Source organism: Triticum urartu, chromosome 2A (genome assembly GCF_056163025.1).
Source record: "Triticum urartu cultivar PI428250 chromosome 2A, HENAU_Tu73, whole genome shotgun sequence".
In the NCBI taxonomy this organism is placed as follows: Eukaryota; Viridiplantae; Streptophyta; class Magnoliopsida; order Poales; family Poaceae; genus Triticum; species Triticum urartu.
In genome coordinates this window covers 213,760,318-213,832,406 of record NC_141874.1, presented here as the reverse complement: position 1 = coordinate 213,832,406, position 72,089 = coordinate 213,760,318, and the positions used below count along the sequence as shown (strand labels likewise).

Here is a 72,089-nt window from a genome sequence, read left to right as displayed (position 1 = left end):
GAAAGTCGTCCAGGCCTGGTGATAGGCCCTCTTTGCCATCCCGGCATTAGTTTAAGCACTGTGTTAATGATCGGTTGCCAGTCAGATCTCTTGAGATGCTTGATACTCAGCTGCAGCCCTAGGTATTTGATCGGAAATTTCTCCATTGTCCAAGGAAGCGCCTCCTTCACCAGTTCCTCCTCTTCCTCGGAGGCTCTGATCATGACAGCCGAGGACTTGGCAAAGTTTATGACCAGCCCCGATGCCTCTCCGAAGATTCCAAGAGCTTCCTTCACAAAAAACAGATCCGATCTTATCGGCCTAATGAAGAGGACAACATCATCCGCGTAGAGAGACAGCCGCTGCAGAGGCGTACAGCTAGGAATCTTGCTAAGCACCTGCAGCTCTTGAGCCTTGATCATCATCGCTGTAAGCACATCCATAGAAATAACAAAGAGGAGAGGGGAGAGGGACTCTCCTTGGCGCAACCCTTGCGCATGCATAAACTTCTCTCCCGCACATCCATTGACCACAATTCTGGAGCTTGCCGAAGTGAGCAGAGTTGCAATCCAAGAGATCCAGCGGGTAGAGAATCCCTTAGCTTGAAGCACCTCGAAAAGAAACGGCCAGGATAGGGTGTCAAAAGCTCTCGATATGTCAAGTTTCAGCAGCACACCTTTGGTTTTCCTCTAATGAAGTTTGCGAGCCATTTGTCTAACGAGCAAGAAATTGTCATGGATGCTTCTGCCCTTGATAAACGCGGACTGATTGACACTCACTATTTCTCCCATCCGCCTACTCAGTCTGGATGCAAGTAGCTTGGAAGCGAGCTTGGGCGCACTGTGAACAAGACTGATCGGCCGGAAATCCTTGACCTGGCAGGCATCCGGCTTCTTTGGTAACAGTGTAATCAGGGCCTGATTTAGTCTGCCAAATCCCCTGCCATTATTGAGAAATAGCTTGTGGATTGCAGCAATAACATCTCCTTTAATAATAGCCCAAGCTTTTTGGAAAAAAATTCCAATGAATCCATCCGGCCCGGGTGCCTTGTCCGCGGGCATGTCTTTGATCACCTTCCAAATTTCCTCCTCATGAAAGATAAGATCTTGATCCGACAGATCAATAGGTGAAATGCCCACAAAGTCTAGGTCAATAGTATGCGCGCAAGCCATGGATCGGCCAAGCAGATCTCTGTAAGCCTCAAAGAAGGCACACTACTTCCCCTTCTGATCAGCAATGACATGCCCCTCCGAGTTGATAGCAGGGATGAAATTTTTGGATTTCCTGCCATTGGCCACCAACTGAAATAGCTTGGTGTTAGCGTCTCTGTCTTGCAACCAGTTCATCCTCGACCTCTGTCTTGCAATTGTCCTCTCCAGCGAAGCAAGACCAAGCACAAGTCGTTTGAGAATGTTTCTAAGCCCTCTCTCCTCATTAGAAAACACACAAGATTCTTGAGCACAATCGAACCTGAGAATCACCAGGTTGGCCACCGCTATCTGAAGCTTGATGTTCCCGACTCGCCGCTGTCCCCATGCCGTGAGGTGTTTGGCACAGTTTCTGAGTAGTATATCCAACCGCAAGAAGGGGTCAGTGATGGATTGGTCGCAGACCCATCCTTCGGCCACGGCATCCAAAACCCCTCCAGTTTCACCCAAAAAAGCTGAACCGCCCGCGCGGCTGCAAGTGATCTTCCATAGAGAGGTAGAGGGGACAGTGATCCGAGATTCCAGTGGATAGAGCCTGCAGCAAGCACTCCGGGTACTCTAATTCCCAATCTATCGAAACAAAACCTCGATCAATTTTCGTCATCGTAGGAGCGCTCCTTTCATTGCTCCACGTGAACCGCCTGCCATGGAGGAATAGCTCTTTGAGAGCATTGTCATCCACAAACCGTTTGAATCTCCCCATCATCCTTCTATCTAGAAGATTGTTGTTCTTGTCAGCCGCATGGAGAATGAGGTTGAAGTCGCCTATCGCCATCCAAGGTCCCGGGCAAAGAGCCCTCCTGTCCGAGAGTTCTTGTAAGAACACGACCTTTTGCGGGTCCTCTTGAGGCCCATACACTACCGAAAGCCACCATGTAGCTCCTTCCCTCGGTGCGACATATCCCGTGATAAAGTTAGTGTCGCGAACCGTGTTAGAAACCATCGCATTGGAAGAGTTCCAAGCAATGATGATGCCACCTCGAGTGGCCAAAGCCGGCAAGTACGCAAAAACGTCATAAGATGGCCCTAAACATTGCATAATCACATATTGGTCTACATGCTCTAGTTTAGTCTCTAGGATGCACCAGATCGAAACATGCATAGAATCCGCTAACTCCCTCAACGCATCCCTCCTAGCTGGACTATTAAGGCCACGTACATTCCAGCATACTAACTCCACAGGTGAGTACGACATAGGGAGGCAAGACTCCAATGTCGGTACCACACCTTCTACGCGGACGAGGCCACGAGCTTCTCCATATCTCCCTCAAAGTTCAACGGGATTGCTTTGCCGAAGATTGCAGCGATCGCCCTTAGTTGTGGCTCTTGGAGTGGCGAGTCAAACATGTCACGAAGTTGACCAAGGGCTCCCTCCGATATGGCCAGATCATCATGGCCAATGCCCAATGTTTTGAGCAGGATCGTTTCAGCCGCAGACGCTTTGGATTTAGATCTTGCCGAAGAGCACACTAATCTGGTGTTACGCCGGGTGTGAAGGGGTCCTGACCAGCGCGAACACCACGCATAGCTTCGATCTCCTTAAGCAGCGGGGGCAAGTTTCTTGAGTAATCTAGTGCAGGAAGTTTTGATGTTGCCCAAGGCAACCTGTTCCTTCTCTGTGAGTTTATCTCCTTCCGCCAGAACTCCCACCCCTTGGGCGCCTATTCCATGTGATGGGGCCACAATTTGCATGCCATGCGACGTAGTCATGTCACATGCACATGCAGCATCAACCAGATCCCTAGGTGGCCCCACCACCACATCAGCCTGGGGCGACCCGTCCTGGTGATCATTCGCGCTGGCACATCCATCCAACGCACCGAAATCTGAGCCCCGGCGCAACTGGGTGGGATGAGCTCCGCCATTGGCTGCCAGCCGTTCGTCTCGGGTTGCAGGGCATGCAACAGTTCTGACCGGATCAAATGTGCCTCCGAACCCAGGTTTGTAGCGACAGCTGTGGATGCCACACCACCATCCTGGAGCATCAGATCTGTCGTGTCCATGAGTGCGGCAGACGGTCCCACCGGCTCCACCACCTTGGCAATCATAGACTCAGTCTTGTCTGACCTCAGTTTTGGGATCCGTGGCTCCCCCACCGAAGCTGGCTCTGCCAGCCCAGCTACCAATGGGACGGCCAGTGGGACCGGCATGGGATCTGCAACTGCCAGACCATGGTCTCTCGAAGGTTCCACCGCAGTCTCCACCAATGGATTGGCTTGCGCGCCTACCACAAGTGCCGGCTCCACCATCTGGGCACCTGGGCCAGCGGGCATGACCGAGTCAAAAGCACCTCCAACTCCTGTGTTGCTCTGATCCGCCGGTGAGGGGATGCCAAGTGTTGGCATCGGATTCGCTATCGGCACCCCCGGGCAGGGCCTCTGATTCGAATTTCCTGGTCTTCCCGAGCCTGGCACTTGAGGGGCCCCAGCAGGAGCTTTAACGGACAGCTCAGACGTCATTGGCGGAATCCTCCAGTCCGAGGGCCCCACATGACCAGCCAGAGCTTGCCGGTAGGAGCGGCCACCGCCGCCTCCGCCACCTGTCGCCGGACCAAACAAACGCCGACCAGCACCGCGATCATCCAAAACACCTCGCGTCCAGGGAAGAACTTGCACGTCACCACCTGGGCCCAGATCATCGGAGTCATCCGGCAGCCCGCTCTGCCCGCTGTCATCCGAGCTCCCTTCCCTTCTCCAAAGATCCGGAGCGGAGAAATCCCTCATCCGCCCGATGTGAATGATGGTGGGATACTCCAGCAATTGCAGGAAGGACGGACGGCGCGCCGCGGGGTCCGGGAACTGCTCCGGCGGCTCAGGCACCCACAGCCGCTTAGCAACCGGCACCTCGTCCGGATCCACACACCACGCAGAAGCTTGAACAGAGATAGGTCTTCTCGGCTATCAGTTTCCGGTGCCAGGCTATCGATCCAGCAAGAATCCCCAAGGAGTTTGGCCACCGTGCCGCGCGACCAGGCATGCGAAGGAACACCCTCAATCATGATATCCACCTGCGTCCGCATGATCCTGGATTTCGCTTGAGCTTGACGAAGCTAGGGCTTGACGAAGAGCTTGAACCTATCGTGCTCGATCGCGGGGACACCCAGCACTCTGTTCCGGAGCTCATGCGACGCAAACACAACCAGAAAATCCTCGGGATGGTACTTGTGCACGGAGAAGCGGTGCCGCGGCATGTCAAGCTAGCGCGAGATGGCTACCGCCACGTCCTCACAAGACACCGGCGGCCTAGCTCCGCCAACGTACATCACAACCGCGAGCTGCAACCTGCGCTCAAGCTCGTCCATCCCCGGCGAGCATTGCAGAACACAGATGCCTGCCTGCGCAGCTGGGGAGGCCACGCCGGCCATCACGGGAGGGAGATTGGGCGCAACTGACAGAGCTAACGCACGCGGTGCACTCTGTCCAGGCTCCTGCAATGTCCTCCCCATGGGTGCAGCCACTGGCAGTGCCGGCACCGTCTCGGACACCTTAGCAATCACAGCGCGCCGGAGCTCATCCTCCGGGGTCGGGCTCCTGGGTCTCTTGCACTGCGATGAGACATGCCCCCGACAGGCCGCAACGAATGCACACAGGGTCGTTGGTGCAGTCTTGCCGCTGATGCCCCTCCTTGAAACAGCGAAAGCAGAGTCCATACATGTCCTGAGGAATCTCACGGCACAGAGAGGAAGACGAGGGCGAGGTGCTCCGGCGGCCGCCATCAGCCTCCTGCTGACGACGGAACGCCTTCCGGCGATGCCACATGGCCTTCCGGGAAGGCCCCTTCTGGCGCCAAGCCTGGTCCGGAGCCGAGGCCTCAACACCCGCCGGAGCGACACCCGCAGACGAGGAGTGCGCTGAGCCAGGCGACCCCGACAGTCCTAGCCCAGAGACGATCGGTCGCTCCCGAGGAAAGGTCGAGGACACCGAAGGGGGGCTCCGCGGGCCCGAGGCCATCGGAGGCAGAGGGTGGACGCCGGGGCCGGAGTGGCCGCCGGCGGGGAGGGAGGTGGGCGCTGGGGCCGGAGCGGCCATCAGCGAGAGGAGGGGGAGCGAGAGGAGGGGACCTCAGCGGTTTTCTCCCAACGGAAGAATAACTACAATCAAAATAAAACTAACCCTCAACAAGATTTTGAACCTGGTACTTCTTGACACTACTGCTGCAGCGAATACAAATGAGCTACCAATGGCATTACGAGTGGCAGGCGCATTTCCCCACCCCCCCACTAGCACACTGCGCATCTCCCCACCGCCGTTGTCATGCTATATACAAGTGGCAGGTGGAGAAGCACACCCACAAGGCCACAACTACTAACATGCATACAAGTGGTGAAGGAAATATGCCCTAGAAGCAATAATAAAGTTGTAATTTATATTTCCTTATATCATGATAAATGTTTATTATTCATGCTAGAATTGTATTAACCGGAAACTTAGTACATGTGTGAATACATAAACAAACAGAGTGTCACTAGTATGCCTCTATTTGACTAGCTCGTTAATCAGAGATGGTTAAGTTTCCTAGCCATGGACAAAGAGTTGTCATTTGATAAGCGGGATCACATCATTATAGAATGATGTGATTGACTTGACCCATCCGTTAGCTTAGCACGATGATCGTTACAGTTTCATTGCTACCGCTTTCTTCATGACTTATACATGTTCCTCAGACTATGAGATTATGCAACTCCCGAATACTGGAGGAACACCTTGTGTGCTATCAAACGTCACAACGTAACTGGGTGATTATAAAGATGCTCTATAGGTGTCTCCGGTGGTGTTTGTTGAGTTGGCATAGATCAAGATTAGGATTTGTCACTCCGAGTATCGGAGAGGTATCTCTGGGCCCTCTCGGTAATGCACATCACAATAAGCTTTGCAAGCAATGTGACTAATGAGTTAGTTACGGGATGATGCATTACAGAACGAGTAAAGAGACTTGCCGGTAACGAGATTGAACTAGGTATTGAGATACCGATGATCAAATCTCGGGCAAGTAACATACCGATGACAAAGGGAACAACGTATATCGTTATGCGGTTTGACCAATAAAGATCTTCATAGAATATGTAGGAATCAATATAAGAATCCATGTTCCGCTATTGGTTATTGACTGGAGATGAGTCTCGGTCATGTCTACATAGTTCTTGAACCCGTAGGGTCCGCACGCTTAACGTTCTGTGACGATTTGTATTATGAGTTATGTGATTTGATGACCGAAGTTTGTTCGGAGTCCCGGATGAGATCAGGGACATGGCGAGGAGTCTTGAAATGGTCGAGACGTAAAGATCGATATATTGGAAGGCTATATTCAGATATCGGAAAGGTTTCGAATGATTCGAGTATTTTTCGGAGTACCAGAGAGTTACGGTAATTCGTATTGGGCCTTAATGGGCCATACGGGAAAGGAGAGAAAGGCCTCAAGGGTGGCCGCGCCCCTTCCCCATGGACTGGTCCAAATTGGACTACGGAAAGGGGCGCCCCTTCATTCCTTCTCCTTCTCCCTTCCCTTTTTCCTATTCCATGTGGGAGGTGGAATCCTACTAGGACTAGGGAGTCCTAGTAGGACTCCACACTTCGGGTGCGTCCTATGAGGGCCGGCCTCCTCCTCCCTCCATCCTTTATATACGTGGCCAGGGGGCACCCCATAGACACACAAGTTGATCATTGATCTCTGAGCCGTGTGCGGTGCCCCCTCCACTATAATCCACCTCAGTCATATCGTAGCGGTGCTTAGGCGAAACCCTGTTTCGGTAGCTTCATCACCACCGTCATCACGCCATCGTGCTGACGAAGCTCTCCCTTGACACTCTACTGGATCGCGAGTTTGTGGGACGTCACCGAGCCGAACGTGTGCATATCGCGGAGGTGCCTGTGATGGCCTGGCTTATTAGGGATGATAGACTACTCATATCAATAAGGAATTCCTTCTTTTTCGGGAGCCCATTCGGACAGAACTCCAAAGTTAAGCGTGCTCAGCTTGGAGTAGTGCCAGGATGGGTCACCGACCGGGAAGTTGCTCCCGGGTGCGCATGAGTGAGGACAAAGTGCGCAGAAAAGACTAGTATTGATCTGTGGGGCCAGTCTAGATCCTGCCAGGAGTAACGACCACCAGCGGGTGTGTCCGAAGCGTTACAAGTTGGTATCAGAGCCGACCCTCGCGGTTACACGGATGGTTGCGGACAGGTGCGTGGTCATGTTGTTCATGACGTTTGTGACCCGTCGTGGCACATGGCATGACACATGTACTGGACTGGAAGCACAGACGTATGTGCCAAGAGGGAACGTTCCTGTGGCCCGACGAGGACATCGGTTCCTCTGAGTGGGGGTGTATGTGATGGCCTGGCTTATTAGGGATGATAGACTACTCATATCAATAAGGAATTCCTTCTTTTTCGGGAGCCCATTCAGACAGAACTCCAAAGTTAAGCGTGCTCAGCTTGGAGTAGTGCCAGGATGGGTGACCGACCGGGAAGTTGCTCCCGGGTGCGCATGAGTGAGGACAAAGTGCGCAGAAAAGACTAGTATTGATCTGTGGGGCCACTCTAGATCCCACCAGGAGTAACGACCACCGGCGGGTGTGTCCGGAGCGTTACAAGTTGGTATCAGAGCCTTCCCCGACCTTAGGAGCCCCCACTGCTTGATCGAATTAGCTGACGAGTTGAGTCTAGAAAAATGTTTTGAGTCATTTAGGAATTATATATCGGAGAGTTTAGGAATTCTTTTTACTCCTCAATCCCTTCATCGCTTTGGTAAGGCATCCTGACGTAGAGTTTTGTCTCTTCTCTTCTCAAATTTCACTAAAAAAAATTTAGGATCACGCGGGTATCTTGGAATCGTTCCGATCGATTTGTGACGAGAACATTGTTCTTGGTGCCTCCTGTCATTTAGGGGTTGTGGCAGTGTCCCGGGGAGTTGAGCTCCGAGGTGTTGTCGTCACAATTTTATCGTTGCAGTTCTGGAATACCTGAGATAGTTTCGCCGACATCAAAAATCTCTTTTATGCAGTTGTTGGTGAGATAACCTCGACGCCACCCAGTACTGGGGCGGGAGTTTGGGAGTATTGCCATAACTCGTATAACGAATGCTTTTCGAAGGTTGAGGTAGACGATTTCCGAAGGTTTCTTGGTTATGTGTTGAAGGATGGATACAGCTGGATGTAGGATTTGCTAGTTTTGGGTGAGATATTATGCTTCCCCTGTATCCCCAACAACTGATTGCATAACCGGAAAGTTTCGGGAGTTTATAAGTGGGAATTCAAGTAGCTCTTAGGATATCTTTCCGACATATGTATGATATGAAATTGGGGTTCGATGTCTAGTGGTCCGCCTATTCACGGTTGGTTTTACAGTGGTCTCGTTGTGTCTTAAAGAGTCCTTGGCTATGCTGACTCGGGGACGCTTCGTATGTCATGTGCACTGCCTTGTACATGATGGTGCTGTACGATCGAGCCCGTGTAGGCCCCACCATGAAAACTTCGGACGAAATCTCTATCATATGTTTGTTCCGGCTTATTTTGCAAGCCAATCCTTTGTTTTTTGTTTTGATTGTGGTATTCGAGTTGCTTCGAAGTCAAATGTTGATTCCATACCTTCTCTAAACGGTGTTCTCATATTTCTATGGGAATACTAATCCTTCTTGATCATTGAGATTGTCATGACAATCCTTTTCAACCGGCGTATTTCTCTTCAAGTGGATCCGATCAACATCCGCAAGATCAACTCAAGTTTTCTCAATGTTGTTTTTTTCATCCGTCTCCAAGTTGCCTTTGTTTTTCCCACCCACCCACCCTTTTTCTTCAAGGACTAAGATTTCTTTATCAAGTATCCTTTTATTCATGTGAAGTCTCTCCATTCTTTTCCTTCATGTTCTTACCCGGTGATTCTCATGAAGATTCTAACGGAGCTTCAAGTTCGTCACTCTTCACTTGTTTTCTTCTCCGGTGGATCCAATTCAAGCTTTCGGTGTTGTTCATATTCTTTTCCGTATTTCAAATGTTTTCTCATGCCGGTGCACCTTATATTTAGTCATTCCACGCTCGTTATTCTATTGTTCTGGAGTGCTCAAGACATCTCGAAGATTCGTGTTTCCACTCTGCTTTTGTAATCCTTTTAAGCTCTTTCGAAGTTGTTATCTCATTCAAGCTATTTAATTCAACCGGGGCAATCTTCCTTTTAAATCGTTCAATGGTGTATCTTTTGAGTGGGCCCTAACCCACAGGTCTTTTCCCAGGATCTTACCTAACTCTTCTTATTTTCCCGAAGTTATCCTCAAATTTTTCTCAAAGTTTGACGTAAGAATGAGTTAACATCAGTCAAATGCCTTTCTCCAAGATCGGTTAAATTATTTTCATCGTTGGCTCAACCTCTTCGCTTTTGATTTTTCCTGAGTGTCTCAACGATTCTTGGTGGTGTTTCTCGTCGTCATTCTCAGATTTTGAAGACCGAAGAAGAGTTCCTCTTAAATCCTTATCCGTTCTCTTGAAGATTTGTGGTTCTAACTTGATGCCTTCCTCTCATAATTGTTTTTGATTGTGAGAATTTTTTTCCACCTATCCGGAGAAATTCAGGAGTCTTTTCTGCTGATTCTCCGAAGCGACCTATTCATTCTTAGCTTTCAGCTCTATTTCTCTCAATCTTACTGGTGCATCATTCAATATTCTCTAATCAGTTCATGATCTCTTCGTTCTTTTGTATCTAAACTCTCTCATGTGTCTTCGTTCAGTTGCTAATTCTTACCGGGGATTCATCCCTTTTCATCATTCATTTCCAATTCTTACGGTGGTTCATTCAAGATTCTCTTCTTTTGTTTATCATATCAATTTATTTGTTATTTCTATCCTACCAGTGGTTCGTTCAATATTTTCCCAGGTTGGCGCTATATCTATCTTAATGCTCTCGACGAGAATAAGTAATATGCAAAATCCGCTGCTTGTCATCAATTTAAATTGGTGAAATATACGCATAACATAATTCTTATTCTTGTTTCATCCAAGTGATTAATTCCTTATTCCGGAGGTTCATCAAAATTCTTGATCTCAATTGCTCATCTTATCTTTTTTTCCGGAGTTCCAAGCCCTTTCAATTATATCACCACGAGGACCCGTCTAAATCATTACAAGGTTTCACCTTGTGTTTCCAACTTGTCTTTATTTTCGTTATTCTTTTTGTTTACCGGAGTTCTTCATGAAGGTTCTACATGATGGTTCATAAAGGATTTAATTCCTTCTCGAAGTGTTCATCAAGTTTCTTTTCGGAGGAGATCAAGTATTCTTCATCTTGCAATCCAGAGTGCAATTCTTCCTTCCGTATCAATAGAGGTGGTATTATATCATTCTTGATAATTTGAGTTCATGTTTCATGATTCACATGTGGTCAAGAATGGGATATTAAAATCCATCAATCTCTTCCTTGGAGTTATCTTGGGTTATATTTCACCTTAAGCCTTCCCTAAGGTTTGTTGCTGTCTATGGTGCTTATAAAGGACCCAAGTTCTTCTTTATCCTCCTGGTGAAATATTTTCTCGTCTCCTTGTTCATACCAATCCAATTCTTTTTCCCGTGAGTGGCAGGTTGTCACCTCATAATTTGAGATGTATTCCATAAGACCATATCAAGCGTATTCTTTTCGTTGTTGGTGTTCCAACAACTCCGCTCGACCCGTCTCCTAAGGATGCCTTCTCAAGCTCTTTTGTGGCATAAGATGGCATTTTCGTCTCCATTCTTTTATTTCAATTATCTATCTTCTATTCTTTCGTTCCGGAGGCATTGTGTTGTTGCTCTCTTCAACCCTTCTTCTTGTTCTTGTCAGGACCTTGTTCTTTTCATGCTTATCCTTTTAACCAGAGTGTCGCGTCCTCTTTTCAAGTATCCTCTCATCTTGTCAAGATCATGTTCAATTCCTTCCATTTCCAACTGGAGTATTGTCGTAATTGATCTTTATCATTCCTTGTGCTTCTCGTTTCAACCGGAGTGCTTGCATGTAATTCTTGTTCATTGCAATCTTTTTCTTATGTCGTCAACCTACAAGGTTCTAGTAATGTTCTTTGTTCCTCTTGTCTAATGGAGTGTTTTCAACTTCGTTTATCTCCGATGTATTCTTTTATCGAAATGGTTTAACTTTTCAAGGTTCTTTGGTTTCACTCGTTTGTCGATGAAGCAACTTAGTTTTTACCTCTTCTCTTTCTTTTCCGTTGTTCCTCCGGTGCCATTCTAGATCCCGGGACGAGATCCTCTCGTAGTGGTGGAGTGTTGTGACGCCCCGAGACCGATGTGCCAGGTGTCCTCCAGTTATTCGCTGTTGTTGCCTTGTCATTGGCTTGCGTGTTGCATTTCATCATGTCATCATGTGCATTGCATCATCATGTTTTAAAACTTGCATTCGTCCGGGTTCCCCGAGTTCTCTCCGTTGTCCGTTCTGAGCCCAACCACACTTGCACGCGCCCGCGGCATGTCCGAAATATTATTTTATAAGTGGCCGGAGAATGTTCTCGGAATGGGATGAAAGTTGGCGTGCGATGTTGTTTTGTTGTCAGTAGAACGCCCGCCAAGTTTCATCGCCTTCGGAGTCCGTTTGATGCCCCAACGAATAACTATAGCGGCAATATAGCCGGTCTAACGTCGGACTTTTCGGTCTCCGGAAACAGTCGCCGGGCCTCCCTCTCTTCTCTTCTCTCAGCTCGAGACCGTCTGCACAGGCTACCTACCGCCAGGTCCAACTTAACCTCTCTCGTCAGCTCGCGGCCCACCCCTCGCGCGTCCGAAAATTGTCCCGGACCCGACCCGAGCAGTCGTCACCGTCGTGTCCGGATCATCCCCAAACATCTACAAAACATCTCCTTTTTCCTATTTGTTCTTCCTATCTTTTATTTCTCGACTGTCCGATTAAAATCGGAGGAACCAAATACCCCTAACCAAAAATTCTCGTTGCTATATAAATAGATGGAACCCTAGTCCTGTCCCATCGATCCATTTAATCCTTCCGCCACCGCCACCCATGTTCCTCGGGAGCTTGTCCCATCGCCAACCAAATCCCCCTCGGGATCCATTCCCCACCAACCATCGCTCGCCACCAACTCCTCCTTGCCTCGATCCAGCCCACAAGAGAGGAGCTCCTCCTCTGTTTTCTTCTCGAGGCCGCAGCAACAGCGCAGCTCCCGAGCGCACCTCACCTCTCTTCTCCTCGCTGATGGCTCCGCCCATGCCGGAGCACGCGAACTGCAGCAGCTCCTCGCGTGCCCCTGCTCCTCCCCAAGCATGCTCCAGCAGGCCGTCCTCACTACCCCGCGCCCGAGGCCCTGCCTTCTCCTCGTCCGTGCCGACCGAAGCCAGCAGGTCGCCGTATCCTTGCGTCCCTTCTCCCTTTTTCTCTGGTTCTCCTCTAACCTTCGCTCTCTGCTGCTCATGAACCAGCGCCGGCCGCCGCCGTCCCGTTCGTCTTCCAGCGAGGCGAGGCACCGAGCTCCGCCGCAAGTCCCTCTGCTGCTCTGCGTCGCGCCGCTGCTCTGCTTCCCGGAGGACCTCGACGGGAGCCTCGCTCGTGCCCCCTCTGTCCCGTCGCCCGGTTCCCGCCGCCGGCGCCCCCAAGTCCCGTCCAGCCGGCCTGGAACTTCTTCGCTGTCCGCCCAAGTCCGAGCAAGCCATCGTCCCCGGAACCTGGCCGTCTTCCTCTGCATCGAGCCAGTATGCTCGTCCGCGTCGACCACGGCCCCGCGTGACCCGCCGCCCCGCCAAGTCCCTGAGTCGTCGCGCGCCCCACATCGCCTGAAGCCGCCGCGCCAAGTCCCCTGCCTCACCTCTGCTTCGTTCGACGGAGGTGGACGACGCGCCCGGTCACTCGCGTTGACCGCGCCCCGCCTGCTTCCCCTTCGGCCTCCAAGACCCAGTGTCGCCAGCAGCCTCCCAGATCCAGCCGGCCTGCTTGCCCTGCCGGCCTGCCAAGCCTCTCTACAAACGGGCCAAAGCCCATGGTGAGCCGCCCCCAGCGCCTGCCCTGTTCGGCCCCTGTTCCAGATTCGGCCCGCATATGTTTTTTTACAGATCTGCGATTTTGCCTATTATCCAGAGACTGCAGTTTTTACAGAAAAACCCTCGTTGTCATGCATATAATAACTTATTAATCATGCATCATGTGTAAATAATTTATATATTAAAAGTGCTTAGAAATTCATCTAATTTCATAATATCCAACTTTCATCTATGTTTAAAATGTTTAAAATGATGTTTGGTTAAATCTGCTCCTATGCCATGCTAAAATGCTTTTATTCATAACTAATTAACCGTAATTCGGATTTTAATAAACTTTATATGTAAATGGGGTAGAAAATGCCTAGATTTACTTGGTGCACTCATCTTGCATGTTTAACAACTCTAAAATAATGTTTAGGGCAGAACAGGACCTAACCTAATATATGCACATGAGGAGTTCCCGGACTTGTTGTTTTGTTGTTCCGGCCTCATTTAAACTTGCCTAGATAGGTAGTTTTCTTTTGCTTAACCCCTTGTCATGTTAAGAACAATTAATATTGTTGAGTACATAACAAGATCGAACTAAATAATGGAATGTGGTGTTTTGTCAATATGCATCCCGATGCATATTGTGCTCCACTTAATTTGTAGGATTGTTTGTGCACTTTGCCATGGCATGCCTCATTAAACCGGACATGCATCATACTTGGTTGTGCATCATGCCATGATTATGTGGGGGTTGTTTACTATGTTGTTTGCTCCTTTCCGGTGTTTGCTTCTTCGGGTTGGTTCCGGTAACGTTGCGTTTGTGAGGACCCGTTCGACTACGTCCGTTTGTCTTCTTCATGGACTCTTTCTTCTTCCTTGCGGGATTTCAGGCAAGATGACCATACCCTCGAAATCACTTCTATCTTTGCTTGCTAGTTGCTCGCTCTTTTGCTATGCCTATGATGCGATACCTACCACTTGCTTGTCATGCCTCCCATATTGTTGAACCAAGCCTCTAACCCACCTTGTCCTAGCAAACCGTTGTTTGGCTATGTTACCGTTTTGCTCAGCCCCTCTTATAGCATTGTTAGTTGCAGGTGAAGATTGAAGTTTGTTCCTTGTTGGAACATGGAGATGTTGTTCCTTGTTGGAACATGTTTACTTGTTGGGATATCACAATATCTCTTATCTAATTAATGCATCTATATACTTGGTAAAGGGTGGAAGGCTCGGCCTTATGCCTGGTGTTTTGTTCCACTCTTGCCGCCCTAGTTTCCGTCATATCGGTGTTATGTTCCCGGATTTTGCGTTCCTTACGCGGTTGGGTATAATGGGAACCCCTTGACAGTTCGCCTTGAATAAAACTCCTCCAGCAAGGCCCAACATTGGTTTTACCATTCGCCACCTAGCCTTTTGTTTCCCTTGAGTCGGCCGGCTCAAGGGTCATCTTTATTTAAACCCCCGGGCCAGTGCTCCTCTGAGTGTTGGTCCACCTTGTCAGCCGCCGGTGGCCACCAGGGGCAACTCTGGGCTGGCCTACCGGAAGTTTGGACAATCCGGTGTGCCCTGAGAACGAGATATGTGCAGCTCCTATCGGGATTTGTCGGCACATTCGGGTGGCTTTGCTGGTCTTGTTTTACCATTGTCAAAATGTCTTGTAACCGGGATTCCGAGTCTGATCGGGTCTTCCCGCTAGAAGGAATATCCTTCGTTGACCGTGAGAGCTTGTGATGGGCTAAGTCGGGACACCCCTGCAGGGATTTGAACTTTCGAAAGCCGTGCCCGCGGTTATGGGCAGATGGGAATTTGTTAATGTCCGGTTGTAGAAAACCTGAAGTTGACCTTAATTAAAATACATCAACCGCGTGTTTACCGTGATGATCTCTTCTCGGCGGGGTCCGGGAAGTGAACACGGTGTTGGAGTTATGCTTGACGTAGGTTGTTTTAGGATCACTTCTTGATCATAGTTCATCGACCGTGCTTTTGCCTTCTCTTCTCGCTCTCTTTTGCGAATATGTTAGTCACCATATATTCTAGTCGCTTACTGCAGCTCCACCTCATACCTTTACCTTACCTATAAGCTTAAATAGTCTTGATCGCGAGGGTTTGAGATTGCTGAGTCTTTGTGACTCACAGATACTTCCAAAACCAGCTTGCAGGTGCCGTTGAACCGTGCCGGTGACGCAACTGAGCTCAGGAGGAGCTCGATGAAGACTTTGTCCGTTGTGTTGTTTCATTCCAGTTGATTAGTAGTGGAGCCCAGTTGGGGTCGATCGGGGATCTGTGTAGCATTTGGGGTAGTCTTCTTTTATTTTGGTTCCGTAGTCGGACCTTGATTGTATCTGGATGATGTAATGCTTTATTCATGTATTTGTGTGAAGTGGCGATTGTAAGCCAACTATGTATCTCTTTCCCTTATGTATTACATGGGTTGTTTGCGAAGATTACCTCACTTGCGACATTGCTTTCAATGCGGTTATGCCTCTAAGTCGTGCTTCGACACGTGGGAGATATAGCCGCATCGAGGGCGTTACAGTGCCATACTTTCGGTACTAGGATCGGTCGATCGTGAAGACGTACGACTACATCAACCGCGTTGTCATAACGCTTCCGCTTACGGTCTACGAGGGTACGTAGACAACACTCACCCCTCTCGTTGCTATGCATCACCATGATCTTGCGTGTGCGTAGGAATTTTTTTGAAATTACTTTGTTCCCCAACAGTGGCATCAGAGCTAGGTCTATGCGTAGATGTTATATGCACGAGTAGAACACAAAGGAGTTGTGGGCGTGGGTATATACATATTGCTTGCTGTCACTAGTTGATTCTTGATTCAACGGTATTGTTGGATGAAGTGACTCAGACCGACATTACACGTACGCTTACGCGAGACTGGTTCTACCGACGTGCTTCGCACACAGGTGGCTAGTGCGTGTCTGTTTCTCCAACTTTAGTTGAATCAGATTCAATGAACAGAGTTCTTTTTGAAGATCAAAAAGCAATCACTATACTGCGTTGTGGTTTTTGATGCGTAGGTAAGAACGGTTCTTACTCAGCCTGTAGCAGGCACGTAAAACTTGCAACAACAAAATAGAGGACGTCTAAATTATTTTTGCAGGGTTTGTTGTGATGTGATATGGTCAAGACGTGATGAGATATAAGTTGTTGTATGAGATGATCATGTTTTTGTTGAAGTTATCAGGCAACTGGCAGAAGCCTTATGGTTGTCTCTTTATTGCATAAGATGCAAGCGCCAAATAATTGATTTACTTTATCGCTATGCGATAGCAATAGTTGCAAGAGCAATAGTTGGCGAGACGACCATGTGATGACACGTTGATAGAGATCAAGATGATGGAGATCATGGTGTCATGCCAGTGACGATAAAGATCATGACGGTACTTTGGAGATGGAGATCAAAGGCTCAAGATGATCATGGCCATATCATGTCACATATTTTGATTGCATATGATGTTTATCCTTTATGCATCTTATTTTGCTTAGTTCGGCGGTAGCATTATAAGATGATCTCTCACTAAATTTCAAGGTATAAGTGTTCTCCCTGAATATGCACCGTTGCGATAGTTCGTCGCGCCGAGACACCACGTGATGATCGGGTGTGATAAGCTCTACATTCACATACAACGGGTGCAAGCCAGTTTTGCACACGCGGAATACTCAGGTTAAACTTGACGGGCCTAGCATATGCAGATATGGCCTCGGAATGCTGGAGACTGAAAGGTCGAGCGTGAATTATATAGTAGATATGATCAACATAGTGATGTTCACCATTGAAAACTACTCCATCTCACATGATGATCGGACATGGTTTAGTTGATTTGGATCACGTGATCATTTAGATGACTAGAGGGATGTCTATCTAAGTGAGAGTTCTTAAGAATATGATTAATTGAACTTTCATTTATCATGAACTTAGTCCTGATAGTATTTGCATAACTATGTTGTAGATCAATAGCTCGCGATGTAGCTCCCCGTTTATTTTTGATATGTTCCTAGAGAAAAACTATGTTGAAAGATGATAGTAGTAATGATGCAGACTAGGTCCGTGATCTGAGAATTATCCTCATTGCTGCACAGAAAAATTATGTCCTTGATGCACCGCTAGGTGACAGACCTATTGCAGGAGCAGATGCAGATGTTATGAACGTTTGACAAGCTCGGTATGATGACTACTTGATAGTTTAGTGCACCATGCTATACGGCTTAGAACCGGGACTTCAAAAATGTTTTGAATGCCACGGAGCATATAAGATGTTCCAAGAGTTGAAATTGGTATCTCATATTCATGCCCGTGTCAAGAGGTATGAGACCTCTGACAGTACTTTGCCTACAAGATGAAGGAGAATAGCTCAACGAGTGAGCATGTGCTCAGAGTGTCTGAGTGCTACAATCACTTGATTCAAGTGGGAGTTAATCTTCCCGATAAGATAGTGATTGACAGAGTTCTCTAGTCACTATCACCAAGTTACTAGACAACATATATCGTGTGGCAAAAGGAATGGAAGTATGATGTACAGGTTCGCCTAACCAGCTTCATAGTCTGTTTGGTGTTCGACATGCCTTGCTAGAGGCCGCTACCAACGGTGTAGTTCGGAGGTGTTCCGAACTGCGACCAAGCCGGCTTGAACCTAAGGGGTCGCGCGCTTAAGGGAAGGAACCTACGAGGTCGGATCCGAGGACACTGGTCGGATGTGATCCGAGCTATATTCGGATTGTGGCCGAGTAAACTTATGGGCTTTAGGGTCCGTGCGAGGCCCAAGTGTTGAGCCTGCGCCGGACGCCTATATAAAGTGGAGGTGCCGCACACTCACGCGGTTGATCGCTTCGGTACTGTCCCTAGGGTTTGCATGTGTTGTGAATAGACACCTCCACTCGCTGTCGGTTGTGTGATCGGACCTAGCAGTCCGCCGCACGACGTTCCTCCTACACGCACGGATACCGTTAGAGGTGGTGCACTTGCGCCGCTTCGGTGAACCTGTACGTGGGAACCGACTACCGGCTGTACGAGGGAGATCGGACGAGGAGGAGACGATCCACACGGATGCGCTGCCTCAACTCTTCTTCCGCTGCACGGCACTACGCGTCTAGTGGGAACGAACTGTGATCCATCTCCCGTAGCATGTTCTTGGTTATTCTGCGCATAGGAAAATTTTAATTTGCAGTTGACGCACCCTACCGTAGAACCCAACACTGAGGACCCTCCTCAGTACACCGGAGAGAGTAGCTTCGAGCAGTGGCCATAGACTAACTTAGGCCAAAGGCCTAAGCTTGGGGAAATACGTATTTCTCACCGACATTACATTCATGTTCACACACTCATTCTAGTTGTCGGTGCTCATAATTTTTCACTGTACTATCCATGCTAGTTTATTTTCTTTTCTAAGCCTTCTTCTTGTGTGTTTGAAAAACCTTAAGAAAAACAAAAAAATTAGTTGTAGCTTTTAGCTAGTTTACTTTCCATGCCTGTAGTAGTAGTAACTAAAAGAAAACCCAAAAAGATTTCTCGTTCTTCTTCTGCTTGTTGGGAGCTTTCCCGTGTAAATAGTTTTATTTCTTTTCTTATTCTTTGTGGGTCGAGAGGAGAAGACCATATTAAATGCTTAGCAGATTCCAGCTTAGTCCAATGAACGTGCACTATTATTATTATCCACACCGTTCGGTCGTGCGAGTGAAAGGCAATAATGATGATATATGATGTACTGATTGAGATGAGAGAAGCTGGTATGAACTCGACCTATCTTGTTTTTGTAAATATAATTAGTTCATCGTTCCTGATTCAGCCTATTATAAATGAAATATGTTTGTAATGACAATTAGAGATTATAGTTGCCCATGCCATGCTTAATTAGCTAGGAGTTTATAATAGTTTACCTTGTGTGCCAACATGCTATTAAAATGGTTGTGATGTGGTATGATAGGGTGGTATCCTTTTTTGAACGATTCGAGTGGCTTGACTTGGCACATGTTCACACATGTGGTTGTAACAAAATCAACATAGCGTCCACGATATTTATGTTCATGGTGATTTATATCCTATTCATGCTTGCACTCATTGTTGATTAATCTTAATGCATGTTCATGACCGTTGTCGCTCTCTAGTTGGTCGCTTCTCAGTATCTTTCTAGCCTTCACTTATACTAAGCGGGAATACTGCTTGTGCATCCACTTCCATAAACCCCAAAATTATTCCACATGAGTCCACCATACCTTCCTATAAGCGGTATCTACCTGCCGTTCCAAGTAAATTTGTATGTGCCAAACTCTAAACCTTCAAATGAAAATCTGTTTTGTATGCTCGAATAGCTCATGTATCAACTAGGGCTGTCTATATCTTCCATGCTAGGTGGGTTATTCTAACGATGAGTGGACTCCGCTCATCACTCACGAGAAAATAGCTGGTAACCGGGATGCCCAGTCCCATGCTCAAATCAAAATAATTGCAAACAAAACTCCCCCGGGATTGTTGTTAATTGGAGGCACCCGTTGTTTCAGACAAGCCATGGATTGATGTTTGTTGGTGGTGGGGGAGTATAAACTTGACCATTCTGTTTGAGAACCGCCTATAATGTGTGTAGCATGGAAGATATCGAGATCTCTTGGTTGTTATATTGACAATGAAAGTATACCACTCAAAATATTATTTATCTCTGTTTCAACTCGAGCTCTGGCACCTCTGTAAATCCCTACTTCCCTCTATGAAGGGCCTATCTATTTACTTTTATGTTGAGTCATCATCCTCTTATTAAAAAGCACCAGTTGGAGAGCACCGTTGTCATTCACATGCATTGCTATTAATTTACATTGAGTATGACTGTGACTGGATCTCTTTTACCATGAATTACAATGTCTAGTCAGTCCTTGATTTTCAGGCGTGCTCTGGATTTATGTTTTGCGGTCTTAGAAAGGGCTAGTGAGATACCATCTTGTTATATCATGTTATGATTGTTTTAAGAAAATGTTGTTATCCGAGATTTATTATTATTGCTCGCTAGTTGATTATGCCATTGGTATGAGTAAACATGAGACCTAAATGTTATTGTGAATATGGTTAATTCATAATCTTTGCTGGAAACTTTAATGCTGGCTTTACATATTTGCAACAACAAGATCAAACAGAGTTTGTAAAAGTTTTGTTTGTTTATCACTTTCAGTTTGTCAACTGAATTGCTTGAGGACAAGCAAAAGTTTAAGCTTGGGGGAGTTGATACGTCTCCGACGTATGTACTTTTCCAAACACTTTTTGACCTTGTGTTTGGACTCTAACTTGCATGATTTGAATGGAACTAACCCGGACTGACGCTGTTTTCAGCAGAATTGCCATGGTGTTATTTTTGTGCAGAAAGAAAAGTTCTCGGAATGATCTGAAAATTCACGGAGACACGTTTTGGAATTAATAAAAAATACTGGCGAAAAAATCAGCATCAGGGGACCCACACCCTGTCCACGAGGGTGCAGGGCGCGCCCCCTGCCTCGTGGGCCCCCTAAGACTCCACCGACGTCAACTCCAACTCTACATATTCACGTTCGGGGAGAAAAAAAATCAGAGAGAAGGATTCATCGTGTTTTACGATACGAAGCCGCCGCCAAGCCCTAATCTTCATCGGGAGGGCTGATCTGGAGTCCGTTTAGGGCTCCGGAGAGGGGAATCCGTCGCCATCGTCATCATCAACCTTCCTCCACCATCAATTTCATGATGCTCTCTACCATGCGTGAGTAATCTCATCGTAGGCTTGCTGGACGGTGATGGGTTGGATGATATTTACCATGTAATCAAGTTAGTTTTGTTAGGGTTTGATCCCTAGTATCCATTATGTTCTAATATTGATGTGGCTATGACTTTGCTATGCTTAATGCTTGTCACTAGGTCCCGAGTGTCATGATTTCAGATCTGAACTTATTATGTTTTCATGAATATATGTGAGTTCTTGATCCTATCTTGCAAGTCAATAGTCACCTACTATGTGTTATGATCCGGTAACCCCGAAGTGACTATAATCGGGACCACTCCCGGTGATGCCCGTAGTTTGAGGAGTTCATGTATTCACTAAGTGTTAATGCTTTGGTCCGGTACTCTATTAAAAGAAGGCCTTAATATCCCTTAGTTTCCAATAGGACCTCACTGCCACGGGAGGGTAGGACAAAATATGTCATGCAAGTTCTTTTCCATAAGCACGTATGACTATATTCGGAATACATGCCTACATTACATTGATGAACTGGAGCTAGTTCTGTGTCACCCTATGTTATAACTGTTGCATGAGGAATCGCATCCGACATAATTATCCATCATTGATCCATTGCCTACGAGCTTTTCACATGTTGATCTTTTCTTAGTTACTTTTCCGTTGCCATTGTTACAATTGCTACAAAAACTACTACTTTTACTTTTGCCACCATTACCGTTGTTTCCATATTACTTTGCTACTAAATACTTTGCTGCAGATATTAAGTCTTTCAGGTGTGGTTGAATTGAAAACTCAAATGCTAATACTTGAGAATATTCTTTGGCTCCCCTTGTGTCGAATCAATAAATTTGGGTTGAATACTCTACCCTTGAAAACTGTTGCGAACCCCTATACTTGTGGGTTATCAGAGCACCGGTTGTTTCCCTTGTCGTTGCGAAGATGAAGTCTTCCTAGTGCTCCTATTCTGTGACGTGCGGTAGTACTGCTCAAGGCAGCACTAGTACCGCAGTTGCCCATGGTAGTACCATCCATGGCAGCGGTAGTACCGCTCCTAGCACGCGGTAGTACCGTGGCCTCTGGCCCAGAACGGTGGCGTGCGCGGAAGTAATTTTTTACTTATGCACCCTACGCGGTAGTACCACTCCATGTGAGCCGTAGTACCGTGCCGGATTTTTGCACAGACCGAAACTCAGCGGAAGTAGCCACGAATGTAATTTTATTAGTCCGTGCCTTCCCAGCCCAGAATGAGCCCTGCCTTGCGGTAGTACCGCAAGGGCGCGCGGTAGTACCGCTCCAGCGGTTCTACCGCTCATTGCCGTGTGCAACAGGGCCTCCTCTGGCCCCTGTCGCGCGAGCGGTAGTACCGCACTTCCAAGCGGTAGTACTGCACTTCCAAGCGGTAGTACCGCATGCCTATGCGGTAGTACCGTGAGTGTGTGCGGTAGTACTGCATGTCGCGGGCTGGTTAATTGGGTAACGGTCGGATCTTTCCTTTCCCTATATAAGAGGGGTCTTCTTCCCCAAGTTGACCACCTCTTCCCTCTCCAAGTTCCATTGTTGCTCAAAGCTCCATTTTCACCCGATCTCTCTCCCTAGCCAATCAAACTTGTTGATTTTCTAGGGATTGGTTGAGAAGGCCCCGATCTACACTTCCACCAAGAGAAATTTGATTCCCCCCACTAATCCCTTGAGGATCTTGTTACTGGGTGTTTGAGCACCCTAGATGGTTGAGGTCACCGCGGAGCCATATTCCATTGTGGTGAAGCTTCGTGGTGTCGTTGGAGCCTCCAATTAAGTTGTGGAGATTGCCCCAACCTTGTTTGTAAAGGTTCGGTCACCGCCTCCAAGGGCACCAATAGTGGATTCACAGCATCTCACATTGTGTGATGGCGTGAGGAGAATACGGTGGCCCTAGTGGCTTCTTGGGGAGCATTGTGCCTCCACACCGCTCCAACGGAGACGTACTTCCTCTCAAAGGGAAGGAACTTCGGTAACGCATCCTCGTCTACACCGGCTCCACTCTTGGTTATCTCTTACCTTTACTTGTGCAAGCTTACATTGTGTTGTATCCCTTGCTTGCTTGTGTGCTTGTTGTTGTTGCATCATATATGTTGCTCGCCTAGTTGCATATCTAGACAACCCACTTTGATGCAAAGTTTAAATTGGTAAAAAAGCTAAAAATTGTTAGTTGCCCATTCACCCCCTCTAGTCAACTATGTCGGCCCTTTCATAAATAACACATGAATTAAATAAAAATGAATAGAAAAATGAGTTTGTTACTGTTCAGCCCTTTGCCAATGGTGCTCAATGAGATCCTTCTGAAGCTAAAAATGGGTGTTTGCATTTTCAATCTCCTCGTATGTCTGAAGAAAAGCTGTAATGCGGTTAGGGTCTCTGGCTGATTTGACACGGCTACCCACATTGTCATAGAAGAACTCCAAGTTCATGCCTCTCTCATCTTCGAGAATCATATTGTGAAGGATAACATAGCATGTCATGATGTTTTTCAAGGTCCTCTTGTCCCAAAAATGAGCAGGACCACGAACAATGGCAAACCTAGATTGCAAAACCCCCAATGCTCTTTCAATGTCTTTTTGGGCCGCCTCTTGCACCCTTGCGAATTCACATTGTTTTCTAGTTTTGGGTTCTTTTATGCTTGACAAAGGGAAAACTTTGTTTTTGCCACTCTAGCTTTTGACCACTTTGTTTATGCCACTTTTGAATTTTACATTTCACTTTTGCCACTCTTAGTTTTTGACAATACATCACAATTGCCATTCCATGGCAAAAGCAATAATTTTAGAGTGGCAATTGTGATGCATTGTCAAAATCTAAGAGTGGCAAAAGTGAAATGAAAAGTTATTGCTTTTGCCACGGAATGGTATTTGTGATGTATTGTTAAAAACTAAGAGTGGCAAAAGTGATATGTCATATTCTAGAGTGGCAAGCAAAGTAGGCAAAAACTAGAGTGGCAAAAACAAAGTTTTCCCCTTGACAAATGTGCACCAAGGAGGGTATATACCATCTGCAATATAGTACCATTTTGTGTATTCATGCCCATTGATAATGTAGTTGCAAGCAGGAGCATCACCACTAGCATACCTACCAAACAAATGAGACCGTTGCAACACATTGATATCATTGATAGTGCCCGGCATACCAAAAAAGCAATGCCAAATCCATAAATCCTCGGATGCTACGGCCTCTAGCACAATTGTTGCATCACGAGACTTGCCACAATATATTCTCTGCCATGCCTTCGGGCAATTTTTCCAAGTCCAATGCATACAATCAATGCTACCTAGCATGCCTGGCCAACCTCTCCTCTCATTAGATGCCATCAATTTTTTTTGGTCATCCTCGTTGGGTGCCCGAAGAAATTCAGGACCAAAGACACGGATGATCACTTTGGCAAACCTACGCACTGACTCAATTGTGGTATCTTCACCAATGCGAAGGTACTCATCGGCATAGTTAGCTGGAACACCATATGCAATCAGCCGCATAGCTGCCAAGATTTTTTGATATGCACTAAATCCCTTCAAGCCTGCGACATTTCTTCTTTGAGTAAAATACCGACAATTTGCCTTCCAAGCTTGAACAATTTTCACAAAGTGAGATCGGCGCGTACGTTACCTTCTCTGGAAGAGGTGCGGTGGATATGTTGGATTCTCCGCGAAGTAGTCTTGCATCAACATCTCGTTCCCGCGATGGCGATTTCGAGGAATGCAAAGACGCCCGATGGTCGATCCTCGCCACCTCTTTCGGTTCTCGTCTTCGTGCTCCTTCACGGCAAGCGCCATCACCAACGTCTGCTGCCGATAGTTTGCAAGCAGCGTCTCAACATCCGAGTCGTTTGAATCGAACGAATCGTCGAGCAAAAACTTCTCACAGGGGCTCAGTTCCATCTACATGAACAAAAATCGCACGCCGCATCAACCAAGTATGCATAGCGCTCGGCACAAAGCACAAGCAAACACTCACCGATAACTCATGGGGCGGGCGAACCCGAGCGGCGACTAGGGGCGGCTCGAGGACAGTCGATCCCCGGCGGCGGCGGCGACCAGGGGCGGCTCGTCTTGCCGGATCCGGGGGGCGGTGCAGCGTATCGGTGGTGGAGGGTGCGGGACGCTCCCGCGGCGTGATTCCACCTACAGATTTGGCCGGAATCGCCGGCGGCGGACGGGCGGAACCAATGGCGGGCGGCGGCGGAAGGAGGCGGGGAAAGGGCGCGGGCTGAAATGTCCCTCCCGCTAACCGCTTTCCTGCGATACAGGACACCGTAGGGGCGAGGCGGAAACCTGCGTATTCGCGGGTTGGGGTCAAGATTTTGCCGCGCCCCTCAGAAATTTTTGTGGGCCGGCCGCGTTTGCAGGGTCTGTTCGGGTGGGATTTTCCATGCCGACCCGCATTTTGGCGGTTATCTTGCGGGCCGGGGCTTTTTGCGGGGTCTGCTAGAGATGCTCTAAGAACATCACCCTTCCAGCGGTCCATCCACATATCAAAGTACCAAAATAGTGAACGCGAATCAACTAAAATATGATGAAAGTTAACTAGCCAATATTCACATGTGTCCTCGACAACGTTTTGCTCACTATAAAAAGTACTTTCGGCTTGTCCTTTGCTATAAAGAGGATTGGGCCAGCTTGCTGCACCTTTGTTACTATTGTTACGGATTATCTTGCTATCAAACTATTAGTTACTACTACTTGGAGCACTTGCAGAGAATACCTTGTTGAGAACCGCTTATCAATTCCTTTTGCTCCTTGTTGGGTTTGACACCCTTACTTATTGAAAGAACTACGGTTGATCCCCTATACTTGTGGGTCTTCACTTGTGAACTCTACATTGTTGTTGTTTTGCCGCATGACGCCGGCTTTCCGTCCCCCCTGAACTTTAGGAAAAAAAATCTTGGTGGTGTAATATGATCTAGCTATGGATCTCTAGTTCTTCGCCTTAGTTAAACCAACCAATACATTGCACACCTCGGTACAACAATGTAAGTAGGACATGTGGTACAACAATGTAAGTAGGACATGTGGGTTCACCATTTTGAGAATTTTGGGCTGAAAATTTTGTTTGAACCTGGTTAACACCAAGATCGTCGAATGTGATTTCAAGTACTTACTTGTTTTTTTCCTGCGAACTGGTAAATGGATGATATCCTAGAAAACATGCGATGAAACCTTTACGCAAGTTAGACTACTAACAAATACCAATTATTAAGATTGATACGGTGAGATGATATCATTAGATTAGATTTGCAATGAATTTGTTTTATGACACTAATGATCAAAATGCACATAAGGGAGTATTTGATAGCTTCACACATGTGACCAAAAAGCAATGATCATAACACACATTGAAAACCATATCAATATTTAGAAGTCATGTATTCATGAACTCGGGGAGTAATACTTTTCACCGACTACACCAAATGTTGATAATCGATGATTTATCGTGAAATGAGTTTTGGTTTTTACAATTTTCTATTAACACACGGCCGCAAAAAGGTAATGTTTAAAGATGGATGCTGTGTCCGTGTCAATATTTAGAACATATATGAATTTACTAGCGGATACAGCAGTAATTTTCGCTGATTATCACAGTCTATTTTTGCAGGAAATGAGAAGAAAAGCTTAAAGCAGAAGGAGATAATTCGAATCCACCACATCAGAATCGGTCGTTGTGTGGGAACAACTTTCGGTGCCAATGGGACGGTGGATAACGGACTAGTAGCAACGGCTGCAAAGGATGCCCTGGCTAGGCAGCCGGCGTTTTGGACTCCACCAGCGCGGGCTGAAACGTCATCCAGAATAATTCCGGGTCGGAGACTAGCACTTGCCACTTGTGACCGTGGCGCTAACGGGTCAACAACCACCACCTCCGCTCGCACCCTCCGGTCGTTACCGCCAGTAGTACATACTCCTACATGACATCCACCACGGCACGTCGTCGTCCGCCCCCCAACGCACACGCGCGCGCACGCACGCACGCACGCACGAGTCCCTCCTTCCGCATTATCACTTCCCCGTCGCCCGCCCCCGCGCGCGCGCCAATTATCCCGGCCCATGCAGGACCAGAGTTTACCCGAGCCCTGACTCTCCTCTCGAGCACGCGCCCAAAGAAGCGCTCGTTCGTGCGTGCCATCTATCATCCCATCCATGGCGCTGGCGCCTCTGCCGTGAGCAGCAGGGACGACGACGACACCACATCAAAAGAAAGCGTCGCCCTCCTTTTTATAGCGCGAGCGCTTTGTTTAGCCTCCGATTCTCAAGTTTTAATCCCAACATCGTGCTTCCCTCCGTTCCGGCCTCTCTCCGCGCGCGTAATTCATCCCTCCTCACCGGGGGCGCCCTTGGTGTGCATGGGCGCCGCGGCGCCATGACGACCACAGCTGCTGCCATGAACGTGGCTGTCACGCAGCTATGTGGCCGGGGTCGCCGGCGCAGGCCGGCCGCGCTGCGCCACGATCACCGGTGGGCGCGCCTGCTCCGCCTCGCCGTCGCCACCAGGGCCGTGCGCCTTGTCTGGGACCAGCTGCTCGCCTGCTCCTCCTGCGGCGGGGGCGGCGGCGCCCGCTACCGCCGGCTCGGCCCGCCGCACGGACCGGACGTGCTGCCCCCCCTCGCCATGGACGACGACGCCGGCGCCCACGCCCACGCCGACGCCGACGACGACGCGGCAGATGTCGAGGACGTGGTCGGCCTCAAGGTCAGCCTGCTCGGGGATTGCCAGATCGGCAAGACCAGCTTCATGGTAATCAACGCTCTTCCTTCTTTCTGTCCACCTGCGAGTGTAATCTCGATTGATTCTTTCTTTTGGTAGTACTATCACGGTTATGCGTGGTGTCCGTGCTCCTTTTCTTTTTCTCATTAAAGCCTAGCTAGTCAAATCAAGAAGCAATTGCCAGAATCTATTTGCCCAGTACAACCTACAGAGACATTTCAATGGCACACCTATTCTCCCAATGCACAACCTCCTATTTTGACAAAGAAAAATGGCACAAGAGTGCAATACTTCGAATGCATCACAAATTCACCTCTGTAGATTTGAGATTCAGAACTGCATGTCCATTCAGCTAACTGAATCTTGCCGTGTGCAGGTTAAGTATGTTGGGGATGGGGAGGAGCCGAACGGGGGCTTGCAGATGACGGGCCTGAATCTGATGGACAAGACGCTGGCTGTTCGGGGCGCCAGGCTCGCCTTCAACATCTGGGATGTGGCAGGTACTCACTCACTCTTTATGTGGCTGCACTGCAGATGCAGATGCAGATGCAGGCACCAAATTGCGATTGCGTTGGTTCCCTGAACCCTCTTTGTTGTGGAATGAATGGATGCAGGAGACAGCCAGTCCGCCGACCACGTCCCGATCGCGTGCAAGGACGCCGTGGCGATCTTGTTCATGTTCGATCTTACCAGCCGGTGCACGCTCAATAAGTTAGTACTAGCATCATCCAGCTCAGTTTCACAGCATTTGTTTCAGGCTCAGAGAACTAACTCTGAGTCCATTGGGTTTCTCCCGTCCCGTCCCTAGGTGCTTATGATTGCTGGTTTTTCCATTTGGTTGCTGCAGTGTTACCGATTGGTACGAGAGGGCCAGGAAATGGAATAAGGTTGGTGTTTGTTATTCGCTAGTGTTATTTTTTCTCATTCGAGTTCTTTGTTGATATGAATTTGAAATACATCACTGCTTTAGCTGAATGATGAATATTGTTCAGGGTTCTTGATGTTGTAATAGCTGAACGTACATTACTTTTTTTCCCTTGTGGCAGACGGCTATTCCAATCCTAATAGGAACGAAGTTTGACGACTTCGCTCAGCTTCCTCTTGAGATGCAATGGACCATTGTCGATGAGGTACTACAGTTTTACAATAGTTTTCGTGCGATCAAAACATTGTTCACTTTTGTCTTTGTTTCGGACGGTCTTGAGTGTCGGACCTTCAGCACCTCCAATGCACTAGTTATTAGCATAGAAAGATGAGACCATACCTTGGTTCTGACGCTAGGACGAGTTGGGCTGCACATGTGTGTTTCATCTGAAGCAGTGCAGCTTAACAGGGGCCAGAAAATTTAATTTCGGACGGGCCTTTTCATGCCCACCGGTTTCCTTTTGTTTTGAACCGATTGCTGGTGCTAGATTTACTAGTTTTGCGTAGTCAAAGGCCACACAGTTTTGAGTTTTATTATTACAGCCACAAATATGCCATTCTTGGAGAACCCGTGTGACAGCGACAATAGCCCATACCAAAACCTGAATCGAGTACAGGGGACTAGACTAATTAAGACTGATCTAATCTGAGACAGAGTACTCCACCATATATGAATGCCTATTACTGCACATTGAAGCCAGTGGAACTTGTTGGTCAGAGACTCAGACTAATCGTCATGTAGGCCTGACCGAACCGATCTTTGACGATGAGTGTTTCCCAAGAACAAGATAGAAAAATGGAGAAGTTAGAGTATATTTTCCCACGTCTTGTCCCACCAGCCACTGGTCGAAACTATGCTGATCTTTCAGATTCAGAAATGTAGATTGATGGTCACTTGTTACTTAACCTGATAAAGACGGAAAAGACAGTTGCATCTATCTATCTAATAAAGAAAAGAGGTTGCAAGATATCATGTCAAAAAGAAAAGAACAAAAGTTCCATGGATGGATGCATAGGAGATATAGGAGCTTCATGCATAAAATTTGGGTGCATCTCTTTCAGAATGTCCGTACCTTTTTCTTTAGAATGCAATGTCTGTACCTAGTGCAGTGCGGATGTATCTATGAACTGAGACCTGCGTTGCGTTGGTGCCTTGGTGGTCTATGAATTTGAAGATGCCGTTTGTTGACATGACAGGCCAGAGCATACGCAAGAGCGATGAAGGCGACCCTCTTCTTCTCGAGCGCGACGCACAACATCAACGTGAACAAGATCTTCAAGTTCATCACGGCCAAGCTCTTCAACCTCCCCTGGACGGTGGAGCGGAACCTCACCGTCGGCGAGCCCATCATAGACTTCTGAGCACCAACTAACCACTCCTCCGATCCCCCGTCCTACGACTAACCAACCTCTCGCCGCCGCTCGCGATCGATCGAGGCAAGATGCGCAGCGCTGTACATAGGTGTATGTATGCCGAGTTGGTTCCTGTGCATCCCTTACCTCCCTCCCTTGTCCCGGAGAGGAAACCGCGAGATGTTCGTCGCTCCATGCATCTCGCATGTAGTAGTATGTATGTATAGGGAATCCATGCATGTAATATACACCGCCCCGTTTTCCCACTTCACAGGATAACTGTGCGCTGTGCGATCGTGTGGCGTAGTGGTAGCTCGCACGGCCGGCCTGTGCATGAAGGATGCAGATTCAACATCTTTTCGAATTCAGTCTTGAGTACCGGTGAACACGTCCTGGTTATAGTTTTTCCTCTCCCTCGAAACAGGCTTTTGCCCTGCTTTTTTAAATATATATAAAAGCCAACGGCCGAATCTCATATAAAATAGTGAAGAAAACCCCATACAAGCAGATTGAAAGATAAAGAAAGACCACCAAACGAACAATGAAAACCCTGCCATCCTTGAGAGTTTACTCCGAGATAAAAGGCGAAAGTCTGCTATATTGAAACATATTGGCTTCCAAGAGATCATATTGGTTGGTGCCTGGTACATATGGTGACAACGAAGGGAATCCGTGAAGGGGGAAGTGGTGGCGAGTCCTCCTAAGTCAGCACCGGCTATACATGCAATAACAACGAATTATGCGGGGGCTTCGAGTGCTGGCCAAATTACTGAAGGGAAGTGGTCTAAACCTTGTCACAACATGTATAAGATGAACGTGGACGCATGCTTTATGGAGGATGGATGCGGGGCTACTGCGGCCGTTCTTCGAAACCACCATGGACAGGCTTTGGCTGGTTCATCGTCCCTGGTTAGTCACGTTCTCGACGCCCCTTCCGCCGAGGCGATGGCATTGAAAAATGGCATGATGCTTGCAGGCCAACTTGGATGTTCCAATATCACTTTTGAATCAGACTGCCTCGAAATTATCTTAGCATGCAAGGAGGAAGTGGACATTTTGCGTCCTTATTCGGTGATTTTGAGTGACTGCTTTATATTAGCTTAAAGAATTGGGTCAGTATCCTATGCTCATTGTCCAAGAGGGGCAAACCAAGTGGCACACAAGGTAGCTATGTTGTTACGATTCTAATTCTGTAATCTCGTGAGATAATCCCAAGAAAACTGCGGAGCTACTTCACATTCTAAGGTGGTTCCCAATTCACAATCGCAGACACCTTCTCAGGATTAACAACAATGCCCTTGGTGGAGATGATACGGCCAAGGTAGAGAACCTCATCAAGCCAGAACTGACACTTTGAAAACTTCGCATAGAATTGATGCTCTCTGAGTTTGTCCAGCACCAATCTCAAATGCTTGGCATGATCCTCCTTATTCTTGGAAAAGACCAACATATTATCGAGATACACTAAGATGAAATCATTTGTGTAAGGGTTGAAGATGAAGTTCATCATGCGAGAGAACGTTGGAGGAGCATTGACAAGGCCGAAAGATATGGCAGTATATTCATAAAAACCATAACTTGTTCTGAATGCTGTCTTGGGGATATCTTGTTCACGAATGCGAATCTGATGATAACCCATACAGAGGTCAAGCTTGGAGAATACTTGAGCACCTTTAAGTTGCTCGAAAAGCTCATTGATGTTGGTGAGTGGGTACTTATTCTTTATTGTTTTCTTGTTCAACGGACGGTAGTCGACACAGAGTCGTTCCGTTCCATCCTTCTTCTTGACAAAAAGAACACCACAACCCCATGGAGATGAACTCGGTCTGATCAGACCCATGCACTCTTGTTCATCGAGTTGTTTCTTCAACTCCTTCAACTCTTCTGGTCCAAGCTTATAAGGACGTTTGCAAACAGGTTCCGTGCCAGGCTCAAGATCGATAATGAATTCAACTGGCCGGTGAGGGGGCATTCCTGGAAGCTCTTCTGGAAAGACGTCTTGATATTCACAAACGAGTGGAATCTGAGAGATGGTATTCAACTCTCCCTTCTCACTGAGAGAAAACAACCGAATGGTTTCGTCATGAGCGGCATAGATGATCACTTCCTCAGAAGAGTGTGTCAATTAAATTTCTCTGGCAGCACAATCAAGTAGAGCCTTGTGCTTAGAAAGCCAGTCCATGCCGAGAATTAGATCAATATCCGAGTCGTCAAGAACAATTGGAGAAGCCAGAAATCTATAGTCGCCCATCTCGATACCGATATTCGGAATCATCATGCTAGAACTCAAACGCTTAGCCGGAGAAACAACTTGCAATGCTTTAGGTAGTGCCTTAGTGTCAAAATTGTGCTCCGAAGCAAATGGGAATGACATGAAAGAATGCGATGCACCAGTATCAAATAAGACTTTAGCAGGAATGGAGTTAACTGGAAGGTTACCCATGATCACTTCTGAAGAATCCTCTGCCTGAGCTGCGTTCATCATGTTGACCTTAGCATGCTTGGGATTATGCTTGACCACTGCATTGCTGGCAAATCTCACGGAAGGAGGAGGCGGAAGGCGCCTTTGGTTGAAGCATTTGTTTGCATAGTGCCCTTTCTGCTGACACTTGTTGCAAGTAACCTCTGAGAGTGGACGGTGATAAGGAGCACTTGACCTTGGAGTATGAGACTGAGCTTTGTTCTGATAGCCTGGGTTGGGTGGGTGGGAAGATCCATTGCCACCTTTACTCTTCTGCTGATAAGGCTGATGAAACGAAGGAGGAGGAGGCAACCAGAACTTCTGTTGCTTAGCTGCCACTTGAGTTGAAGAAGAAGATTGAGTTGCATCCCTGACCCTCTTGTTAGAAGCATCACACTTAATCTGAGCGGCCTCTTGATCTAGTGCCATGTTGTAGAATTCATCATACTTGGTCGGCTCAAAAAGCACGAGAGCTAATTGCAGATCTTCTCTGAGGCCACCTCTGAATTGATAAATCATGCTCTTTTCATCAAGGACGTCTTGTTTAGCGAAGCGAGCGAGCCTCTGAAACAGGATATTGTATTGATACACAGACATGCTGCCTTGCTTGAGATTACGGAACTCCTCACGCTTACTCTCAGCAACACTTTATGGAATGTGATGAGCTTTGAAGTCTCGTCGAAAATCATCCCAGGTAATCACACGACCTCCTCTGGAATCTCTGTATCGTTTATACCACTCAGCAGCTTGATCCTTGAATTGAAACGAATCAAACTTGACAAAGTCCTCAGGCCTGACATTGCTACACTCAAAATGTTTGCAGATATCCACGAGCCAGTCGTCGGCGTTTGTGGCCTCGACACAGTTGCTGAAGGACTTCGGCTGGTTTGCGATGAACTGATTGAGGGTAGCAAACTGGGGTTGATTGTTGCCTTGGCATTGATTTCCTTGGTTGCCTTGCCCTTGGTTGCGCTCTTGCAAGAGTTGCAAAAGTATCTGAGTGTTGGCGTTGGTGGCTGCCATGACCGCTTGCCATGCCTCCGGAGGTGGAGATGGTGGCGGAGGGTTCGACTGTTCCCCATCATTGCGGTCCGGATTTTGACACGTTGGAGGAGCCATCCTGAAGAGGTTGACATCCGTTAGCATCTTGAAACACATATATTCAAGCTAAATCAATGGATCGAAATTGCAACATATAGCCTTAACATTCGAACAAGAATGAATGAATGAATTCCAAAGTAAATCATCACACTTTCATAAGTTGAGAAGCCACTTAGGTAAAGGTAGAAGAATAAAACAACAAGGTACGGATAAGAACAAATAAGTGGTAAGGATTACCCAATCACAAACCAAATATCTGTGGGAAGAAATAATAGAGCTACTTGAATTCCCACCTATGGAACTCCCGAAACTTTCTGATTATGCAATCAGGTGTTGGGGATACAGGGGAAGCATAATATCTCACCCAAAACTAACAAATCCTACATCCAGCTGTATCCATCCTTCAACACATAACCAAGAAACCTTCGGAAATCATTTACCTCAACCTTCGAAAAGCATCCGTTATACGAGTTATGGCAATACTCCCAAACTCCCGCCCCAGTACTGGGTGGCGTTGAGGTTATCTCACCAACAACTGCATAAAAGAGATTTTCGATGTCGGCGAACTCAGGTATTCCAGAACTGCAATGATAAAATTGTGACGACAACACCTCGGAGCTCAACTCCTCGAGACACTGCCACAACCCCTAAATGTCAGGAGGCACCAAGAACAATGTTCTCGTCACAAAACCATCGGAACGATTCCAAGATACCCGCGTGATCCTAATTTTTTTTTGTGAAATTTGAGGAGAGAAGAGTCAAAACTCTATGTCAGGAGGCCTCACCAGAGCGACGAAGGGACTGGGGAGTAAAATGAATCCTACTCTCTGATATATATAATCCTAAGACTCAAAACATTTTTTTCTAGACTCAACAACGTCAGCGATTCGATCAAGCAGGGGGCTCCTAAGTTGGGGAAGGCTCTGATACCAACTTGTAACACCCATAATGCGGCTATATCTCCCATGTGTCGGGGCACGACTTAGAGGCATAACCGCATGGTAGGCATGTCGCAAGAGGGGTAATCTTTACACATCCCATGTACTGAATAAGAAAGGGATAAAGAGTCGGCTTACAATCGCCACTTCACACAAAACATAAATATAGCATACATCATCCAAAATACAATCAAGGTCTGACTACGGAACCAAAATAAGAAAGACAACCCCAAATGCTAGATCCCCGATCGCCCCAACTGGGCTCCTCTACTGATCATCCGGAAAAGAAACATAGTAACGGTCCGAATCCTCGTCGAACTCCCACTTGAGTTCGGTAGCATCCCCTGCACTGGCATCATCGACACCTGCATCTGTTTGGAAGTATCTGTGAGTCACGGGGGCTCAGCAATCTCACACCTGCGAGATCAAGACTATTTAAGCTTAAGGTCGGAAAGGGTAGTGAGGTGGAGCTACAGCAAGCACTAGCACATATGGTGGCTAATATACGCAAAAAAGAGCGAGAAGAGAAGCAAAGCATGATCGAGAAGCTAATAACGATCAAGAAGTGATCCTAAAGCTACTTATGTTCAAGCATAACACGAGACCGTGTTCTCTTCCCGGACTCCGCCGAAAAGAGACCATCACGGCTACACACGCGGTTGATTCATTTTAATTAAGTTAAGTGTCAAGTTCTCTACAATAGGGCATTAACAAATTCCCATCTGCCCATCACCGCGGGCATGGCTTTCGAAAGTTCAAAACCCTGCAGGGGTGTCCCAACTTAGCCCATCACAAGCTCTCACGGTCAACGAAGGATATTCCTTCTCTCAGGAAGACCCGATCTGTCGTGGAATTATCATGGCAGATGTCCTAATGAGAGGACTTAGCCGTGAGGCCAACGCATCTTTGTAGTAGTTTGAGAGGGGTTGAGCGGAATCGAGGGACGCAACACAAGACAAGGATTTAGATAGCTTCGGGCCCCGGGAAACATCGTCCGGTAATAGCCCTACATGCTGTTTGTGGCTAGATCTCATTATGCTCATGAGAGAGTCGCCGCATGAGCCGACTCCTCCTTTGTGTCTAGCCCTAGATTGTTTCTTGTTGCTTGTCCCTCTTGGGGAGCCCTGCCCCTCCGTATATAAGTTGAAGGGGCAGGTTACATGTGGAGTCCTATTAGGATTAGGAATAGTCTATTACAAATGGAATCCTAGTCTGCCCCCTTAAGGGAAAACTCCTTATGCCTTTCCTCGTAAACCGGCCCACCATAACATGAACCGACATTCTGGGCCTTGGGCCTAGTCTTCTATCTGATCCGTCGTTAGGGCCATCCGTGAGTCGCCAGGCTCGTGAGTCGCCAGTCCTCCGGTGGGTTACCAATGAAAACGCCAAGCCCGGCCGGGTCATATCACGGGGTATATCCCCGACATTAGCCCCGAGTTTAATTCGGATTTATCCATGTTAAACTGATCCTGTAAAATAAATACAAGAACAAACTTGACAGGTTGTGCTCCAAGTTAAATATTTTCCTGAACCGGCACCTGATCATCTTTAATTCCTTGTCATTTCCTCCTGGATGTATATTCAAGATCTTATAGCAAATCTCTTTTAACAGATATGCCCAAACCTTGCCAATGCAAAAATCCAGGCACTTCTTCTAAAAAATCTGGGTCAATTGGCCAGCTTCATAACCAATTTGCGGACATTGGCTCTTGTAGAGAAATATTATAAGAAATAATCCATTTGAGTCGGCCTTTAATGCTCTGACCTGACAAAAATATTGGTCTTGAAATATTCAACTGATATTCAGCCGGCTTGAAGATGTAGAACTTGCCGGTTTATCATTGCCAAAACTGCAATTTGTAAATATTGATGGTACCGAGTCATAATTGTTGCTTACGCCGGGTCATAATTGTTGCATACACCGGGTCAATCTGGTTTACTCAAAACTGAGAATTTGAAGATATTTCTCCTTATATGCATATTACCTGTAACCCCCAAGTCTTAAGAGGAGAACATAGTGATAGCTTAAGACTTACTTCAATATAAATGTTGCAACTTTGAAGAAATCCAATTTGTTCATCTCAATCACTAGTCAGAACTGAGTATTCCTCATATGTAGCCCCCAATTGTCGGGTTGTCATGCTTGCAGCAAACTGGAATTTGTAATTTCCTTATGCTCATAAAAACTTTCAACCAGTGTAACCTCCAAGGGCCGGGTCATTATGCAATAATGAGCAGGGAGTTTGTAAATATAATCATGTAGACTTGAGTAGTGATGTGTAGCCCCCAAGGGCCGGCTTAGTAAGATAATACTGAGCTGGGACTTGATATATACTTCAATGAAAGTAACGTCTTATAATGTAACTCCCATCATGGGGCTCGAACCCATGTCCATAAGGTTAAGAGATTTGTACTCTACCAACTAAGTAGTGGACCTTTCAATATAATGGATTTAAGACTTGTGTACCTTGAATTGTTGACATGAGCAATTGGTAGCCCCCAAGGGCCGTCTTATTACAATGTGATGAGTCGGGTCTTCAATAAGGCCAGTAAAAATGACTTTGCATTAGCCCCCAAGTGCCATGGTGCATGCTGGCAGTGACATGGGACCTGCATATTTGATATAATCTCAATTTAAATAATGTAGCCCCCAAGTGCCAGGTTGTAAGCCTGCAGCGACTCGGGACTATTCCTTCCATTGTAGAATAAATCATATCCATTGATAAAATAATAGCCATTGCGCCAAAGCGACTTTGAATACCTCATCTGTTGATAAGTGAACCCGAAGTTTAAATACCCGGCGGCTCTTGGCCGATGATGATTTAATACGCCTCCATTGTAAACCGGAATTTTTATAATCCGGCAGCTTATAGCCTTTGAGAAAATCAAGAATTGATAACCCTTTTGAGATACCAATTTCTATCTTTGATGACGGGCTGGAACTTAATCACTTATGTAAGTCATAGCTGAGTAAATCATGCATAGAGTTTAAACAACATATGCCCTGGCGACTTAACGTCAAAAGCCAGGGCGGGTAACCACCCAAATGTAGTCTTATCCTGCACACAAGTAGATCACAAGATCCCTTGGCGGTTTACCGCAGGGCGGGTCATAATATCCCACATATAACCATTGTGATATTGAATTTGTACTGCCACTTTACATGACCTGTGCAGTAAGGGTAATAACCCAATCCTTAGAAGCCAATACTTCCAAATATATGATGATTGTTAGACGCTGGCAACTTATTGACCAAGATTAAGCCGGGTTAAATAGAAGACACTCATAAAACACCTCAAATATGATTTAAAAAGTTTCAAGACAAAACTCAAAAGATTATTTGTAAGAAATTGTAGACAAAAATAGATAAAATAGACCAAATTGTAAGGTTTCTGATTCGAATACGATCAGTAAACCGTTCCAAAGGGGTTAAGCTAGGGTTCGAATACGATCATGTAGCCCCCAATGGCTCTGGCGTTGCGTCGATCAAGAGGGTACCGACAGCTATGTTCTCTTTGGTTCGAATACGACCTATGTTTGAACAGGAAGCCCCTAGATGACCTTGAGAGTTTTTTAACAACGCTGATTCGAATACGATCAACGTCGGACCCAAAAGGGGTTGAGCTATGATTCGAATACGATCAGGAAGCCCCTAGAGAGTTTGGCAGTGTGCCGATCAAAAGGGTACCTACAGCTATGTTCCCTTTGGTTCGAATACGACCTATGTTTGAACAGGAAGCCCCCAAATGACCATATAAATTTTGGCATCGCGCCGAACAAGAGGGTACCGACAACTATGCTCGATGAGCAGGAAGCCCCCAAGTGACCATAATAAGGTAAGCCGTAAGGCAGGATACCCATGTTTGAACCAGGCATCATGGCAGCAAGTTCTCTTTGACAACCTTTAATTTTTCCGAGAACTAGAATCTTGCGAGAGATTAATTCTTTTTGAACCAGAACTTTAAACCGGATTTGAAAGTTTCAAAACTTTGTGGGAGACAGATTGTCCTTGAACCGGATGTTTGAACCGAATTTGAGAGCTTAAAAGCTTTGTAGAGACAAATTTACCTTGAGTTGGATGTTTGAACCGGATTTGAGAGCTTCAAAGCTTTGCTGGAGAGAGATGTCTCTTGAACCAGATTTTAAACCGAAATCTTTATTTTGAACCGACAATTTTCTGATGGCCTTTAAATTTTCATCAATATGGCGGTGTCCTTCGGAACCGGGTTATCATTCCCTCCAATGACCCAGAGTTCCCGAGTCATGTCATTGTAGCCCCCGAGTCTTAAGACTACTCGAGGAGTTGGCTTTGAGACTCTCCATATTTGACCATGATATAAACCGGTATGAGTCCTTCAACCGCGCAATGATATAATAACCCCGTCCTGCATTGGAGAACTTACAAGCCAGAATAATTGCTCTTTTAAAGAAAGCAATATGTCGGGGATATACCCCGCTGTGTAACCCGGCTGGATGTATGACCCGGCTGGATCTTGGCGACTCATTGGTGACCCGCTCGGAGCTTGGCGACTCATGGGTAACCCGCCCGATCTTGGCGACTCATTAGTAACCCGGTGGGTGGGTCAGATGGACGACAAGGCCCAAGGCCCAGTAGGCCGGTTCATGTGTGGTGGGCCGGCTTAAGAGGAAAGCGTAAGAAATCTTCCCTTACAAAGGAAGCAAGACTAGGACTCCACTTGTAATAGAGTAATCCTAATCCTACTAGGACTAGTCATGTAACCCGCCCTTTCAACATATATATAAGGAGGGGCAAGGCACCCCAAAGAGGACAAGAAAAATAATCTTTAAGGCTAGACACAACTAAAGGGGAGCCGGCTTATGCGGCGTCTCCCGGATGAGCATAATGAGATCTAGCCACAAACAGCGTGTAGGGCTATTACCGGATGATGTTTCCCGGGGCCCGAAGCTGTCTAAATCCTTGTCGTATGTGTTGATCCGTCCCGCGTCTCTCGTCCCGACCAACCCCTTTCAAGCTACCACATAGATTCGTTGGCCTCACGACTAAGTCCTCACACTTGGACATCTGCCGTGATAATTCCACGACAGTTGGCGCCCACCGTGAGGGCTCGCACACGGTGATGTTGAATTTTTGAAGAGATCTTTTTTAGGGTTTGAGAAATTCGTAATTTCTAGATGAAGAGCAGATTGGAAAGGATCTACATCGTCTTTGAGTTCGTGAGTCGAAATCAAGAAAAGAAAAAAAATTGCGCCGTCCGTGAGACGTTTACGCGCCGGAGTCATGGCTTCATGGACTTCAACTTCAGCAAGATCGTATCCGGCCGGTTCATCTTTTTTTGGCGTGCGCAAATTCCGTCATCAGCAATGGTTCGCAATGGTTGTGATTCTGACAGGAGACGTGCTGATATTTCATTGATTAAAGCATCAGATCAATCAAGGCATATACATACTGAGTACGGTCTTCAATGTCCGATGAATCGAGGCATCAATCTCTAGTGAAAGTCGAAGGAGGAATTTTCTTTCGCATGATTAATCGATGCAAGATCGGATCGATCTCCGGTTTCCAAAACTACAAGGAAAGGCTACGGCGCCGGATCACACGCGACTGTCGCGATGTCTCTAGTAATCCAAAAAAAAAAGAAAGAGGGAGAGCCACGATCTGGAGGGTATGGGCGTGGACTCGGGGTCAACCGCCCCGGTCCGTCTCCACCAGGGGCACCCCGGCCTCAAGCCATTTTCGCAAGTCGAATGACCCCCGGCCTCGTTCAGCCGCCGCGGCCTCGCGCCGAGCCGCTGCCTCTGTCAGCACAAGCTCGCGCCTCGTCGTGCTGTTTAACCTCGCCGGCGTCACCTTTGAACCGCCGCTGCATGGCCGTATCCGCACTTCCAATCCGTTCTGCGACCTCGCCGGGGCACGTCTCGAGGCCCCTGCCTCCGCTTGGATTTGTTTCCGAGTCGCTGTCACCTCTTCTGCTCCGATTCGGCCTCGAGCATCCGCGCCGCTGAGCCGGCCGGCCTTGTCCTCTTCCCCTGCCGCACGCCGCCATAGCCTCGGGCTCGACCTCGTGTCGCCTGCCGCCATCCCGGCCTTGTGCCACTTCAGCCGCACTCCTCCACAAGTCGCCGTTGCCGGCCCGCGCGTCAAGCCGCCGCTGATGCGGCCTTGAGCTGCTACCTCTGTGGCCCGAAGCCGCCACCTCCGTTGACCTCTATCGCTTGGTTGGGCCGGCCCTGCCACCACCAACTCGCCTGTTTTCAAGTCGACCCCACGACTTTATTCGCGTCCGCGCCTTCGCCTTTGAGCCGTCAGACCGAGCCATCACATCTGCTGCCATGGCCCGCTGGCGTGTCTCTGTTGTTGCCTTGCACCTCGAACCGGCTACAAGCTGCCTCGCCGGTGCCCTTCTGCCACTTAGTTCTTTTTCCCTTGGAGTGATTTGAAGTCAGCAGTTGCAGTTAGATAATTTTCGTAAAGATACCTGCCATGATGCGGCACCTCAGCTGTCTGAAGGTGTCCCGGTGTTCCATGCTACAAGTGATAGAACGCAAGGTAACAAATATCTCCAGTTTTCACTTTGACGGTGGACAAGTACTGCTATTTCTTGGAGAATCGCTGGAGATGAAGACAATTTTCACATCACATTCCTGTGTTCTTCACTATGCTTGTGCCACGCTCCCGTCCAGTATGCCAAATCTCGAAATTCTTAATATACTTCTAACGGGTGATATGCCTAAATGCTGTAATGAGACGCTAGAAGCATGACTCCATCTTTATAAATCCCTCAAATTTGGAGCGGACTCCGGGATGCTGCTATGGCAATCTTAGCCGCCCCACACCACTATGACTCGCCGTCTCCAACCTGCCTTTGTGCGCCTCTGCCGCCGGATCACTTCACGCGTGGCTGCAGAGTCGGTTTCGCCGGGGACCTCCACAAGCCGCCTCACCGGGTACAGACGAGGAATCCGTCACCACGGCCTCGGGCTTTCCCCTAATGATTATCTAGTTACAACTGCAAGAAAGTCTCAAGGCTGCAGCCTGAAGACGCTGCTGACAAGCTGCGTGTGTACGCGCCGCAGGCCTGCAACAGTAGCGGGTCAAATCATCGAAAGGAACAGAGGGAGTAACATGCAAAGAGAAAAGATCAATTAGTACTCATATTTAAAGTACCACTACAAGCACTGCATCAGTCCAAAAGCTAGTATGGAGCATTAATATTACCACGTGCAAAAATTCTGAAAACAATCACTTTGGTCTGTGTATATTATATGCAACATAATTATTCACTAAAAAAAGTGGTTTATACCGCGGGTACGGAGCACGGGCTTATAATGTTCCGTCCGGCGATAGTCCGTGACATATTACCCGATAAATGGATGCACACAAGCCGCCACCCTTGCAGCCCAGTCTACATCGACTTGCTGGGATCATGTTTGCTTGTTGTTCAATGGATGTGCGCAAGTTGCCGCCCTGTGGCTTGAACTACATCAACTAGCCAGGACCGCGCCTGTGATTGACTCGTCCGTCCACGCTGGCTCACAACGACGCGGCCGGCTCACCCGTGATTGATTTCAGCTTCACCGTGGTGATCATCAACTCCGCGGGGGATAATCACTGGCCTGACATATCAGGTGAAATCCATCCAGTATATTTTTATATTACATATTATTTTCCTTAAAAGAGCAATTACTTTGGCTTGCAAGTTCTCTAGTGCAGGACTCAAACCGGTCTATATCATGATCAAATATGAGAATCTCAAACCAACTCATTGAGTCGTCTTAAGACTCGGGGGCTCTATGGACATGGCTCAGTAAATGTTGCCAGTTTAAAGGCCGTCATAAAAATTTCCGGCTCAAAATGAAGAATATCCGGTTTAAAATCCGGTTTAAGAGAAATCTGTCTCTCATAAAGCTTTGAAGCTATCAATATCCGGTTTAAAATTCCGGCTCAAGAAGAATTTATCTCTCGCAAAGTTCGAGTTCTCAGGAAAAATTAAAAGACCAAAGAGAGTCTGTTGCAAAGCACAACTCAAACATATGTACCCTGCTTCAATGGTCATTTAGGGGCTTCCTGTTCAAACATAGGTCGTATTCGAATCAAAGAGAACATAGCTGTCGGTACCCTCTTGATCGGCGCAATGCCAAACCCACTAAGGGGCTTCTTGATCGTATTCGAATCATAGCTTAACCCTTTTTGGGTCTTATTTTGATCATATTTGAATCAGAGTCGTTAAAAAACTCTCAAGGTCATTTGGGGGCTTCCTGTTCAAACATAGGTCGTATTCAAACCAAAGATAACATAGCTGTCGGTACCCTCTTGATCAGCGCAACGCCAAAATCACTAGGGGGCTTCATGATCGTATTCGAATCCTAGCTTAACCCCTTTTGGTCCGGTTTACTAATCGTATTCGAATCAGAAGCCTCATTTTTTTCTCTGTTTGACTTAAGTTTTTTGAAAACAGTCTTTTGGGTCTTGTCTTGAGACTTTTTGCTCATATCTGAAGTATATATATATATGTGTGTGTGTGTGTGTGTGTGTGTGTGGTTTCGATTAACCCGGCTTGACTTTGGATGATAAGTCGTCATATATGACAATCATAAATATTTGGAAGTTTTGGCTTCTAAAGATTGGGTTATCACCCTTACTGCACATGTATCCTAAACCGGCAGTACGATTCAATATCACAGGAACCGGTTTTTCAAACCGGATTATATTATTCAAATATTTAATAGCCAACATGGCTGGATGTTTATTATGGTTATCAATAGAATTTTTTTATGATGGAGGTCCTCAAAGTCGCTTCACCGCAATGGTTATTATTTTGTTAATGGACATGATTTATTTTTACAATGGAGGGAATAGTCCCGAGTCGCTGCAGGCTTACGACCCGGCACTTGGGGGCTACATTATTCAAATTAAGATTACATCAAATATGCAAGTCCCATGTCATTGCCAGCATGCACCATGGCACTTGGGGGCTAATGTAAAGTCATTTTTTGATCAACTTATTGAAGACTCGACTCATCCCATTGTAATGAGCCGGCCCTTGGGATACCAATTGCTCCTGTAAAAAATTCAAGGTACACAAGCCTCAGTCCATTATATTGAAAGATCCATTACTCAGTTGGCAGAGTACAAAGCTCTTAACCTTGTGGATGTGGATTCAAGCCCCATGGTGGAGATTACATCATATGATGTTATTATCAATGAATCATATACAAAGTCCCAGCTCAGTAATATCTTACTGAGTCGGCCCTTGGGGGCTACACGCTGCTGCTCAAGTTTACATGATCATATTTACAAAGTCCCTGATCATTGTTGCATAATGACCCGGCCCTTGGGGGCTACACTGGTTGAAATTTTTATGAGCATAAGGCAATTACAAGTCCCAGGTTGCTACAAGCATGACAACCCGACACTTGGGGGCTACATGTGATATGCATATAAGGAAGGAATAACTTCAAATTCTAAGTTTTGAGCAAATCAGGTATTATATTATTATCAAAGAAATCTGCAAAGTTTATTACCCGGCGTCATCATAAGATTAACCCGGCATCAGCAATAATTACATGACCCGACATCATTTGTTTATAACCCGAAAATTTTGGCAATCATAAATTGGCAAGATCTACATCTTTAAGCCGGCTGAATATCAGTTGAATATTTCAAGACCAATATTTTTGTCAAATTAGAGCATTGAAGGCTGACTCAAATGGATTATTTCTTATGATATTTCTTTACAAGAGCCAATGTCAGCAAATGGATTATGGAGCTGGCCTAATGACCCGGATTTTCTAGAAGAAGAAAATAACAAGGACTTAAGGATGACCAGGTGCCGGTTTACAAGAATATTTAGCCCGGAGTACAACCTGTCAAATTTGTTCTTGTGTTTATGTTGCAGATCAGTTTAATATGGATAAATCCAAATTAAACTAGGGGCTAATGTCGGCGATATACCCCGCGGTGTAACCCGGCTGGATGTATGACCCGGCTGGATCTTGGCGACTCACTGGTGACCCGTCCGGAGCTTGGCGACTCACGGGTAACCCGCCCGATCTTGGCGACTCATTAGTAACCCGGTGGGCGGGTCAGATGGACGACAAGGCCCAAGGCCCAGTATGTCGGTTCATGTGATGGTGGGCTGCTACCTCTTGAGCACTGCATTGGATTTCCCCGAAGAGGAGAGGATGATACAGCAAAGTAGCGTAAGTATTTTCCTCAGTTTTTGAGAACCAAGGTATCAATCCAGTAGGAGGCTACGCACGAGTCCCTCGTACCTACACAAAAACAATAGCTCAACGCAACCAACGCGCTTAGGGGTTATCAATCCCTTCACGGCCACTTACGAAAGTGAGATCTGATAGAGATGATAAATAATATTTTTGGTATTTTTGGTATAGAGATGCAAAGTGAAAAGTAAAAGGCAAAGTAAAAGCAAAGCAATAATAAAGTAATGGAGATTGCTATGATGAGAAAGAGACCCGGGGGCCATAGGTTTCACTAGTGGCTTCTCTCAAGAGCATAAGTATTCTACGATGGGTGAACAAATTACTATGGAGCAATTGACAGAATTGAGCATAGTTATGAGAATATCTAGGTATGATCAATGTATATAGGCATCACGTCCGAGACAAGTAGACCGACTCCTGCCTGCATCTACTACTATTACTCCACTCATCGACCGCTATCCAGCATGCATCTAGAGTATTAAGTTAAAAACAGAGTAACGCCTTAAGCAAGATGACATGATGTAGAGGTATAGTTTCATGCAATATGATAAAAAAACCCATCTTGTTATCCTCGATGGCAATGATACAATACATGCCTTGCTGCCCCTTCTGTCACTGGGAAAGGACACCGCAAGATCGAACCCAAAGCTAAGCACTTATCCCATGGCAAGAAAAACCAATCTAGTAGGCCAAAGCAAACTGATAATTCGAAGAGACTTGCAAAGATAACCAATCATACATAAAAGAATTCAGAGAAGATTCAAATATTATTCATAGATAGACTTGATCATAAACCCACAATTCATCGGTCTCAACAAACACATCGCAAAAAGAAGATTAGATCGAATAGATCTCCACGAGAGAGGGGGAGAATATTGTATTGAGATCCAAAAAGAGAGAAGAAGCCATCTAGCTACTAACTATGGACCAGTAGGTCTGAAGTAAACTACTCACACTTCATCGGAGGGGCTTGGATGATGATGTAGAAGCCCTCCGTGATCGATGCCCCCTCCGGCGGAGCTCCGAAACAGGCCCCAAGATGGGATCTCGTGGATACAGAAAGTTGCGGCGGTGGAATTAGGTTTTTGGCTCCATCCCCGATCGTTTGGGGGTACATGGATATATATAGGAGGAAGAAGTATGTCGGTGGAGTTTCGAGGGGCCCACGAGGCAGGGGGCGCGCCCTAGGGGGGGCGCCCTCCACCCTCGTGACCGCCTCGTGGCTTTCTTGACGGAGGGTCCAAGTCTCCTGGATCTTATCTGATGAGAAAATCACGTTTCCAAAGGTTTCATTCCGTTTGGACTCCGTTTGATATTCCTTTTCTTCGAAACCCTAAAATAGGCAAAAAACAACAATTGTGGGCTGGGCCTCCGATTAATAGGTTAGTCCCAAAAATAATATAAAAGTGAATAATAAAGCCAAATAATGTCTAAAATAGTAGATAATATAGCATGGAGCAATAAAAAATTATAGATACGTTGGAGACGTATCAAGCATCCCCAAGCTTAATTCCTGCTCGTCCTCGAGTAGGTAAATGATAAAAACAGAATTTTTGATGCGGAGTGCTACTTGGCATAATTTTAATGTAATTCTTCTTAATTGTGGTATGAATATTCAGATCCGAAAGATTCAAGACAAAAGTTCATATTGACATAAAAATGATAATACTTCAAGCATAGTAACTAAGCAATTATGTTTTCTCAAAATAACATGGCCAAATAAAGTTCATTCCTACAAAATCATATAGTTTAGTCATGTTTCATTTTCATCACACAAGAATGCTCTCATCATGCACAACCCCGATGACAAGCCAAGCAATTGTTTCATACTTTAGTAATCTCAAACCTATAAACTTTCACACAATATATGAGCGCAAGCCATGGACATAGCACTATGGGTGGAATAGAATATAATGAGGGGGGTTATGTGGAGAAGACAAAAAGGAGAAAGTCTCACATCAACGAGGCTAATCAATGGGCTATGGAGATGCCCACCGATTGATGTTAATGCAAGGAGTAGGGATTGTCATGCAATGGATGCACTAGAGCTATAAATGTATGAAAGCTCAACAAAAGAAACTAGTGGGTGTGCATCCAACTTGCTTGCTCATGAAGACCTAGGGCACTTGAGGAGGCCCATTGCTGGAATATACAAGCCAAGTTCTATAATGAAAAATTCCCACTAGTATATGAAAGTGATAACATGAGAGACTCTCTACTATGAAGATCATGGTGCTACTTTGAAGCACAAGTGTGGTAAAAGGATAGTAACATTGTCCCTTCTCTCTTTTCTCTCATTTTTTGGGCCTTCTCTTTTTTATGGCCTTTTTTTGGGCCTTCTCTTTTTATGGCCTTTCTCTTTTTTTATTCCTCACTTGGGACAATGCTCTAATAATGATGATCATCACACTTCTATTTATTTACAACTCAATGATTACAACTCGATACTAGAACAAAGATGACTCTATATGAATGCCTCCGGCGGTGTACCGGGATATGCAATGAACCAAGAGTGACATGTATGAAAGAATTATGAACGGTGGCTTTGCCACAAATACTATGTCAACTACATGATCATGCTAAGCAATATGACAATGATGAATGTGTCATGATGAACGGAATGATGGAAAGTTGCATGGCAATATATCTCGGAATGGCTATGGAAATGCCATAATAGGTAGGTATGGTAGCTGTTTTGAGGAAGATATAAGGAGGTTTATGTGTGAAAGAGCGTATCATATCACGGGGTTTGGATGCACCTGCGAAGTTTGCGCCAACTCTCAATGTGAGAAAGGGCAATGCACGGTACCAAAGAGGCTAGCAAGGATGGAAGGGTGAGAGTGCGTATAATCCATGGACTCAAAATTAGTCATAAAGAACTCACATACTTATTGCAAAAATCTACAAGTCATCAAAAACCTCGGCACTACGCGCATGCTCCGGGGGGGATAGATTGGTAGGAAAAGACCATCGCTCGTCCCCGACCGCCACTCATAAGGAAGACAATCAAATAACACCTCATGTTTCAAATTTGTTGCATAACGTTTACCATACGTGCATGCTACGGGACTTGCAAACCTCAACACAAGTATTTATCAATTTCACAACTACTCAACTAGCATGATTTTGATATTATTACCTCCATATCTCAAAACAATCATCAAGCATCAAACTTTTCTTAGTATTCAACACACTTATACGAAAGTTTTATTATTAATCTTGCATACCAAGCATATTAGGATTTTAAGCAAATTACCATGCTATTAAGACTCTCAAAATAATCTAAGTGAAGCATGAGAGATCAATAGTTTCTATAAAACAAATCCACCACCGTGCTCTAAAAGATATAAGTGAAGCATTAGAGCAAAACTATAAAGCTCAAAATATATAAGTGAAGCACATAGAGTATTCTATCAAATTCCAAATCATGTATGGCTCTCTCAAAAGGTGTGTACAGCAAGGATGATTGTGTTAGACTACCAAGCAAATACTCAAATCATAAAAGACGCTCCAAGCAAAACACATATCATGTGGTGAATAAAAATATAGCTCGAAGTAAAGTTACCGATAGAAGTAGACAAAAGAGGGGATGCCTTCCGGGGCATCCCCAAGCTTTGGCTTTTAGGTGTCCTTAGATTATAGTGGTGGTGCCATGGGCATCCCCAAGCTTAGGATCTTGCCACTCCTTGTTCCATAATCCATCAAATCTTTACCCAAAACTTGAAAACTTCACAACACAAAACTTAAAGTAGAAAATCTCCTGAGCTCCGTTAGCGAAAGAAAACAAAAGACCACATCATGGTACTGTAATGAACTCATTCTTTATTTATATTGGTGTTAAACCTACTGTATTCCAACTTTTCTATGGATTATAAACTATTTCACTAGCCATAGATTCATCAAAATAAGCAAACAACACACGAAAAACAGAATCTGTCAAAAACAGAACAGTCTGTAGTAATCTATAGCTAGCGCAAGATCTGGAACCCCAAAAATTCTAAAATAAATTGCTGGACGTGAGGAATTTATCTATTGATCATCTGCAAAAAGAATTAACTAAATAGCACTTTCCAAATAAAACAACAGTTCTCGTGAGCGCTAAAGTTTCTGTTTTTTTACAGCAAGTTCAACAAGACTTTCCCCAAGTCTTTCCAACGGTTCTACTTGGCACAAACACCAATTAAACACAAAAAACACAACCAAAACAGAGGCTAAATAATTTATTTATTACTAAACAGGAGCAAAAAACAAGGAATAAAAATAAAATTGGGTTGCCTTCCAACAAGCGCTATCGTTTAATGCCCCTAGCTAGGCATAACAAGCAAGAACAGATCTAGGTATTGCCATCTTTGGTAGGCAATCCATAAGTGGCTCTCATGATAGATTCATAAGATAATTTTATTTTCTTTCTAGGAAAGTGTTCCATGCCCTTTTTTAATGGAAATTGAAATCTAATATTCCCTTCCTTCATATCAATAATTGCACCAATCGTTCTAAGGAAAGGTCTACCGAGAATACTAGGGTAAGAAGGATTGCAATCTATATCAAGAACGATAAAATCTATGGGTACATAATTCATATTTGCAACAATAAGAACATCATTAATTCTTCTCATAGGTTTCTTAATAGTGGAATCCGCAAAATGCAAGTTTAGAGAGCAATCATCAAAATCATGGAAATCTAGCAAATCACACAAAGTTTTGGGAATAGTAGAGACACTAGCACCCAAATCACACAAGGCATAAAACTCATAATCTTTAATTTTAATTTTAATAGTAGGTTCCCACTCATCATAAAGTTTTCTAGGGATAGAAACTTCCAATTCAAGTTTTTCTTCATAAGATTGCATCAAGGCATCAACGATATGTTTAGTAAACGCTTTATTTTGACTATAAGCGTGAGGAGATTTTAGCACGGATTGCAACAAGGAAATACAATCAATTAAAGAGCAATTTTCATAATTAAATTTCTTGAAATCCAATATAGTGGGTTTAGCAACATCTAAGGTTTTAATTTCTTCAAGCCCACTTTTATCAAATTTAGCATCAAGATCAACAAATTCCGAATTCTTAGAACGCCTTGTAGGTAAAGATGGATCATATTCAGTCCCATCATTATCAAGATTCATATTGCAAAACAAAGATTTAATAGGGGACACATCAACAACTTTTAGATCTTCATCATTATTTTCATGATTCATATTGCAAAACAAAGATTTAATAGGGGACACATCAACAACTTTTAGATCTTCATCATTATTTTCATAGGAACTAGAAGAACACGCTTTTATAAAGGCATCTTTCTTAGCACGCATCCTAGCGGTTCTTTCTTTGCACTCGTCAATGAAAATTCTCATGGCTTTGAGAGACTCATTGATATCATGCTTAGGTGGAATAGATCTAAGTTTCAAGGAATCAACATCAAGAGCAATTCTATCCACGTTCATAGCCAAATCATCAATCTTAAGCAATTTTTCTTCAATCATAGCATTAAAATTTTTTTGCAAAGAAATAAATTATTTAATATTAGATTCAAAATCAGAGGGCATCTTATTATAATTTCCATAAGAATTGTTGTAGGAATTACCATAATTATTAGAGGGGTTACTAGGATAAGGCCTAGGATTGAAATTTCCTCTATACGCGTTGTTACCAAAATTGTTCCTACCAACAAAATTCACATCCATAGATTCATTATTATTCTCAATCAAAGTAGACAAGGGCACATCATTAGGATCAGAAGAAACACTCTTATTAGCAAATAATTTCATACGTTCATCCATCTTTCCACTCAAAACATTAATTTCTTCTATCGCATGCACCTTTTTAGTAGATCTTTTAGTATGCCATTAAGAATAATTAACCATAATATTATCTAGGAGTTTAGTAGCTTCTCCTAAAGTGATTTCCATAAAAGTGCCTCCGCAGCCGAATCTAAAAGATTTCTAGAAGCAAAATTCAATCCGGCATAAATTTTTTTGTATAATCATCCACAAATTCAAACCATGAGTAGGGCAATTACGTATCATTAATTTCATTCTCTCCCAAGTTTGTGCAACATGTTCATGATCAAGTTGTTTAAAATTCATAATATCGTTTCTAAGAGAGATGATCTTAGCGGGAGGAAAATACTTAGAGATAAAAGTATCTTTGCACTTGTTCCATAAATCAATACTATTTTTAGGCAAAGATGAAAACCAAGCTTTAGCACGATCTCTAAGCGAAAAAGGTAATAACTTCAATTTAACAATATCATTATCGACATCTTTCTTCTTTAGCATGTCACACAAATCAACGAAGCTATTAAGATGGGTAGCGACATCTTCACTAGGAAGGTCGGAGAACGGATCTTTCATGACAAGATTCAACAAAGCAGTATTAATTTTACAAGATTCAGGATCGGTAAGAGGAGCAATCGGAGTGCTAAGGAAATCATTATTGTTGGTATTGGTGAAGTCACACAATTTAGTATTATCTTGAGCCATCGCGACAAACAAGCAATCCAACACACAAGCAAACAAAAAGCAAACGGGAAAAAGAGGCAAATAGAGAAAGAGAGGGAGGATAGAGAGAGAGAGAGGGCGAATAAAACGGCAAGGGTGAAGTGGGGGAGAGGAAAACGAGAGGCAAATGACAAATAATGTAATGCGGGAGATAGGGATTGTGATGGGTACTTGGTATGTTGACTTTTGCGCAGACTCCCCGGCAACGGTGCCAGAAATTCTTCTTGCTAGCTCTTGAGCACTGCGTTGGATTTCCCCAAAGAGGAGAGGATAATACAGCAAAGTAGCGTAAGTATTTCCCTCAGTTTTTGAGAACCAAGGTATCAATCCAGTAGGAGGCTACGCATGAGTCCCTCGTACCTACACAAAAACAATAGCTCAACGCAACCAACGCGCTTAGGGGTTGTCAATCCCTTCACGGCCACTTACGAAAGTGAGATCTGATAGAGATGATAAATAATATTTTTGGTATTTTTGGTATAGAGATGCAAAGTGAAAAGTAAAAGGCAAAGTAAAAGCAAAGCAATAATAAAGTAATGGAGATTGATATGATGAGAAAGAGACCCGGGGGCCATAGGTTTTACTAGTGGCTTCTCTCAAGAGCATAAGTATTCTACGGTGGGTGAACAAATTACTATTGAGAAATTGACAAAATTGAGCATAGTTATGAGAATATCTAGGTATGATCATGTATATAGGCATCACGTCCGAGACAAGTAGACCGACTCCTGCCTGCATCTACTACTATTACTCCACTCATAGACCGCTATCCAGCATGCATCTAGAGTATTAAGTTAAAACCAGAGTAACGCCTTAAGAAAGATGACATGATGTAGAGGGATAGTTTCATGCAATATGATAAAAACCCATCTTGTTATCCTCGATGGCAATGATACAATACGTGCCTTGCTGCCCCTTCTGTCACTGGGAAAGGACACCGCAAGATCGAACCCAAAGCTAAGCACTTATCCCATGGCAAGAAAAACCAATCTAGTAGGCCAAAGCAAACTGATAATTCGAAGAGACTTGCAAAGATAACCAATCATACATAAAAGAATTCAGAGAAGATTCAAATATTATTCATAGATAGACTTGATCATAAACCCATAATTCATCGGTCTCAACAAACACACCGCAAAAAGAAGATTACATCGAATAGATCTCCACGAGAGAGGGGAGAACATTGTATTGAGATCCAAAAAGAGAGAAGAAGCCATCTAGCTACTAACTATGGGCGCGTAGGTCTGAAGTAAACTACTCACACTTCATCGGAGGGGCTTGGATGATGATGTAGAAGCCCTCCGTGATCGATGCCCCCTCCGGCGGAGCTCCGAAACAGGCCCCAAGATGGGATCTCGTGGATACAGAAAGTTGCGGCGGTGGAATTAGGTTTTTGGCTCCATCCCCAATCGTTTGGGGTACATGGATATATATAGGAGGAAGAAGTATGTCGGTGGAGCTTCGAGGGGCCCACGAGGCAGGGGGCGCGCCCTAGGGGGGGCGCCCTCCACCCTCGTGACCGCCTCGTGGCTTTCTTGACGGAGGGTCCAAGTCTCCTGGATCTTATCTGATGAGAAAATCACGTTTCCAAAGGTTTCATTCCGTTTGGACTCCATTTGATATTCCTTTTCTTCGAAACCCTAAAACAGGCAAAAAACAACAATTCTGGGCCGGGCCTCCGGTTAATAGGTTAGTCCCAAAAATAATATAAAAGTGGATAATAAAGCCAAATAATGTCTAAAACAGTAGATAATATAGGATGGAGCAATCAAAAATTATAGATACGTTGGAGACGTATCATGGGCCGGCTTAAGAGGAAAGCGTAAGAAATCTTCCCTTACAAAGGAAGCAAGACTAGGACTCTACTTGTAATAGAGTAATCCTAATCCTACTAGGACTAGTCATGTAACCCGCCCCTTCAACATATATAAGGAGGGGCAAGGCACCCAAAGAGGACAAGAAAAATAATCTTTAAGGCTAGACACAACTAAAGGGGAGCCGGCTTATGCGGCGTCTCCCGGATGAGCATAATGAGATCTAGCCACAAACAGCGTGTAGGGCTATTACCGGATGATGTTTCCCGGGGCCCGAAGCTGTCTAAATCCTTGTCGTATGTGTTGATCCGTCCGGCGTCTCTCGTCCCGACCAACCCCTCTCAAGCTACCACATAGATTCGTTGGCCTCACGACTAAGTCCTCACACTAGGACATTTGCTGTGACAATTCCACGACACAATATGTAATATAAAAATATACCGGATGGATTTTACCTGATATTTATCCACCGTGAAGTTGATGATCACTGTGGTGACGCTGAAATCAATCACGGTTGAACGGACCGTAGGAGCAGAAAAATGAACCGGTCACGGCGTTGTAAGCCGGTGCGGGAGTCCATTGAGTAACGACGACTACCTGTGCCAAAAGATGTTGGCATGCCTCCATCTCCGCGGTTTAATATCACTTTTTGTCATAAATAATTGCCCTGATTCGTTTGGACGACGGATGATCCTTTTATCGTGACAGAGGTGGCTCAGGCAGACCAGCGACTCAATATAGGTCCAGCGGCTCAGGCAGACCGGCGACTTAATATAACCCCGGCGGCTCAAAGCAGCAAGGACGGCTCAACGCGGCTCCGGCGGGTTGATGTAGATTAAGGTATGTATCCATCGAGCATCACGGCATGAACAAGTACTAGTGCAAACGTGACGTTGGCGCGCACCCGTTATGCGATACCTTTTTTGTAATGAATAATGGTCCTGCGGAAAATATTATAGATCAGAGTAATTGTTCTCAAACAATTTAATATGTGCTATTTAAAATAGTCTGGACAGATATCACCTGATGTATTTGGACTTTATGATCCCTACCGGTGTCCGTTAGTCAACCCGACATGTTGAGTAGGTCAGACCGCAGGGCGGACAGTAAAACGACCGCAGCATCAGAGGCGGCTCGGATAGATGAGTCGGCTATGGCGTTGTAAGCCGGTGCTGGCGGGGAGAGTCGGCAACAACGTTGGAAACGGTTTGGCCATGGGTGCGGATGATGAGTCAATCGTGGGCGCGGTAAGTTGCACGGATGGCAATTAATCGTAGGCACGATCCTAACGAGTTGATGCAGATCGAATTGCATGGGCGGCGGCTTGTGCACACCCGTCCAACAGCAAACGATGAATCATTGTCTTGCATATATAAAATACACAGATAAAGTAATTGTTCTTTGACAAAAAACAATATGTACTAGAAATAGATTTAGATGGATATCACCTGATGTCTTTATCTGGACGACCGATGGGGCTGGCCCAGCAGATGTTTCATTGATCTCAGACTGTTTTATGTGCAGTGTTTGACCATCATGCTACTCCCTCACCTGGCCTAGGCTTCAAATTATAAGAGCGAGGCCATGGTGACTCCCGACGGGCGGCTGCTGCGGAGGTGACCCAGCCCCAGCGAGGCGCTGGCTGTGGAGGTGAACTGCCGCGACTCGAGGCAAAGGAGATCCAGCGAGGCAAGCGGGGCCTGCAGCGGCAACGTCGGCTCAGGGGCCGGTTCATAGCCAGAAAACTCAGCGGCGAACGGCAGAGCAGCTCAGCCAGGGCGGCTCAAAGTGGATGTAACCCAGAAACAGGGTCACGCACGGAACAGCCCACCGGCAAGGCCGGCAAGCTGACAGACCAAGTTGGAGCGTGGTGGCGACTATCCTGCTGTAAACTTTTAATAGGCCGCGACGACGACTTGGTTGCAGTAAAGACAACGGCTCAACCAGCAGAGGTGCGTACGGCGCAGTGAGGTGGCTTGGCGTGGTCAGGGCAACTCAATGCAGCGGAGACACAGTCGCAACGGCCTGGCGGGTCCGAGGCAGAGTAGGCCGAGGCGGCTCTCGACAGAATCGAGCAGCGGCTCACGGAGAATCGCGGAGGCAAACAGCGGCTCGCAGCAGAAACTGTGTGAGACCGGCCACTGTGGAACAGGCCGCCTCGGGGCGAGGCAGTTTGACCACGGCGGCTTAGTGCGTCACTGCGGCGGAAACGCACTGGCCAGCAGGGCGAGGCCACGGCAGCGGCGCGATGCGGCGAGTCACGATGGGGGCGGGTGTGCTCGCAAGTAGCGGAGCTCGGGCGCGGTGAAGTGGTTTTGCAGCCCGCGGCCAGCAGGCGCGTCAGGAGGAGCATGGAGGCGACGCAGACGTCGTAGAGAGGACGGCGAGGGGGTCCGCGGCAGCGTGGATGCGCAGGATCCGTGGCGGCGCGTGGAACGCGGCAAGGCGGCTCAGTGGAGGCTGCAGGTTGAGGCCGTGCGGCCACGGCGGCTCACGGCCGGCCCAACGGAGATCGGTGAAGGCGAGACCGGCTCGTGGGCTGTTTCCCTTTTTCTTTTTTTCTTTTTTTTGACTGCTGGAGACATCGTGACAGTCGCATGTGACCCGACGCCGTAGCCTTTTGCCTTGTAGTTTTGGAAACCGGAGATCGATCCGATCTTGCATCGATTAATCATGCGAAAGAAAATTCCTCCTTCGATTTTCACTAGAGATTGATGCCTCGTCTCATAGGACATTGAAGACCGTATACGCCCTGATTGATCTGATGTTTTAAACAGTGAAATATCAGCACGTCTCCTGTCAAAATCACAACCATTGCCGATGATGGAATTTGTGCACGCCCAAACGGATGAACCGGCAGGATACGATCTCGCTGAAGTTGAAGTCGACGAAGCCACAACTCCGGCGCGTAAACGTCCCACAGACGGCGCAATTTATTTTTCTTTTCGTGATCTTGACTCACGAACTTGAAGACGACGTAGATCCTTTCGAATCTGCTCTTCATCCGAAAATTGCGAACTTCTCGAACCCTAAGAAAGATCCCTCCAAGAACTCAACAACACCGTGCGCGGGCCTCACGGTGGGCGCCAACTGTCGTGGAATTATCACGACAGATGTCCTAGTGAGATGATTTAGTCGTGAGGCCAACGCATCTTTGTAGTAGCTTGAGAGGGGTTGAGCGGAATCGAGAGACGCAACACAAGACAAGGATTTAGACAGCTTCGGGTCCCGGGAAACATCGTCCTGTAATAGCCCTGCATGCTGTTTGTGGCTAGATCTCATTATGCTCATGAGAGAGTCGCCGCATAAGCCGGCTCCTCCTTTGTGTCTAGCCCTAGAGATTGTTTCTTGTTGCTTGTCCCTCTTGGGGAGACCTGCCCCTCCTTATATAAGTTGAAGGGGCGGGTTACATGTGGAGTCCTATTAGAATTAGGACTAGTCTATTACAAGTGGAATCCTAGTCTGCCCCCTTAAGGAAAAACTCCTTATGCCTTTCTTCGTAAACCGGTCCATCATAACATGAACCGGCATTCTGGGCCTTGGGCCTAGTCTTCTATCTGACCCATCGTTAGGGCCATCCATGAGTCACCAGGCTCGTGAGTCGCAAGTCCTCCGGCGGGTTACCAATGAAAACGGCAAGCCCGACCGGGTCGTACTTCCGGCCGGGTCATACCACGGGGTATATCCCTGACCCGACCAGTCTCAGAATCCCGGTTACAAGACATTTCGACAATGGTAAAACAAGACCAGCAAAGCCACCCGATGTGCCGACAAATCCCGATAGGAGTCGACGTATCTCGTTCTCAGAGCAACACCGGATGAGACTGGCTACGAGTAAAACCAAACCTCAAGTTTCCCCGAGGTGGCCCCGCAGGCAGCTCGGTTCGGACCAACACTCAGAGGAGCATTGGCCGGGGGGGGGGGGTTTAAAATAAGACGACCCTTGAGTCTGTAGAACCCAAGGGAAGGTATATGGTGGTAGGTAGGCAAATGGTAAAACCAAGGTTGGGCCTTGCTGGAGGAGTTTTATTCAAAGCAAACTGTCAAGGGGTTCCCATAACACCCAACCGCGTAAGGAACGCAAAATCAAGGAACATAACACCGGTATGACGGAAACTAGGGCGACAAGAGTGGAACAAAACACCAGGCAGAAGGCCGATCCTTCCACCCTTTACCAAGTATATTGGTGCATTAAAGTAAACAAGATATAATAATGACATCCCAACAATATCCATGTTCCAACATGGAACAAACTTCATCTTCACCTGCAACTAGCAATGCTATAAGAGGGGCTGAGCAAAGCGGTAACATAGCCAAACAACGGTTTGCTAGGAAAGGTGGGTTAGAGGCTTGACATGGCAATATGAGAGACATGATATAGCAAGTGGTAGGTATCGCGGCATAACAATAGAGTGAACAACTAGCAAGCAAAAATAGAACCGATTTCGAGAGTATGGTCATCTTGCCTGCAAAGTTCTCAAAGTTGACGAAAGCTTGATCCTCGTTAGCGTACTCAATAGGTTCCTCGATCACGTACTCGTCTCTCGGCTCTACCCAAAGCAAGAACAGAAGCAAATGACCAACAATCAGTCACGGTGCAATGCATAATCAACATGATGCAAAACATGACATGATATGCGAGATGTGATATGCAATGCATATGCGTGCTCTGGAAGGAAAAAGATGAACAAGGCATCAACTTGGCAAACCAAGTATGCCGCTAGAAAGATGAGTTGATTTCGGTCGAAATCGATATAAAAATCACCGGAATCGGATGCACGGTTTGCAAATGGCAAGCAAAACAATAATGGCACAATTCTGCGATTAACAACACCATGCCATCTAGAATGCAACAAGAAACTAAGCTACTGCACTCAAACATAACAACAAAGCACATGGAGGTCATCTACTCAAGATTCTTGACAAAATATGAACACTGAGCTACGGCTAAAACACACTATAACATGTTCAAACAAGCATGACAAAAGTGCAAAAGTTATCTGCTTCACATACTTAGTGAAAATACTAACATGCCAGGAATAACATCAGGAAGCCATGTTTAGAGCAAGCAAACAACATGCTACAGGAACATATCATTGCAAACAAAGGCATGAAATGAATCTACTAAATTCATAGAACAAAAGTCCCGTACTGATCATGAGCCAAAACGGCACAGAAGATATGATGGCACCCATGTAAACATAGCAAGTTTTATTAACAGATTCAGACTTAGCAGAAAACTGAGCATGGCAAAAACAGAATTATGAAGGCATATTTGCGAGCTCAAAACACTCATCACAAGGCATTGCATTGCATGACAAGACAAACATACCTACAGCAAGATGACATGTTCATGAAGCTAACCATGGCAAGAGCAAGTTCATAGCATGCATGGATCAACTACAACAACCATGGCAAAATTGATTAACATGTAAACAATCTGCCAGAAACATTTTATAGCAAAAGTAGAGCAAGATTAAGACATGCTAGGGCACTCCATAATAGCAAACAGGGGCCTGGACGGATAGAGCATAACCATATGTCCAGAATACCCTTACTGAAGATGCTCAAAACAAGCATGGATCTCACTGTAGCATCATGTTTACATGACATAAAAATAACAGCAGGGAAATGACTTAGTAAAATCCTAAGTCCTAGAAATCAGCAATAACACGAAGGCTACTTTGCATGCTTATGCTAGTCACCACATTGATCACAAAAATACATGGCAAACACCCCTGTAAAGATGGCATGGCATAGATCAAAACACATGTAGAGCTCATGCCCATAAGATGCACACAACAAATGTGACACATGACAAATCAACATACTCTGATAAGTAACAACAACTAACAATTTATAGCCTCTTGCATCCATGATTTGAGAATCAAGATGGACTCAAACAAGCATGCCACAATGTAATAAATGAAGAGCATCTCCCAATGAACATTTTGATATATCATGCGCATCAAACGGAGCTACGGTCACAGATTTATGACATGATGAACTGGGGCATAAAACATGAGGGGAAAAGGACTTGGTGGAAAAATCGACCTCCGGATCAGATCTAGGGTTGACTTGGACGTGAACCGAGGATCGCCGGGGTTCGTCCCGCGGTGGCCGGAGCTCGCTGGGACCTCACCGGAGAGCGCGGGGAGGTAGATCCGGCAAAGGGGCGTCCGGATCCGGCGAAGGAGGCGGCGCTTGGCGGGGCGCGGGGCGCGGTGGCGGAGACCACGGGCGACGGCGGCCGGCGTCGGAGCTGCGGCGGGGAGCGGCGCCGGAGCGCGGCCGGCGGCGGAGGGAAGGAGACGGCCGTGGGAGGCGGTGTTGGGGCGCAGACGGCGGCGGACGGGAGCGAGCGGCGGCGGCTCCCGCAGCCTCGCGCGGGCCCGTGACGGGCCTGGCGGGCCGCGGCGGCGTGGAGGCGATGCGGGGACAGGTGGCGGCGCAGGATTCGTTGGGCGGCAGTGGCGGACGTGTCCGGCCGTCGTGGACGCGTCCGGTGGCGGCGGGGGAGGTTTATCTAGGGTTTGGACCCAGATTTTGGACGGGGAGGACATATTTATAGGTAGGAGGAGTTTGGAGTGTCCAAATGGAGTGTAGTTTTCGACCACGCGATCGTGATCCAACGACGGAGGCCATGGGAGTGGTTTGGATGGGTTATTGGGCCGTTTTGGAGGGGTGTTGGGCTGCAACACACACGAGGCCTTTGCGGTTCCCCGGTTAGCCGTTGGAGTATCAAACGAACTCCAAATGGAACGAAATTTGACAGGCGGTCTACCGGTGGTATACCAAGGCCGCTTGGCAAATCTCGGTCCATTCCGAGAATGTTTAACACCCGCTCACGAAAAGAGACAAAAGGGGGCACGCCGGTGCACGTAGGAGTGTCGGATTGCGAAACGGACAACGGGGAAAATGCTCGGATGGATGATACAAACACGTATGCAAATGAGATGCACATGATGACATGATATGAAATGTATGACATGAACAAAATGCAAAATGAAGATAAAACCCAACCACGAAGGGAATCTCATAACTTAAAGCCGGAAATGGCAGAGTCGAAGTTACAAATATGGCAAGTTACATCCGTGGTGTTACAGTTGAGCACCATGTTTTAGTAGAGATTACAGCGGGGAGAAGGGGTGTTACACCGCTGGATAAAGGGAGAGAAATTTGGTGTTGATGGTAGCAAGATTGTTGATGTAGATCGTCGTGACGATCCCGGCCCCGGTGGCACTCCGATGCCACCGGGAGAGAGGGGGAGAGAGCCCCCCTCATTCTTCTTCTTCCTTGGCCTCCTCGCTAGATGGGAGTAGAGTTCCCCCTCTGGTCCATGGGCTCCATGCCGGCGGAGGGGCGGGAGCCCCTCCGAGATTGGATCTCCCTCTCTGTTCTCTTATGTTTCGTGTTCCCCAGATATGGCCGAAAACCGTTTCTTATATTCCGGGAGAGCCGTAACTCCGATTGTGCTGAAATTTTAACACATTTTTTTGGGATATAAGCTTCCTTGTGCCCGAAGTAGAGATCCAACCGACATACGAGGTGGGCATAAGACACCTGGGTGCGCCTGGGGCCTGGGCACACCCTGGTGTATCTTGGGGCCTGTGGGCCCCCGTTTGCATTGATTCCACCTCCCAAAAATCACATATATTCGAAAATAATTCTCCGTAAATTTATCGCATTTGGACTTTTTTGATATGGATTTTCTGCAAAACAAAAAACATGCAACAAACAGGAACTGACACTGGGCATTGGATCAATATGTTAGTCCAAATAAATCGTATAAAATGGTGCCAAAAGTGTTTAAAAGTTGTATAATATTGGCGTGAAACAATTAAAAATTATAGATACGGCGGAGACATATCAACATCCCCAAGCTTAATTCCTGCTCGTCCTCGAGTAGGTAAATGATGAAAAAGATAATTTTTGACGTGGAATGCTACCTAGCATAAACTTGATCATATATCTAATCATGGCATGGATATTATGAAATAAGTGATTCAGAGCAATAGTCTATAATTTGACATAAATACATCAATACTCAGGCATCCCAACAAACAATCATGTCTTTCAAAATATCAACGCTAAATAAAGTTATCCCTACAAAATCATATAGTCTTGTCATGCTCTGTCTTCTTAACACAAAGTATTTATCATGTACAACCTCGATGACAAGCCGAGCAATTGGTTCATACTTTTTAACTCACTTCAGGTTTTTCAACCCTCACGCAATAGATGAGCGCAGGCCATGGATATGACACTACGAGTGGAATAGAGTATGATGATAGGTGTCGTGGAATTGTCACGACAGATGTCCTAGAGCAAGGACTTAGTCATAGGGCCATCGCACTAGGAAGCTTAAAGGGGTTAATCGGGACAAAGGACACAAGAGAGTTTTATACTAGTTCGGCCCCTTATGATGAAGGTAAAAGCCTACGTCTAGTTGGGATTGGTATTGCTGGGGTTTCGATCACCAAGAGGCTCAACTCGCCGGCTTGGTTCTCGACTTGTTGTTTCTTGCCCTAAGCCGCCACCGGGTCGTCCCCTTATATACCTGGGTTGACGCCTGTTGGCCTACAGAGTCCCGGCCGGCTCATAATCGTGTCCGGCTCGGTGACTTCCTTTACACGCCTTTCTTTACAAGTCTTTCCTTACATACGGCGGTTCACAATAACGGGCCTTAAACCGCCTTTCAGGCCTTTGGGCCTTCTATAAGACTTCATAAACGGTAATCTTGAATGTTGGCCGGGCTTCTTGTGTAACCCACCATTGGGGCTAACCCGGCCCCTCCTGGGCGGGTCATAACTGATAGTAATATCCCCAACATTAGGCCCCAGGTTGACTTTGAACTTCGTTCTTTGTCAATCTTCAATACTTAGACAAAAAATCCATCTTCTTATCTTCGCTGAAATTTTCTTGTAACCCGCCGTGACGTCACCTCTTAAAAATGCAAAAAACTGTCATGACATCATCTTCCAACGGATCTTTTATCTTTAATGTTTCCCGAGAATCGAGGCGCCTGTATAGCTGGATAACCATTTATTCGGTTCTTCCTTGATCTTCGCACCCGTCTGTTCGCATCTTTTCCTTATAAATAGGCACACCTCGGCCTTCTCATTCTCCTCTCTCGCTCCGTCTTCTTCCTCACGCAAACCCTCTGCTGCTCGAGTTCTGTCGCCGCCGCGCCTCATCTCCGTCTCCGTCGACTTAGGCCGCCGCATCAACCTGAACCGATCAGAGAAACCACGGTGACCTCCGCAGTAGGCCTGCAACTGTAAGTTTTCTTTCCTTTGTTTCTCAGATCTTCATTAGGATTTCCAAGCTCCTGCGTGTTCTTCGTAGTTCATCATAGTTCTTCATAGTTCTTCCACTGCCAGCTTTTTCTGATCCAAAAAGTCATATATATGCTCGCGCAGTAGTGTTTTTGTACCTCTTCTTGACCCATAGATCTCTTTCTCTGATTAAAAAGGCTGCTTCAGAACTTACCGACTCCTCTGTACTGAACTTTTTAGGTCTAGAATTGTTTTCATTTTGAACAACCATTTTGATCTGGAATAATACCAAGCAACGTAGGAAACTTGTTTGTCTCAATACTTAGCTGATTTTGCCTTCTTCAAATATCTGTAGTCATGGCGGCTTATCATGTCGGCTTAATTTCCCTTTATATGTCATTAGCCCTCAACATAAGCCGTCATTACTTGTTTTGCATCTTCATCCCTTAACTGTTAATCTCAACATTAAACTGAACCAGCATGTTGCTTTTCTTTTCAGTTCCTTGCACATCATGCCGTCCAAAACACCAACCATCTGTAACTGGGTTCCCTCAACCATAACTAAGGAACGTTTAAAGGAGTTCTTCACCATAGGATTTCTGCCAGCGAAAATTGTCATGTCTTACCGTGCCCCTGACCCGGAACAAGAACGGCCCAATCCGAGAGATGGTGAGGTGATCGTTTTTACTGACCACATGAACCGTGGCTTCTCACCGCCCGGCTCAAAGTTCTTCAGAGAGGTCCTCCACTTTTTCAAACTCCACCCTCAAGATATCGGGTCCAACTCCATATCTAACATCTGTAACTTCCAAGTGCTCTGTGAGGTATATCTTCAATAAGAGCCGACCGTGGAGTTGTTTAGAGAATACTTTTATCTAAACCGGCAGAACGAGTGCACCAACGGTCTTAGCTTAGAGCTCGGAGGCATATCGATTCAGCGCCGGCAGGGTGCCGTCTTCCCCCTCATTGTCTTACCAAGTCATCCAAAGGACTGGAACCAGACTTGGTTCTACTGCCAGGACATTTCACCAGCAAACGAGAAGCCACTGCCAGGTTATCACCCTGATCGTCTTGACTCCAAGTTCGCACTTCCTGATAAACTTACCGTCGCTGAACGCAAGAGGCTGATACCATCTATCAAAAGGATCAATGCTCTGTTGGGGAATGGGTTAACTGGAGTTGATTTGACCCGCTGCTGGATCTCATGGCGGGTCATCCCTTTGAGCCGTCGGTCAAAGCTGATGTATGAGTATGGTGGAGGCCCGGATGACTCTCTTCGTCACAGCCCTGTTCAATTGAAAGAAGAAGATATTGTCTCAATGTCAACTCTTCTGGTGAACGGGAAATATGAAGATTGCAGTGTCGTTGGGTTAAACCCCTTCTGCCAGCTTAACCTGGTGCCAGAAGTAAGGATGTCATTATTTCTCTCTTTTGTATTTTTCCGGCCGTATTGTTTTAATACTTGCCTGACTCTTTACCTTGTTTTTACCTGTCTGTAGGCCAACTCTGACTTCTTGAAAGTTAAGTATGACCACGAGGCGGTCAAGAAAGCGAAAGCCGCCGCCATAAACGCCAAGAAAATGATCTAGAGGTCGAAAAAGAAGAAAAAGAGTACTGCTGAAGATTTGATGAAGCTTGATGATACATCTGACTCAGAGGTAGCCCTTGATTCCCTTGGCCAATTTTTTAACAATCTTATTGACACTGCTCATTACCAGGATGACACTGGGGCCAGTCAGGCTGTGGAAGCAGAGGTAACTATCATTTCCTCCGACTTAGAGCCCTTGCCAAGACAAAAAGTTCGACGAGTGATCCATAAAGTAAGGTTTTCTAACCCTTTAGCTCACTTGGATCCCAACTTTTGTTTGAAAACACGACAATATGAAAGCCGCCGTCAAGCTTGGACTGAAGATGAGCCGGCTATCATTCAAAAAACTCCTCAGAAGCATCCGAATGAGGTTTACTTCTTTCTTTCTTTAACTGTTTTTACTGGATCCTCCTCCTTGTATTACTTTTAACTCTATTTTATCCTTTCAGGAGGTGTCTCGCTCTTCTGGCGACTCATCGCAGATGCAATTTCCGGCCTTCAAGACTGCCCCTGGGTGATGAAAAATCCTCATATTTTCCGGGTTTGTTCAAATTGTATCTTTATACTGATGATCTTGCAACACTTTTCTTAGTGGCCAAGCTAAATCCAAGAAAGCGAAGGTAGCTAAATTGGTGGAAGACCCGCCAGTGCTTGCATCTGACCCGGCCAGGCCATCCTCTCCATTAACCGACGCTCCACCAGACCCGCCTGTTGATGTAGAAGCAAATCCTCCTGAGCCGTCATTTGATGAGACCACTGTGAACCCTTCTGCTACTGGACCATCAAGCTCAGCCAACCCACCATCACCGTCTGCACAAGACGTTCAGATCACCGGGAGCCGCTTTATTGAACTAGGGAATCCAACCGTGCTGGCTCGGTGTACTGCAAAACAAGAGGCATTGGAGAGGCAGAAAGTTCACTTTGACGTTGCCAACTATGACCATCTAAATGCCAATGATATTCTATCCGGCTATCTTAGCCATGTACACTCCAGTCGCGACTCTGAGATTGAAATGGTCAAAGATCTGCAGTTGAAATACGAGGTACGTTCTTCCGGCTTATCTATATTCCTTCAGCCCCCAAGTCTTCAGATTTTTATGAGAGAACTGGAATGATCTGTAGACTTTAAAATATAGACCGAGACCTTTACCTTTGAAACTTGTCTTGAATTCAATAGAACAAAGCTTCACCTATAGTCCCCAAGGGCCGGTTCATTTTGATCATAAATGAACCGGTACTTTAAATTGTTTGGTACCATATTCAAAGGACTTAATACTCCGGCTTAACCTTGAGAAACTTGCTGAACTGCATACATTAGCCCCCAAGTGCCAAGTGCTGTTACTTTGTAAAGGACTTGAGACTTAAAGTATGTCTTTAGAGTCATAAAAATTTGATTTGGCATACATTAGCCCCCAAGTGTCAAGTGGTTTTTTGTAAAGTACTTGAGACTTGAATCTTGCTCTTTGAACTTGAAACAAAATCTTGACTCACCTGAATGTTTTGCAGAATGCCTTATCGGAATTGAACTCGCAATTGACTGATGCGAAGACCCGGCTAGCGAGTCAGGAAGCAGAAATCAAATCTGCTAACTCCAAACTGCAAATAAGTCTCTCTGAGACGGAAAATTTAAAGACCACCTTCGCTGCAAAGAAGAAAACTTGGGAAGAGGAAAAAACGCTTCTGACCCAACGTGCTGAGAAGGCCGAAACAACCCTTGAAGAGATTTCAACAGAGCTGAACGGGTTAAAGGGCCGGATGTCTCAAATGGTGGCTGCCATCTTTGGTAAGCCGTACAACTTTAATTTTGTGTACTTTCTGCTGATCCAGAGTATAAACCGCCAGCTGACTTTGTGTATAAAATATGTGCAGACCCTCGAAGAAAAAATTTGAGCCAAGACCCTTTGATTAAACTGAAGGCAGTGTATACTTTGGTAGAACAACTGTATATTGGTGCACAGCAGGCTCTTGCCCCCATCTCTCCTGTCAATCAAGGACCCAACCGGCTCAGCGACGTCCTGAAGAAACTGTCAATCCTGCCCGCCAGGTTTCAAGAAGTGAAACGCTCCTGCGCGCGAGCCGGAGCTTTGACTGCCCTGAGCCGCTCCAAGGCTTGGGTGCCAGACCTAGACCCGGCGGACGTGGCCAGAGGCTATTCCACTGTGAAAGAAGATGGTTCTCCTTTTGGGCAGGATGACTTCATGGCCTGCATGCGCGGAGTCCGACCTCAGGCAACTACCCTGGGAGATGACACCAATATTGACAAATACCAGCCGGGTTTTGATGCTGAAAATAAGAAGATGGCCACTCCCTCGTACAAGGTAACAGATTTGATTCCACCGGTAAGAGAAGACACATTTGGCCCGGAAGTTGACCCGGTCGGCCTGATCGACGGCGAAGCCGAATTTGTCGCCGTGAATGGTTTTGATTGGTCAAAACCCAACTTCCAGCCAATAGAAGGTGGTGAACCGGCGAGGGAGGAACAATGATCATCTTCATGGGTTTATAAAGCCTTGTAATAGCTTAGTTGTGAAAACACTATATGCTTTGCTTATGCCATCGCGCATAAAACACTTCTATGTGATTCTGTGTTTCCTGATGCCACTGTATGCATCGTATTTAATGTTTGTTTCTGCAATATTTGAACTCTGTTCCTGTAGATACAAAGAAAAGACTAGCTTGGCGGCTTAGAACCAAACGGGTTAAAACACCCGGTTTATAGCCAATATGTTTACCATAGTAGGAACCAAAAACAAATATAAACAAAGGACAAGGGCTGAGATTAACTCTTTTAGTTAATACAGCAGGCAATTGTGTATAAGTAATAACCATACCTTGTACCTTTTGATCCCTAGACCGCCAGCTTGAATAACCCGAGTGATGAAATTGATAATTCAAACTTTATGAGAAGTCAATGCTTTTGAATACTCAATGATAATTATACCTTGGTAGCTGTGTTGTCAAATAGTCAAGCCGGTGAAGAAGATCAGGCTACTTATTTGTAATATTGAGACAACAAAAAACTAAAAGGCAAACAATAGATAATAAGCATAATTTAGCCTCGTATTCAAAATGTTGGGGGCTTCTGATTCGAATACGATCAGTAAACTGGACCAAAGGGGTTAAGCTAAGGTTCGAATACGACCATATAGCCCCCAATGGTTTTGGCGTTGCGCCGATTAAGAGGGTACCGACAGCTATGTTCTCTTTGGTTCGAATACGACCTATGTTTGAACAGGAAGCCCCCAAATGACCTTGAGAGGTTTTTAACGACCCTGATTCGAATACGATCCAAGTCGAACCCAAAAGGGGTTAAGCTATGATTCAGATACGATCAAGAAGCCCCCCAAGTGAGTTTGGCCTTGAGCCGATCAAGAGGGTTACGACAGCTATGTTCTCTTTGGTTCGAATACGACCTATGTTTGAACAGGAAGCCCCCAAGTGACCATGATAATTGCAGCTAGATTCGAATACGATCATAAGCCGGTCCAAAAAAGGTTAGACTTGATTCAAATATGATCAGCTCCTTAATAGTCATTTGAGAATAAGAAATAACACAGATGCATAATATTTTAAAAGAAAAGAGACCGATGGTCTTACTTTATTACTTATCATGGTATATATAATGTCAAAGTATGTACATGATGAGAGCCGGTGGCTCAGGTGTAGTATGGCTGAAGTTGAGCAATGTTCCACGGCCGGCGGGTCTCCTCCTCCGACTTACGTGAGTCTTTGTGCTCTTGAACGTCAATGATGTAATATGACCCGTTGTTTAAGTTCTTACTGACCACAAAAGGTCCTTCCCAAGGTGGGGATAACTTGTGTGCATCTGACAGATCCTGGATGAGCCAGAGCACCAGGCCGCCTTCCTGAAAAGTCCTGGACTTAACCCGACGGTTGTGATAACGGCGCAGGTCCTGTTGATAAATTGCTGACCGGGCCGCTGTTAAGTCTCTTTCTTCATCCAACAAGTCAAGTGCATCCTGTGTGGCTTGTTCATTATTAGCTTCAACATAAGCCGCCACACGGGGCGAGTCATGACGGATGTCACTAGGCAACACTGCTTCTGCTCCATAAACCATGAAGAAAGGTGTGTAACCTATAGACCTGTTGGGTGTGGTGTTGATACTCCACAACACCGAGGGTAATTCCTCTACCCAACAACCCGGCATTCGCTGTAAAGGAACCATAAGCCGAGGGTTTGAGCCCTTTCAAAATTTCCTGATTGGCTCTCTCAGCTTGACCATTGGATTGAGGATGCGCTACAGAAGAAACATCAAGCCGGATGTGCTCACGTTGACAAAACTCCTCCATAGCCCCTTGGGACAGATTAGTGCCATTGTCAGTGATAATGCTGTTTGGAAAACCAAAACGGAAGATCACCTTTTTCATGAACTGAACCGCCGTGGCCGCGTCACACTTACTCATAGGCTCCGCCTCAACCCACTTAGTGAATTTATCAACTGCCACCAAGAGATGTGTCTTTTTATCCTTAGACCTTTTGAAAGGTCCCACCATATCAACCCCCAGACCGCAAACTGCCAAGTGATTGGAATCATCTGGAGCTCTTGAGCCGGCACATGCGCTCATCGTGCTAACTTTTGACATCCATCACATCTGCTGACCAGATCCTCTGCATCAGCGTGAGCCGTCAACCAGTAAAAACCGTGACGAAAAGCCTTGGCCACCAGAGATTTTGACCCGGCGTGATGACCACAATCGCCTTCATGGATCTCACGAAGTATTTCTTGACCTTCTTCGGGGGAAACGCACCGCTGAAATGCTCCGGAGACACTGCGATGGTATAATTCTCCATCCGAAATCGTCATTGACTTAGACCACCGGGTTATCTGTCGAGCCAGGGTCTCATCTGCTGGCAACTCTCCCCGGGTCATGTAAGCCAAGAACGTTACTGTCCAATCTGGGATGATATGGAGAGCCGCCACCAACTGCGCCTCCGGGTCAGGAACAGCTAAATCTTCTTCTGTGGGCAATTTGATAGAGGGGTTATGCAAAACATCCAAAAAGGTGTTAGGTGGTACCGGCTTTCGCTGAGACCCCAACCGGCTTAAGGCATCAGCCACTTTGTTCTTTCGACGGTCAATGTGCTCCACCTGATAGCCTTTAAAGTGCCCTGCAACAGCATCATCCTCCCGGCGATAAGCCACCATGAGAGGGTCCTTGGAATCCCACTTGCCCGATACCTGTTGAGCCACTAGATCTGAGTCGCCAAGACATCTGACCCGGCTCAAACTCATCTCTTTTGCTACTCGAAGACCATGGAGCAAGGCTTCATACTCTGCTGCATTGTTAGTGCAAGGAAACATTAATCATAATACATAACAAAATTTGTCACCTCGCGGAGAGGTTAACACAACTCCAGCCCCCGAGCCTTCCAACTGTCTAGACCCATCAAAATGAATAGTCCAATACGTGTTGTCTGGTTTCTCTTCTGGCATCTGCATCTCTGTCTAGTCATTAATGAAGTCAACCAGTGCTTGAGATTTGATCGCAGTACGTGGCACATACTTCAATCCATGAGACCCAAGCTCAATTGCTCACTTGGTGACTCGCCCAGTGGCTTCTCTGTTTTGAATGATGTCTCCCAAAGGAGCAGAGCTAACCATGGTGATTGGATGTCCCTGGAAATAATGCTTAAGCTTCCGGCTTGCCATGAACACCCCATATACAAGCTTCTGCCAATGTGGATATCGTTGCTTGGATTCAATTAGCACCTCACTAACGTAATAAACCGGCCGTTGAACCGGATGCTCCTTGCCAGTCTCCTTGCGCTCCACCACAATAGCCACACTAACAGCTCGTGAGTTGGCGGCTACGTATAACAGCAGCGGCTCTTTCTCAATTGGAGCAGCCAGGACCGGCGGCTCAGCAAGCTGTGTCTTCAGATCTTCAAAAGCAGAGTTCGCAACATCGCTCCAAACAAAATCATCTGTTTTCTTCATCATCTGATACAGAGGCATTGCCTTCTCCCCTAACCGGCTTATGAACCGGCTCAAAGCAGCAACACGGCCCGCCAGTCATTGAACGTCATTGATGCATGTTGGTCGGGCCAGGGATGTAATTTCCTTGATTTTCTCCGGGTTAGCCTCAATACCTCGGTTAGACACCAAAAAACCCAAGAGCTTGCCGGCTGGGACTCCAAAAACACACTTGGCTGGGTTAAGCATCATTTTGTAGACCCGGAGATTATCGAAAGTCTCTTTCAGATCTGTGACCAAGGTTTCCTCTTTCCTGGATTTTACCACTATATCATCCACATAAGCATGAACATTACGCCCAATTTGATTGTGAAGACAATTCTGCACACACCGTTGGTAAGTCGCCTGGGCACTCTTAAGCCCAAAAGGCATAGACACATAGCAAAAAACTCCAAAAGGAGTAATAAAAGCTGTCTTCTCCTGATCCTTGACCGCCATCTTGATCTGATGATAACCGGAATAAGCATCCAAGAAACTCAAATGTGCACAACCCGCGTAGCATCAATGATCTGACCAATATGGGGGAGGGCAAAAGGATCAGCCGGACAAGCCTTGTTCAGATCGGTGTAATCTACACACATACGCCAAGTGCCATTCTTTTTAAGTACAAGCACCGAGTTAGCTAACCACTCTGGGTGAAAGACCTCTACAATGAACCTGGCCACCAAGAGCCGGGCCACCTCTTCTCCAATGGCCTTGCGCCTTTCTTCATTGAACCGTCGGAGAAACTATCTGACAGGTTTGAATTTTGTATCAATATTAAGAGTGTGCTCAGCGAGTTCCCTCGGGAAACCCGGCATGTCTGAAGGTTTCCATGCAAAGATGTCCCGGTTCTCATGGATGAACTCGATGAGCGCGCTTTCCTATTTCGGATCCAAGTTCGCACTGATGATGAACTGCTTGGATGAGTCGCCAGGCACAAAGTCAACCATCTTGGTGTCATCAGCTGATTTGAATTTCAACACCGGCTCATGCTCTGTTGTTGGTTTCTTTAATGACGTCATGTCTGCCGGGTCAACATGATCCTTATAAAACTTTAATTCCTCACAAACAGATTCAGCATAGGCGGCATCACCTTCTTCACACTCCAAGGCTATCTTCTGGCTCCCAAACAGAGCATGATATGGGCTTTTGATTTTCACGCTCCAAGGCTATCTTCCGGCTCCCAAACAGAGCATGATATGGGCTTTTTCAACTTTCACGCAATACATGAGCGTGAGCCATGGACATAGCATGATAGGTGGAATAGAAGGTGGTTGTGGAGAAGACAAAAAGAGGGAGATAGTCTCACATCAACTAGGCGTATCAACGGTCTATGGAGATGCCCATCAATAGATATCAATGCTAGTGAGTAGGGATTGCCATGCAACAGATGCACTAGAGCTATAAGTCTATGAAAGCTCAAAAAGAAACTAAGTGGATGTGCATCCAACTTGCTTGCTCATGAAGACCTAGGGCATTTTGAGGAAGCCCATCACTGAAATATACAAGCCAAGTTCTGTAATGAAAAATTCCCACTAGTATATGAAAGTGACAACATAAGAGACTATCTATCATGAAGATCATGGTGCTACTTTGAAGCACAAGTGTGGTAAAAGGATCGTAGCATTGCCCCTTCTCTCGTTTTCTCTCATTTTTATTCTCCTTTGTCTTTTTTTGGAGACTATTTTATCTTTTTTTTGTTTTATCACATGGGACAATGTTCTAATAATGAAGATCATCACACTTCATTTACTTACAACTCAAAAATTACAACTCGATACTAGAACAAAATATGACTCTATATGAATGCCTCTGGCGGTGTACCGGGATGTGCAATGACTCAAGAGCGACATGTACAAAAAATGATGAAAAGTGGCTTTGCCACAAATATGATGTCAACTACATGATCATGCAAAGCGATATGACAATGACGGAATGTGTCATAATAAATGGAACGGTGGAAAGTTGCATGGCAATATATCTCGGAATGGCTATGGAAATGCCATAATAGGTAGGTATGGTGGCTGTTTTGAGGAAGGTATATGGTGGGTTTAAGGTACTGGCGAAAGTTGCGCGGTACTAGAGAGGCTAGCAATGGCGGGAGGGTGAGAGTGTGTATAATCCATGGACTCTGACGATGATATGTACCTAGGGTAGGGCAATAGACCTGATCTAAACACCCCTCCCAAGGACATTGCCCTACAATCAAAGACAACCAAAGGACAACAAGTTCTACTGACTGAGATCACCTGAGTGCATGCCTACTCGACTAACAACTCCACTCGGATATCTTAATTCCATTCGACCAGTACGTCAAGACTCGACCGAACAAGAAACCACTCGGAGTATAGAAGATCTAACGTCATTCAGGATGGCA

General features: G+C 46.1%; 2 protein-coding genes and 1 pseudogene across 4 annotated transcripts; 2 read left to right on the top strand and 1 right to left on the bottom strand.

Moving 5' to 3' along the window:
• Positions 1 to 2,726: 2,726 nt before the first annotated feature.
• Positions 2,727 to 5,201, bottom strand: LOC147984612 (uncharacterized; annotated as a pseudogene).
• A 21,619-nt stretch (positions 5,202 to 26,820) lies between these two features.
• Positions 26,821 to 55,575, top strand: SGP1 (Ras-related small GTP-binding family protein). 3 transcript variants are annotated; one of them, XM_048700093.2, is made up of 6 exons: positions 26,821 to 27,599; positions 27,946 to 28,069; positions 28,184 to 28,280; positions 28,417 to 28,456; positions 28,616 to 28,699; positions 54,393 to 55,575. In XM_048700093.2, exons 1-6 carry the CDS (start codon positions 27,225 to 27,227, stop codon positions 54,426 to 54,428), a joined length of 756 nt encoding a protein of 251 aa, XP_048556050.2. In that variant the 5' UTR covers positions 26,821 to 27,224; the 3' UTR covers positions 54,429 to 55,575. The 3 variants fall into 3 exon arrangements, with proteins under 3 accessions (XP_048556050.2, XP_048556051.2, XP_048556048.2); XM_048700094.2 differs by lacking the exon at positions 54,393 to 55,575 and adding an exon at positions 53,577 to 53,624; XM_048700091.2 differs by lacking the exon at positions 54,393 to 55,575 and adding an exon at positions 29,691 to 30,214 and having other exon boundaries at positions 26,828 to 27,599.
• Positions 55,576 to 63,654: 8,079 nt separating this feature from the next.
• Positions 63,655 to 66,376, top strand: LOC147984611 (uncharacterized). The gene is made up of 6 exons (XM_087539783.1): positions 63,655 to 63,804; positions 63,865 to 64,104; positions 64,184 to 64,248; positions 64,327 to 64,777; positions 65,241 to 65,517; positions 65,604 to 66,376. The coding sequence occupies exons 1-6, from the start codon at positions 63,775 to 63,777 to the stop codon at positions 66,218 to 66,220; spliced, it is 1,680 nt and encodes a 559-aa protein (XP_087395909.1). The 5' UTR covers positions 63,655 to 63,774; the 3' UTR covers positions 66,221 to 66,376.
• The last annotated feature ends 5,713 nt before the right edge of the window (positions 66,377 to 72,089 follow it).

Coding starts and splice junctions, on each gene's coding strand:
- SGP1 (XM_048700091.2), top strand. CDS start 27,225: ATGACGACCACAGCTGCTGCCATGAACGTGGCTGTCACGCAGCTATGT. Junction 28,070..28,183: donor CAACATCTGGGATGTGGCAG/GTACTCACTCAC, acceptor GAATGGATGCAG/GAGACAGCCAGTCCGCCGAC. Junction 28,457..28,615: donor GGGCCAGGAAATGGAATAAG/GTTGGTGTTTGT, acceptor CCCTTGTGGCAG/ACGGCTATTCCAATCCTAAT.
- LOC147984611 (XM_087539783.1), top strand. CDS start 63,775: ATGAAGCTTGATGATACATCTGACTCAGAG. Junction 64,105..64,183: donor CTCAGAAGCATCCGAATGAG/GTTTACTTCTTT, acceptor TTATCCTTTCAG/GAGGTGTCTCGCTCTTCTGG. Junction 64,249..64,326: donor GCCTTCAAGACTGCCCCTGG/GTGATGAAAAAT, acceptor CACTTTTCTTAG/TGGCCAAGCTAAATCCAAGA.